The following is a 71848-nucleotide window of genomic DNA, read 5'->3' as shown; positions in this document are numbered from 1 at the left end:
AGCGCCCTAAAGAGCGACTCACTCACTCACTCACTCTGACCCGCTTCCTAGAGTGGGACACACTCAGTCACTCACTCTAACCCGCTTCCTACAGTGGGACTCACTCACTCACTCTAACCCGCACTCTACAGTGGGACTCACTCACTCATTCATTCTAACACACTTGCTACAGTGGGACTCACTTGCTCTCACTCTCTGAGTTGCTTCCTACACTTGGACTCACTCACTGACTCACTCTAACCTGAGCCCTACAGTGGGACTCACTCTCTCACTCTAACCCGCTTCCTACAGTGGGACTCACTCACTCACCTACTCTGACTTTCTTCCTACCGTGGGACTCACTCACTCACTCACTCTATACCGCTTCCTACAGTGGGACTCGCTCACTTCACTCTAACGCGCGCCATACACGGGGACTCACTCACTTACTCTAACCCGCTTCCTACAGTGGGACTCAGTCAGTCAGTTACTCTAACCCGCTTCCTACAGTGGGACGCACTCACTCGCTCTATCCCGTTTCCTACAGTGCGACGCACTCACTCACTCTAACCCGCTTCCTACAGTGGGACGCACTCACTCGCTCTATCCCGTTTCCTACAGTGCGACGCACTCTCTCACTCTAACCTGGGCCCTACAGTGGGACTCACTCACTCACTCTAACCCGCCCCCTACATTTGGACTCTCTCACTCCCCCACTCTGAGCTGCTTCCTACAGTGGGACTCACTCAGTCACTCAGTTTGAGACTTTTCCTACAGTGCGACTCAGTCACTCACTCACTCTAACCTGCGCCGTACCCTGGGGCTCACTCACTCACTCTAGCCCGTTTCCTACAGTGGGACACAGACACTCACTCACAGTAACCCGCTTCCTACAGTGGGACTCACTCGCTCACTTTAACCCGCTTCCAACAGTGGGACTCAATCAATGACTTACTCTAAGCCGCTTCCTACAGTGGGAGTCACTCACTCACTCACTCTAACCCGCTTCCTATAGCGGGACACACTCAGTAACTCTAACCCGCGCCCTACACTGGGACTCACTCACTTACTTTAATCCGCTTCCTACAGTGCGACTCACTCACTCTCTCACTATAACCAACCTCCTACAGTGGGACTCACTCACTAACTCACTCTAAGCCGTTTCCTAAATTGAGACTCACTCACTCACTCTAACCTGTTTCCTAAAGTGGGACTCACTCATAACTCTAATCCGCTTCCTACAGTGGGACTCTCTCACTCAATCTAACACGTTTCCAAAAGTGGGACTCACTCACTGACTCACTCTAACCCGCTTCCTACATTGGGACTCACTCACTCCCCCGCTCTGAGCTGCTTCCTACAGTGCGACTCAGTCAGTCAGTCACTCTGAGCTTCTTCCTACAGTGGGACTCACTCACACACTCACTCTAACCGGCTTCCTACAGTGCGACTCACTCACTCATTCACTCTAACCCACTTCCTACAGTGGGACTCACTCTTTCACCCACTCTTAGTTCCTTCCTACTGTGGGGCTCACTCACTAACTCACAGTAACCCGCTTCCTACAGTGGGACTCACTCACTCACTCAAACGCATGCCCTACAGTGGGACTTACTCACTCACTCATTCTAACCTGCTTCCTACAGTGGGACTCACTAACTCACCCACTCTGCGTTGCTTCCTACATTGGGACTCGCTCACTCACTAACTTTGATCCGCTTCCTACAGTGGGACTTAGTCACTCACTCACACTAACCCGCATCCTACATTGGGACTCACTCGCTCCCTCTAACCCTCTTCTTACAGTTGGACTCACTCATTCACTCACTCTAACCCGTTTCCTACAGTGCGACGCACTCTCTCACTCTAACCCGGGCCCTACAGTGGGACTCACTCACTCACTCTAACCCGCCCCCTACATTTGCACTCTCTCACTCCCCCACTCTAAGCTGCTTCCTACAGTGGGCCTAACTCACTCACTCATTCTAACCAGTGCCCTACAGTGCGACTCACTCACTCACTCACTCACTCTAACCCACTTCCTACAGTGGGCCTCACTCACTCACTCACTCTATGCTGCATCCTACAGTGGGCCTCACTCACTCACTCATTCTAGCCAGCGCCCTACAGTGCGACTCACTCACTCTAACTCACTTCCTAAAGCGGGACTCACTCACTCACTCACTCTAAGCCGCATCCTACAGTGGGACTCACTCACTCACTCACTCTAAGCCGCTTCCTACAGTGGGACTCACTCACTCACTCACTCTAACCCGCTTCCTACAGTGGGACTCACTCATTCACTCACTCTAACCCCTGTCCTACAGTGGGTGTCACTCACTCACTCACTCACTCACTCTAATTCGCGCCCTACACTGGGACTCTCTCACTTAGTCTAACCCACTTCCTAGAGTGGGACTCACTCACTCACTCACTCTAACCCGCTTCCTACAGTGGGATTCAGTCACTCACTCACAGTAACCCGCTTCCTGCAGTGGGACTCGCTCGCTCACTCTAACCTGCTTCCTACAGTGGGACTCAGTCACTCTCTCACAGTAGCCCGCTTCCTACAGTGGGAGTCACTCCCTCACTCTAACCCGCTTCCTACAGTGGGACTCACTCACTCACCCACTCTGAGTTGCTTCGTACAGTGGGACTCACTCACTCACTCACTCTAACCCACTACATACAGTGGGACTCACTCACTCTAACCCACTTCCTACATTGGGACTCACTCACTCCCCCACTCTGAGCTGCTTCCTACAGTGCGACTCAGGCAGTCAGTCACTTTGAGCTTCTTCCTACAGTGGGACTCACTCACACACTCACTCTAACCGGCTTCCTACAGTGCGACTCACTCACTCACTCACTCTAACCCACTTCCTACAGTGGGACTCACTCACTCACCCACTTCTAGTTCCTTCCTACTGTGGGGCTCACTCACTAACTCACAGTAACCTGCTTCCTAGAGTGGGACTCACTCACTCACTCACTCAAACGCACGCCCTACAGTGGGACACACTCAGTCACTCACTCTGACCCGCGTCCTACAGTGGGACACAATCAGTCACTCTAACCCGCTTCCTACAGTGTGACTCACTCACTCATTCATTCTAACACACTTCCTACAGTGGGACTCACTCGCTCTCACACTCTGAGTTGCTTCCTACACTGGGACTCATTCACTCACTCACTCTAACCTGAGCCCTACAGTGGAACTCACTCACTCACTCTAAACCGCTTCCTACAGTGGGACTTACTCACTCACTCAATCCCGCTTCCTACAGTGGGATTCACTCACTCACTCATTCTAACCAGCGTCCTAAAGTGCGACTCACTCACTCACACACTCTGGCTCGTGTCCTACAGTGGGACACACTCAGTCACTCTAACCCGCTTCCTACAGTGGGACTCACTCACTCACTCACTGTGACCCGTGCCCTACAGTGGGACTCACACACTCACTCTAACCCGCTTCCTACAGTGGGACTCACTCACTCATTCACTCTAACCCACTTCCTACAGTGGGAATCTCTCCCTCACTCTAACCCGCTTCCTACAGTGCGACTCACTCACTCACTCGCTCTAACCTGCGCCCTACAGTGGGACTCACTCACTCACTCTAACCCGCTTCCTTCAGTGGGACTTACTTGCTCACTCTAAGACGCTTCCTACAGTGGGACGCACTCACTCACTATAAACCGCTTCCTACAGTGGGACTCACTTACTCAATCACTAAAACCCAAGTCCTACAGTGGGACTTACTCACTCACTCAATCTAACCCACTTCCTACAGTGGGACACACTCACTCACCCACTCTGAATTGCTTCCTACATTGGGACTCACTCACTTACTCACATTGAGCCACTTCCTACAGTGGGACTCATACACTCACTAACTATAACCTGCGCCCTACAGTGGGGCTCACCTACTCACTCTAACCTGCGCCCTACATTGGGACTCACTCACTCACTGTGACCCGTGCCCTACAGTGGGACTCACACACTCACTCTAACCCGCTTCCTACAGTGGGACTCACTCACTCATTCACTCTAACCCACTTCCTACAGTGGGAATCTCTCCCTCACTCTAACCCGCTTCCTACAGTGCGACTCACTCACTCACTCGCTCTAACCTGCGCCCTACAGTGGGACTCACTCACTCACTCTAACCCGCTTCCTTCAGTGGGACTTACTTGCTCACTCTAAGACGCTTCCTACAGTGGGACGCACTCACTCACTATAAACCGCTTCCTACAGTGGGACTCACTTACTCAATCACTAAAACCCAAGTCCTACAGTGGGACTTACTCACTCACTCAATCTAACCCACTTCCTACAGTGGGACACACTCACTCACCCACTCTGAATTGCTTCCTACATTGGGACTCACTCACTTACTCACATTGAGCCACTTCCTACAGTGGGACTCATACACTCACTAACTATAACCTGCGCCCTACAGTGGGGCTCACCTACTCACTCTAACCTGCGCCCTACATTGGGACTCACTCACTCACTGACTCTAACCCGCTACCTACAGTGGGACTCACTCAGTCACTCACTTTAACCCGTTTCCTACAGTGGGACTCACTCACTCTCCTACTCTGACTTTCTTCCTACAGTGGGACTCACTCACTCGCTCACTTTGTGCCGCTTCCTACAGTGGGACTAAGGCACTCATTCACTCAAATCCGCTTCCTACAGTGGGACTCAGTCACTCACTCTAATCCGCGCCCTACATTGGGACTCACTCGCTCCCTCTAACCCGCTTCCTACGGTGGGACTCACTCACTCACTCACTCTAACCCGCTTCCAACAGTGCGACTCACTCACTCACCTACTCTGACTTTCTTCCTACAGTGGGACTCACTCACTCACTCACTCTATACCGCTTCCTACAGTGGGACTCTGTCACTTCACTCTAACGCACGCCATACACGGGGACTCACTCACTCTAACCCACTTCCTACAGTGGGACTCACTCACTCACTCACTCTAACCCGTTTCCTACAGTGCGACTCACTCACTCACTCTAACCCGCTTCCTACAGTGGGATGTACTCACTCGCTCTATCCCGTTTCCTACAGTGCGACGCACTCTCTCACTCTAACCCGGGCCCTACAGTGGGTCTCACTCACTCACTCACTCTAACCCGCTTCCTATAGTGGGACACACTCAGTCACTCTAACCCGCGCCCTACACTGGGACTCACTCACTTACTTTAACCCGCTTCCTACAGTGGGACTCACTCACTCACTCATTCTAACCAGCGCCCTACAGTGCGACTCACTCACTCACTCACTATAACCAACCTCCTACAGTGGGAGTCACTCACTAACTCACTCTAAGCCGTTTCCTAAATTGAGACTCACTCACTCACTCTAACCTGTTTCCTAAAGTGGGACTCACTCATAACTCTAATCGGCTTCCTACAGTGGGACTCTCTCACTCAATCTAACACGTTTCCAAAAGTGGGACTCACTCACTCACTCACTCTAACCCGCTACATACAGTGGGACTCACTCACTCACTCACTCTAACCCACTTCCTACATTGGAACTCACTCACTCCCCCGCTCTGAGCTGCTTCCTACAGTGCGACTCAGTCAGTCAGTCACTCTGAGCTTCTTCCTACAGTGGGACTCACTCACTCACTCACTCTAAACCGCTTCCTACGGTGGGACTCAATCACTCACTCACTCATACCCGCGCCCAACAGTGGGACTTACTCACTCACTCACTTTGAGCCACTTCCTACAGTGGAACTCACTCACTCACTCACTCTAATCCGCGCCCTACAGTGGCTGTCACTCACTGACTCTAAGCCGCTTCCTACAGTGGGACTCATCCACTCACTCACTCTAACCCACTTCCTACAGTGGGACTCACTCACTCACTCACTCTATACCGCTTCCTACAGTGGGACTCGGTCACTTCACTCTAACGCACGCCATACACGGGGACTCACTCACTTACTCTAACCCACTTCCTACAGTGGGACTCAGTCACTCACTCACTCACTCTAACCCGCTTCCTACAGTGCGACTCACTCACTCACTCTAACCCGCTTCCTACAGTGGGACTCACTCACTCGCTCTATCCCATTTCCTACAGTGCGACGCACTCTCTCACTCTAACCCGGGCCCTACAGTGGGTCTCACTCACTCACTCTAACCCGCCCCCTACATTTGGACTCTCTCACTCCCCCACTCTGAGCTGCTTCCTACAGTGGGACTCACTCAGTCACTCAGTTTGAGACTTTTCCTACAGTGCGACTCAGTCACTCACTCACTCTAACCTGCGCCGTACCCTGGGGCTCACTCACTCACTCTAGCCCGTTTCCTACAGTGGGACACAGACACTCACTCACAGTAACCCGCTTCCTACAGTGGGACTCACTCACTCACTTTAACCCGCTTCCAACAGTGGGACTCAATCAATGACTCACTCTATAGCCGCTTCCTACAGTGGGAGTCACTCACTCACTCACTCTAACCCGCTTCCTATAGTGGGACACACTCAGTCACTCTAACCCGCGCCCTACACTGGGACTCACTCACTTACTTTAACCCGCTTCCTACAGTGGGACTCACTCACTCACTCATTCTAACCAGCGCCCTACAGTGCGACTCACTCACTCACTCACTATAACCAACCTCCTACAGTGGGAGTCACTCACTAACTCACTCTAAGCCGTTTCCTAAATTGAGACTCACTCACTCACTCTAACCTGTTTCCTAAAGTGGGACTCACTCATAACTCTAATCGGCTTCCTACAGTGGGACTCTCTCACTCAATCTAACACGTTTCCAAAAGTGGGACTCACTCACTCACTCACTCTAACCCGCTACATACAGTGGGACTCACTCACTCACTCACTCTAACCCACTTCCTACATTGGAACTCACTCACTCCCCCGCTCTGAGCTGCTTCCTACAGTGCGACTCAGTCAGTCAGTCACTCTGAGCTTCTTCCTACAGTGGGACTCACTCACTCACTCACTCTAAACCGCTTCCTACGGTGGGACTCAATCACTCACTCACTCATACCCGCGCCCAACAGTGGGACTTACTCACTCACTCACTTTGAGCCACTTCCTACAGTGGGACTCACTCACTCACTCACTCTAATCCGCGCCCTACAGTGGCTGTCACTCACTGACTCTAAGCCGCTTCCTACAGTGGGACTCATCCACTCACTCACTCTAACCCACTTCCTACAGTGGGACTCACTCACTCACTCACTCTAATCCGCGCCCTACAGTGGCTGTCACTCACTGACTCTAAGCCACTTCCTACAGTGGGACTCATCCACTCACTCACTCTAACCCACTTCCTACAGTGGGACTCACTCACTCACTCACTCTATACCGCTTCCTACAGTGGGACTCGGTCACTTCACTCTAACGCACGCCATACACGGGGACTCACTCACTTACTCTAACCCGCTTCCTACAGTGGGACTCAGTCACTCACTCACTCACTCTAACCCGCTTCCTACAGTGCGACTCACTCACTCACTCTAACCCGCTTCCTACAGTGGGACTCACTCACTCGCTCTATCCCATTTCCTACAGTGCGACGCACTCTCTCACTCTAACCCGGGCCCTACAGTGGGTCTCACTCACTCACTCTAACCCGCCCCCTACATTTGGACTCTCTCACTCCCCCACTCTGAGCTGCTTCCTACAGTGGGACTCACTCAGTCACTCAGTTTGAGACTTTTCCTACAGTGCGACTCAGTCACTCACTCACTCTAACCTGCGCCGTACCCTGGGGCTCACTCACTCACTCTAGCCCGTTTCCTACAGTGGGACACAGACACTCACTCACAGTAACCCGCTTCCTACAGTGGGACTCACTCACTCACTTTAACCCGCTTCCAACAGTGGGACTCAATCAATGACTCACTCTATAGCCGCTTCCTACAGTGGGAGTCACTCACTCACTCACTCTAACCCGCTTCCTATAGTGGGACACACTCAGTCACTCTAACCCGCGCCCTACACTGGGACTCACTCACTTACTTTAACCCGCTTCCTACAGTGGGACTCACTCACTCACTCATTCTAACCAGCGCCCTACAGTGCGACTCACTCACTCACTCACTATAACCAACCTCCTACAGTGGGAGTCACTCACTAACTCACTCTAAGCCGTTTCCTAAATTGAGACTCACTCACTCACTCTAACCTGTTTCCTAAAGTGGGACTCACTCATAACTCTAATCGGCTTCCTACAGTGGGACTCTCTCACTCAATCTAACACGTTTCCAAAAGTGGGACTCACTCACTCACTCACTCTAACCCGCTACATACAGTGGGACTCACTCACTCACTCACTCTAACCCACTTCCTACATTGGAACTCACTCACTCCCCCGCTCTGAGCTGCTTCCTACAGTGCGACTCAGTCAGTCAGTCACTCTGAGCTTCTTCCTACAGTGGGACTCACTCACTCACTCACTCTAAACCGCTTCCTACGGTGGGACTCAATCACTCACTCACTCATACCCGCGCCCAACAGTGGGACTTACTCACTCACTCACTTTGAGCCACTTCCTACAGTGGGACTCACTCACTCACTCACTCTAATCCGCGCCCTACAGTGGCTGTCACTCACTGACTCTAAGCCGCTTCCTACAGTGGGACTCATCCACTCACTCACTCTAACCCACTTCCTACAGTGGGACTCACTCACTCACTCACTCTATACCGCTTCCTACAGTGGGACTCGGTCACTTCACTCTAACGCACGCCATACACGGGGACTCACTCACTTACTCTAACCCGCTTCCTACAGTGGGACTCAGTCACTCACTCACTCACTCTAACCCGCTTCCTACAGTGCGACTCACTCACTCACTCTAACCCGCTTCCTACAGTGGGACTCACTCACTCGCTCTATCCCATTTCCTACAGTGCGACGCACTCTCTCACTCTAACCCGGGCCCTACAGTGGGTCTCACTCACTCACTCTAACCCGCCCCCTACATTTGGACTCTCTCACTCCCCCACTCTGAGCTGCTTCCTACAGTGGGACTCACTCAGTCACTCAGTTTGAGACTTTTCCTACAGTGCGACTCAGTCACTCACTCACTCTAACCTGCGCCGTACCCTGGGGCTCACTCACTCACTCTAGCCCGTTTCCTACAGTGGGACACAGACACTCACTCACAGTAACCCGCTTCCTACAGTGGGACTCACTCACTCACTTTAACCCGCTTCCAACAGTGGGACTCAATCAATGACTCACTCTATAGCCGCTTCCTACAGTGGGAGTCACTCACTCACTCACTCTAACCCGCTTCCTATAGTGGGACACACTCAGTCACTCTAACCCGCGCCCTACACTGGGACTCACTCACTTACTTTAACCCGCTTCCTACAGTGGGACTCACTCACTCACTCATTCTAACCAGCGCCCTACAGTGCGACTCACTCACTCACTCACTATAACCAACCTCCTACAGTGGGAGTCACTCACTAACTCACTCTAAGCCGTTTCCTAAATTGAGACTCACTCACTCACTCTAACCTGTTTCCTAAAGTGGGACTCACTCATAACTCTAATCGGCTTCCTACAGTGGGACTCTCTCACTCAATCTAACACGTTTCCAAAAGTGGGACTCACTCACTCACTCACTCTAACCCGCTACATACAGTGGGACTCACTCACTCACTCACTCTAACCCACTTCCTACATTGGAACTCACTCACTCCCCCGCTCTGAGCTGCTTCCTACAGTGCGACTCAGTCAGTCAGTCACTCTGAGCTTCTTCCTACAGTGGGACTCACTCACTCACTCACTCTAAACAGCTTCCTACGGTGGGACTCAATCACTCACTCACTCATACCCGCGCCCAACAGTGGGACTTACTCACTCACTCACTTTGAGCCACTTCCTACAGTGGGACTCACTCACTCACTCACTCTAATCCGCGCCCTACAGTGGCTGTCACTCACTGACTCTAAGCCGCTTCCTACAGTGGGACTCATCCACTCACTCACTCTAACCCACTTCCTACAGTGGGACTCACTCACTCACTCACTCTAAACCGCTTCCTACAGTGGGACTCGCTCACTTCTCTCTAATGCGCGCCCTACACTGGGACTTGCTCACTCACTCTAACCCGCTTCCTACAGTGGGACGCACTCACTCACTTTAACCCATTTCCTACAGTGCGACGCACTCTCTCACTCTAACCCGGGCCCTACAGTGGGACTCACTCACTCACTCTAACCCGCCCCCTACATTTGGACTCTCTCACTCCCCCACTCTAAGCCACTTCCTACAGTGGGCCTAACTCACTCACTCATTCTAACCAGTGCCCTACAGTGCGACTCACTCACTCACTCTAACCCACTTCCTACAGTGGGACTCACTCACTCACTCATTCGAGCCAGCGCCCTACAGTGCGACTCACTCACTCTAACTCACTTCCTAAAGTGGGACTCACTCACTCACTCACTCTAAGCCGCATCCTACAGTGGGACTCACTCACACACTCACTCTAACCTGCTAACTATAGTGGGACTCAATCACTCACCCACTCTGCGTTGCTTCCTACAGTGGGACTCGCTCACTCACTCACAGTAACCCGCTTCCTACAGTGGGAGTCACTCGCTCACTCATTCTAACAATCACCCTACAGTGCGACTCACTCACTCACTCACTCTAACCCACTTCCTACAGTGGGACTCTCTACTCACTAACTCTAACCCGCGCCTTACAGTGGGACTCACTCTCTCACTCATTCTAAGCAGCGCCCTACAGTGCGACTCACTGCCTCACTCACTCTAAACCACTTCCTATATTGGGACTCACTCACTCACTCTAACCGGCTTCCTACAGTGGGACTCACTCACTCACTCACTCTAACCCGCGACCTACAGTGGGACTCACTTACTCACTCACTCTAACCCGCTTGCTACAGTGGGACTCACTTACTCACTCACTCTAACCCGCTTGCTACAGTGGGACTCACTCACTCACCCACTCTGAGCTGCTTCCTACAGTGGGACTCAGTCACTCACTCACAGTAACCCGCTTCCTGCAGTGGGACTCACTCGCTCACTCTAACCCGCTTCCTACAGTGGGACTCAGTCACTCTCTCACAGTAGCCCGCTTCCTACAGTGGGAGTCACTCCCTCACTCTAACCCGCTTCCTACAGTGGGACTCAGTTACTCACTCACAGTAACCCGCTTCCTACAGTGGGACTCACTCACTCACCCACTCTGAGTTCCTTCCTACTGTGGGGCTCACTCACTCACCCACTCTGAGTTGCTTTGTACAGTGGGACTCACTCAGTCACTCTCTCTGAGTTCCTTCCTACTGTGGGGCTCACTCACTCACCCACTCTGAGTTGCTTCATACAGTGGGACTCACTCACTCACTCTACTGTGAACCGCGCCCTACAGTGGGACTCACTCACTCACTCTAACCCGTTTCCTAGCGTGGGACTCACTCAGTCACTCTAACCTATTTCCTACAGTGGGACTCACTCACTCACCCTCTCTGAGTTTCTTGGTACAGTGGGACTCACTCACTCACTCTAACCTTCTTCCTACAGTGGGACTCAGTCACTCACTCACAATAACCCACTTCCTACAGTGGGACTCACTCACTCACTCATTCTAACCGGCGCCCTACAGTTCGACTCGCTAACTCACTCTAACCCACTTCCTACAGTGGGACTCACTCACTCACTCTAAGCCGTTTCCTTCAGTTAAACAGACATCCATAAGATATGGAACAAGGGGGCAGATCCTGCTTGAAATTAGTAAAGACGATTTATCATGGTATTTAAAGCTATATGGGACAAATTAACTTCGTGGTTACCTAATTTAGAATGGTTAAAGGATGCTTTTGTTATAATACTTATTGTAATTGTTTTAGGAATAATACGTGTATTACCTCATGTTTTGTTTGGTGCTGTCGAAGAGTGATCATAAGGCATAATGATTTTTTGTAGTTGCTAAAGATTTTGCAAAAGTTACTAAAAAAGGGGGGAATGAATGATGAATGATGTACCGCTTATCTATAGGATGATGTACTTATGTTTATCTAAAAGTTGGGAAACGTCCAAGGACCCTTATTGCTAACATGAGGGATGTACTATTTGCCAAGTCTTTGGATTTGTCATCTTTAAAACAGCTATCTGGTCCTAAGTTCCTGTTGTTTATACAACGTGGCAAAGACAAGGACTTAAATCATTGTCACTAGTTTAGGGAGGTATGTAAATGAGTTCCTGGAATTGTAATGAATATGTAAACGATTTCCTGGAAAGTTAATGAATAGGTATGAGTAGCTTGTATAAAGAGGGGACTGAAAAATCCCCTTGGTGTGCATGACTTTGGTGGAGCGATCCCCCATGCACCCAGCGCTGCCGAATAAAAATAACCTCTGCTCACTCGAATATTGGTGACTGATACTTTAAATCAGCAGCCCCTCGGGGGGTCGCCTTGTCCCTGGGGGGCTGCATGCTCTTGGCTTTCATGCCAGGCCGGAGCCCGGCGGGGGGGGGAGGGCTGCCTTCTCCCGCCCGCCCCGCGGGTCTGGGCCTGCTAGGGACCCCGATGGTGGCGGAGGAGCCCGGCCCCGTACCGGTGGGTGCGTGTATACAAAAAAGCGGCTGGTTCTCCTTCACGGTTTTCCCAGGGGCCGCCCCGCTGGGCGGAGAGGCGGCCGGGCGGGCGGCCCCGCCCCCCCCCGCAGCCGCCGCCCCACCCCGCAGCTGCCGCCCTCCCCCGTTATATTCCGGGGGCGCGCACGGGGCGCACTATGGTAGCGGCAGCGTCCGGTGGTGGCGGCAGCAGTGGGTAGAAAATGGCGGATCTCGAGGAGCTGCGGGTGAGGAGGGAGAAGCGGCGGCGGGGGGAGACGCGGGCCAAGATGTCGCCTGGCCGTTCCCGCGGCAGAGTGGGGAGGAGGGGGGAGCGCTTACCCACCTCGTCCCCCGGCCTTTCCTCTCGGGGAGCCCGCGCCGCGCCCCTCGGTGCGTGCCCGGGCGGGCGGTGAGCCCGCGGCGCCTCTCGTTGAGGCGGCAGCCAGCCCGTTACGGCCGGCCGCAAACCGCCGGCGCCTTCCCCGGGGAGGAAGCGGGGTCGCCTGGAGCGCTGTCAGAGGGTGGCGGGAGCCGGCGCCATCCCTGAGGAAAACCCTCCCTGTTGTTATAGTTGAAATTGAAATAACTAGAGTCCGAAATAAATTCACTAAGTATTTATTGAGGCAGGAAAGCAAAAACAGCGCTGGGCGGCCGGGGAGTCGCAGCTCCATTCAGGCTCGCAAATTCCGACAAGTAACACAGCGCTTTTACTCTCAACTTCAAGGCCGGTTTAAGCAAACAGTTATGCTCTCAGTCCCGTAGCAAGAAGCTGTATGTTACAAAACTAAACTATTTTTACACTAAGGTCTAGACGAAGACGAAGGTTGTCATAGTAACATGAGATTATGGTTTAACATTGGCCTTGAGAAGGTACATCTCCAACCTCATGGTTAACAGTTAACTCTTTTCTCGCCAGACAGAACGTTCTCGGATCTGTTGCTGCAAGATCATTCCTTTTGTTAAAAGTCCATTTGATCAGCAAATTACCCTTAATTACTTATTACACTGTCACTTCCCTGGGGCGGGGGGCGAGCCCGCTTTTCAGCTCCGCCGCGTGGGTTGTGCTGTTAGTGGGGTTCTTCTTCCCCACAACCCCCCTCCCGATATCTTAAACGGCTTTTGGGCTCTTGCGGGCGGGAAGCCGGTGGCTCGCGTGGCGGCTGGCGGGGCTCCGTGCCCTGCTGCCCTTAGTGCCGGCTGAAGGGAAAATGCCGAATAATGACTGTAGTGTGTGTGTTTGTGTGTTTCGGTTTTTTTTTGGCAAACGCTAATCATTATTGGATTTTTTGAAAATTCATTAACGCTTTCGAACCGGGAAAACGGCGCCAGTGAAGTGTGAAATCCACCGTTTCTGTTCAGATCTGTTTTATCTTCAGTTGAATGTCTTGTGTTGCACTTGTGGACTTTCCTAACAGATTTTTGCGGTGGGGGGTTGGCCTTTTGTATTTTAAGGTGTGTACACAAAGAGCTGACTGCATCGTTTCTGATTTTCCTTATGTTTCTTGAACCATCTGTGAGTATCTTTGTTTGGAAGGAGAACGCTGCCCTTCTGCAGCATCCACACCTGCAGAAGTGCCGCCGAGGGAATACGGCATGCACGCTGAACCCCCCCGACCTAGACTTTTCTACAGAAGGAATCAGAGTCACTTAAATAGGAACCACTGTGAGTTAGGCTTTAGTGTAGAGAGAGGGCTGATGGCTGAACTGACTAATCTGACCAACAGTGGGAAACATGCTGCAATTGCCAGAGAATTTCCTACACTAAGGCTTATTCCAGCACTAATACCGCTTGGGTTGAAGTGGCTGGGGTGTAGCTGAGCAGCTCAGGTATAAAAATCTTGTGGAAAGGACTGAGTTTCTTTGAGGACAGTAGTGCTCTATCTCAGTCTTAGGTTTAAGGAGGGTTGGCTTACTGAAGTTTAATGTGTAGGTGGTTTTTAACTTGTTGGTGTTTACCTGTTTTCTTGTTTAGTTTCCTTGCTCATTTTCAGCTCTTGTTCTGAGGTCTCTTAAAGGGTGTAGCTAGGTAGTTGGCTAAACCCCCAGTGTAAACGTTGTAGCAGAGAACTCTTCTTAGTGTAGCTCCTCTTACCCAGACTTGAGCAGGTGATGTGATTTGCATTTTCCAAAGTGCTATAATCACTTATGTAGATATGCATAAGTATCGGTAGACTATGTTTGAGAATTGGGTGCCTAAATACCTTTTGAAATTATATATGCACCTGAGTTGCTTGCCAAAAGTAACATAGGAAGTATGGAGGGAAAAGGGAACTGGGTTCCAGGCCAACTACAGGACTGCCCTTTTGTTGCTCAGAGGAATACGTATCAGCAGTTAAAGAAATACTAGTCTGAAGAAATGTCTTTTGATGTTCCCATTCATCTTATTTATAAACTGGAGCACCTGTGAAATGAATCTGTTAGCTTGGAGCTTCTCTAAATGTTCAACATCTGGCTGATAATAATTCATGGTCCATTTTGGGAAAGCTATATATATTTTTTTGGAAGAGAATATAGTCGACTGCCTCATGTCTTCAAGGACTCTACTGATTTTTTTTTTTTTAAGAGGATATATTTGAACGTGTCTGCTTGAATACCAGGTACTTGGTTTGCAGGTTTAAGTTTTTTTGTGGTTTGTTTTTTTTGGTGGTGGGTTTTTTTTTTTTTAGACAACCAATTCTTCCTGGTTTTGGCCAATGAAGAGACACCAGCATCCCCTTCCCCCAATAGATTTTGTGAATTGACCTTTATGAGTGATCTTAAACTGCTGCTTTATAGATTTAATGTATGGGATGTTTTTATGGCAGGCAGTATTGTTTGCTGCTCTCTTGATTGCAATTTCCTGTAGTATGTGATCTCTACCTGCCTTATAAAAGGCTGCTAGGGCAATGTGGAGAGTGGAATTTTAGTAAATTGTTATGGACTGACTAAAGGCGGGAGGTCAGAGTCCTCTCTTAAATTCTGTTTTTGAGGGAAACATGCAGGGGCAGCATTTTTCTATTCTCAGGGCAAAGGATCGTTTTGGTATTTGTCTGTGCTATCCTCTGGATCTTCAGAGTAAAAGTTCTGGGGAGCCCAGAAAAGGGTTTGAACTGAGAGGCTGTAGTGAAAGAAAACAGAGACTTAAAAGAACCTGATGTTACATTGTGCCTTTTTGAAATCCTCAGTTTTGTTAAAGGATTCAGAAGTAGCTGTAACAGCAGTCACTACTTTTCAAGATGCTGATGAAAATGTCCAGCATAAGGCTTGCCCTTCCAGGCTTTTAGATTAACCCTTAATTAATAGCATTTATTGAGCTCCATAGGTTACCCGTTTCTGGAATAATGGGGAGTTGCTGAGAAGACATGGTGAGCACAGCTGTATCTTCCTTTTGTTTTTGAGATACAATTTTCAGACCTGCTGTTCACAGATGTGCTTTTAAATGTGGCTCATAATTTTATCTGTAATACTCATGAGCAGCCTGATGAATATCGAAGGGGTTACACAGGCATAGGCAGATGTGGAACAGAAGTCAGCAGTCTAGTGTGGAGGCCAGAGATAACATGTTGAACATGTTTTTGAACAGAATTGGCCCAGGAGTGGGGAATTGCAGCTCCTTCTGAGAGCCATCTGTGAGAAAATGATTCCAGCTTCCTACAAATTCTGAACTTACCAAGATTTGGCTTGAAGCTATGGTTTGCATCCTGGCAAAGTACCACAGATAAGTGGATTGGTTATATATTACTTAGAATGTCTCTTGGGTCCCCTAAGTTTCTGCTGGCATCCTGACACTAATTTGTAAACAAATAGTACAGGGTGCATGCTATCCTTGAAACATTGCAGATCCCTAGTTTAGAAGGTAATGGCTTCAGTCTCAGTTAGTATTTAATCAGGTTTTGAAGTAATGTGTTAGTTTCATCTTTATGGGAAAAAAAAAAGCTCTTTATAGGCAAATGAATATGTCTGTGCCAAAACTAATTTGTGTGACGCAATTGGTTTTCCATTTCAATGAGGCCGTTGTGGAAAACCCCCTCATTTTAGTGAGAAAGGGGTGGAAGTGTGCTCATATGTCTGATGTGGAAGGGGGACATACACATTTTACTGGAAAATCAGTGTTTAATGAATGCTCTAAGTACCTCTTAATTTTTGCCCTTGCACACCTGGTGCTGAAGTCATGCAATTCAAATGTGAAGAGCAATACAGTTTGGATACTGTACTAAAATACAGAAATTGAAGTCTCATTCTTGTGTGATTGGATCTCTTGTTCATACCAGACTTGGTGTCTTTCTACTCCTCTTGCCTTTATTTTTCTAGTCTGAATGAACAGCCTTTGCCTGTTTACCAGGTGGAGCAGTGCTTAGTGTTAAATTGTTAGCCAAGAAGAAAACAGCTATTTTCACGTGTCCTTGTCAAGCTCATTGCCAGATACTGTTGTATGCAGTTTTATTTTAGCCATGTTAATAATGTTGGATTGTTTATGCAGACTAGTTTGGGAGTTTGATGTAGAAATCAAATTCTGTATGTTGATCTGGGTAAACTTAAAATGATGGAAAGAACAGATATTGAAGTTTCTGTTGATGTAGTGATCTTTAGGTTGCAATTAACATTGAGTGTATTAAATAACCTCTGAAAAATACTGTTAATAACCTATGATAATATACTGTTATCTTGTATCTGTATGTAATTCCCCTGTTCTTCCTAGATGCATAGTCACTCTTTCCACTCTTTCAGACCAGTGAAGCTTACTGTGGTGCCTTAATTGTTAATTATTCTAGATACAACAAACTTTAAATGATTGTGCTGAGATACAGTGATGGGGGAGAGGACCCATTTCATTGCAGCCACATTTCTCCTTCAAGTTTTGAGTCTTGCATAAAATGAACGCAAGTATTTAATTTATGAATTTCACTGTTATGTTGAGTGCATGCAACTCTGAAGACTAATGCCTGATTTGGGAGCCAGGCTAGAGTTAGTCCAAAGAAAAATCCCTATAATGCTGAGGACCTGATGGTCATGCTGCTTGCATCAACTGTTGTGCTCTTCAGAGCTGCTCTTACTCTGCTGTACTACTTACACAGATTTAACTAGTGACGTCTTCATTCTTTCCCAGGATTTGCAGTATTTTTATCTATAGTTACATCAGCTTCCAGAATACATTTATATTTCTATTTAGGGTCAGCATAGACATCTTCAACCATCCCAAGACACAAGATGCTCGCTCTTACCAGTATTACACATTTCTAGCCTGCTATAAATCAGCCTGTGTGCAAACTTATTGCAAAAGATGTCACAAATGTGCTTCTCTGCTATGAGTGTCCAGAAGAGGGCTTAAAGCCAGGAATGAGGTTTTGTGGGGTTGGTCCTTGGTATGTCCCTTTCCTATATAGCCTTCAGATGCTTCATAAAACACATGGAAACCAGTGGGGCTGAAGCAGAGCTCTCAGGTGCAGACTGACTATAACTTTTGAGTCGACTTGGATTGCTTCTGCAGGTTCAAGTGCAGGGTTCACTACTTGAGCAGTTGTGGTTGCCATAGAAGCTACAGTTGTTTGTGCTTATTGTAGATGTATGTCAAGAATTTAACAGGCATTCTTGGTTATCTTTCATTTATATATGTAAGTACAATGACTATTAAAATTGTAGGTAGCTTTGACAGGGGGAGTGTGAAGAATCACGTATTTCATTTGAGAGATATTGTGATCTCTTTGCTCTGAAACGTGTCCACCCTTAATTTCAGCAGTGCATCAGCATTTCTGGACTCCTTAACATCATCATCACTGTGAAATGAATGCCATTCCAGGTACACCTATGGCTTAATACTTTAAAACAATATTTCTGCTTATGAATCATGATTGCTATAGTTTAACAATTAAGAAACAAAAACCCCTGTGAAATTTCTTACAACCTTCAAGTATGAATTTCAGGGGAAAAAATGTTTCTGCACTATAGAATTACTTGAATGTGTGACCAGTGGTTTGAGGGAGGCGATTCTCCCCTCCACTTTTTTTTTGTGAGACCCTACCTGCAGTACCGTGTCCAGCTCTGAGACCCCTAATATAAGAAGGATATGCAGGTCCAGAGGAGGCTATGAAGATGATCAGAGGCTAGAGCACCTCTCCTGTTGAGGGCAGGCTGGGTTGGGGTTGTTCAGCCTGGGGAAGAGAAGGCTCTGGGGAGACCTTCTAGCAGCCTTCCAGTGCCTAAAGGGCCTGACAGGAAAGCTGGAGGGGGGCTTTGTACCAGGGCCTGTAGCAACAGGACAAGGGGGAATGGCTTTAAACTGGAAGAGGGGAGATTTAGTTTAGATGTAAGGAAGAAACTGAGGGTGGTGAGGTGCTGGCCCAGGCTGCCCAGAGCAGCTGTGGGTGCCCCATCCCTGGCAGTGCCCAAGGCCAGGCTGGATGGGGCTTGGAGCCACCTGGTCTGGTGGAAGGTGTCCCTGCCTGTGGCAGGGGGGTGGAACTGGATGGACTTTGAAGGTTCCTTCCAACCTGAACTGTTCTACGATTCGATGAATTATCCGGTCTGATTTCCTTCTTTGAAGTTCTGTCAAACTACTCTATGTTCATGGAGAAAGACTGAAAATAAAATTACTTTGGTCTTCTGTGTTAAAGCTTTTTATTGGGCTGTGCAGCTGTAAAAACTCTTAAGAGAAAACTGGAATTTACATGACACAACTTGCATGTCTAATCTTAATTCAGTGATATGAAAAGCATGTTAATAGCTAGGCTGCAGTCTTCTGCAATTTTGGGGTTCCAGCAATATAACCTGGTGGGGTTTGTTGGAAGTAATGTCTTGCACCATGATTATAAATGCTTCTAAGCATGTGTTATGCCTCCATAAAACCTCATTGATTATAACAAGTGCTCACTTTGATGTATCAGTAAATGGAGTAATAAGCTTAAACGTGTAGATCAGACTAGCTGTGTTTTCATGCATGTGGTGGTTGTTGCCTTAAAGGGAACATAGAATCAGCTTTAGGGGGAGAATGATGCAGAAGCCATTGTTTGTTTATTTTCAGCAAAACTCACTTTTACAAGACTTTTCAAAAGCATATGTAAGATTTTTTGTATTGATGAACAAAACTGGGGCTTTTTTGTACTACCAAGCATTTTAATGGAGATGCCAATTTAAAATCTTGCTGACTACAGTATTGAAGCCAGCCTGCGTCTTCTACTAAAATGACATTAATCTTGTAACAAAATGCTAGTTTGTGGAATTTCCATGTAAAATGTTAGCTGTTTCAAGGCATGATTGACTGCACATATCGCCTTGATTAATTTGCAGGAATGTACAGAAGTTAGCAGGCAGGGTAATAGTATTTTACAATACATTTTCCTTAATCTCATTGCAAATGAATAAAATGATCCTTTACATACTGATTATAGAATCCAAAGTCATGCTTACTGCCAGCATCTGAAATAAAGGAGCTGAGCTGATGTTGCCATCAAGCTTATGGAACTATCTATGGATATATGCAACACAAAGTTCTTAGTAAATTCTGGCATATCAGTATTATCTTCTAACAAAACTTTTATGTGGCATGACTATGAAACTGTTCTAGTACTTCAAGCTATTTTTTATGAAATACTGAAACACTTTTTCTTCACCCTGTTTCACTGTGAGACTAAGGAAAAGTGGCAGGGGAATGCCAGGTAGAAACTTATAGAGGAATGAAGGCAGGTTAATTAACATTAATATCCAGCTGTGGGCTGGCTTCAGGGGTGGTGGGTTGGCTGATGTGGATAAGGTGCAGCTGTGGCTGGTTCCTGCTAAGTAGTTAAATAGCTCTAAGGGGTGTGGAAGGGGAGCACTGGATGAAGAGATACCTGGAAGAAGCTGGGGGGGGGGGGGGGGGGAGAGAGAGAAAAGCAGGTGGACTGGCATGAAGAGGATGAAGAAACAACGCAGACAGTAGATGAACTTTTGAAACCTTGTGGGGGATTGGTGGCTGTGCTGAGGCAAGGCATGGGAACTACCTATTGAGGTTAACCTGGTATGGGGTAGTAAAAGCCTTGTTGCAGCCACCTAGTTTTGATAGTGCTGCAACAGAAACTAGCCTCCAGAAGTTGCAAATGGGATGCAGTTCTGTCTTAATCTCCTCTTTTCTAGTATTATTTTGCTGTTGAGAGGAGTTGCTGGGATGAAATTAAGGTCATGTATGCTGTTGGTTGCTTCTTCAGAAGTTAGTGAGCCACTCAGTGCTGCAATGTGACCCTGCTTTCACTGGCAGTTGAGTCTGTGGTGCATGTATAGATGGGATGTTGGGGATTACCAGCTGGAAGACTGCTGGGTTAGTTCTCTTGTAGTTACTTGATAGAAGTATCACCATACCTAAACTGGCTGTCTGGAAATGTTGAAGTTCAGTATCTGAAATAGGGTAACCTTGTCCTCTCAATGATGAGGAAAGGGTGTGGTGTGCCTGATAAGCATACCGGGTCCTGCACTCAGGTCAGAACAACCCCATGCAGTGCAACAGGCTTGGGGAAGAGTTGCTGGGAAGCTGCCTGGTGGGAAAGGACTGGGAGTGCTGCCAGCCTTGTGCCCAGGTGGCCAAGGAGGCAAACAGCATCCTAGGGAAGTGACCCTCCCCCTGCCCTCGGCACTGGTGAGGCTGCCCCTGGAATGGCGCGGTGGGCTCTGGGCCCCTTGCTCCCAGACAGACCCTGAGGGGCTGGAGCGTGTCCAGAGCCAGGAAGGGGCTGGGGCCCAAGTGCTGTGGGGAGTGGCTGGGGGGGGTCAGCCTGGAGAGGGGGGGGCTGAGGGGAGACCTTCTGGCTCCCTACAACCCCCTGAGAGGGGCTGGAGCCAGGGGGGTCGGGCTCTTCTCCCAGGGAACAAGCGACAGGACAAGAGGGAACAGCCTCACATTGTGCCAGGGGAGGTTTAGGTTGGATATTAGGAAAATGTCTTCACCAAAAGGGTAGTCAAGCCCTGGCACAGGCTGCCCAGGGAGGCAGCTGAGTCACTATCTCTGGAGGGTTTTAAAAGACATTTAGATACTTAGGGACATGGTTTAGTGGTGGGCTTGGCAGTGCTGGGTTAACAGTTGCATTTAATGATCATTAAGGTCTTTTCCAACTTAAATGATTCTATGATTCTGAGTTCAGTTTTCATCTGGCTCAATTCTCTGATCTATCTTACTGTAAAAGCAATTTTTTCAACATTAAGGAGAGAAGGAGCAAGCAGCTAGGGGCACAGGGGGAGCTCAGACTTTTTTTTTAGTGGATGACTGCATGGTTGTAGCATAGTTGTGTTAAAACTTAAGCTGAGATCAGATCCATGTTAGAATACCTGGGTGTAAACTCTGTAGCTGTATAGTAAGGATTAGGGAAGGTAAACTCAAACACTGTGTTTTGAGTTGTATCCTTTCTGAAATCAATGCCTGAAGCTTTAAATGTTGTATATTGGGCTACCATTTAAAACTCAACAATGAGCTCTTGAACTGTTTTTAAAAATATCTTTTATGATCCCGGATGTCTACTACTATATACTGCCTTTTAGGGCCTTCACCTGCCAGTCCTTGAGTCTGGAGTTAGTATGGTACAGCAATACAGATTAAAGGCAGATGTTACTTCATTTTTAAAACTTAATCTCCTTGTTATGGTGGAGTCGTCCCACAAATAGGAATGAAGTTGCTTAGAATAATTCTGGACAACTCTATACCTCTGAAGAGACCTTGCTCATAAAAATGTGAGATGATGTGCCTATGCTGAGTTACTAGTTTTTAGTAACAGGGGGAGAATCCTGGAATGGTCAGGGTTGGAAGGGACCTCTGGAGGTCATCTAGCCCAACCCCCTGCTAAAGCAGGTTCTCCTAGAGCAGGTTGCACAGAGTTGTGTCCAGGTAGGTTTTGAATGTCTCCAGCGAAAGAAACTCCACAACCTCTCTGAGCAGCTGTGCCAGTGCTGTCACCCTCAAGGTAAAGAAATTTTCCCTCATATTCAGATGGAACTGCCTGTGCTGCATTTTGTGCCCATTGCCCCTTGTCCTGCTGCTGGACACCACTGAAAAGAGCCTGGCCCCATCCTCCTGACACTCACCCTCAAGATATTTGTAGTCATTGAGATCCCCTCTCAGTCTTCTCTCCAGGCTAAACTGTCCCAGCTCCCTCAGCCTTCCCTCATCAGGGAGATGATGCTCCAGACCCCTCATCATCTTGGTAGCCTCTGCTGGACCCTCTCCAGTAGCTCCCTGCCTCTCTTGAGCTGTAAGAAGATTGCTTCCTGTTGCATAGTGGGCTTTTTATTTTTTTAATGAGAATATTTTTGTTCATTAATTTCATAGTTCAATGCTCAAAGTCTTCTATAGCTAACTCTGATAACCAATTTAATGGTATTTCCTTTGAAGATCTTAGTGCCCCACGATACAAGAAGGGCAGGAAGCTTTCTGTGACCTTCTGGAAGAATCAGTTATGTTGGTTAAACAGTTTGTTAGTATGATAACAATGTAGGTTTTTAAAAACAGTGTCTCTTGCTGTGTCATCCTTTCAGGAGTGAAACCCGATGTGTCTGTGTCCATGTGTTTTAACATGCTGCTCAAAAATAAAGGATGTTTTTAGAATAAACTATGCAGAACTTAAATGCTTCCTGATTATTTTTTAAATGTGTTGGAAAACAGGTGGTAATCTTTCATCTGATTATTTTTTTGTATTTATTTGCTTGTTTCATGAAGTGAGACAGATATTTTGTGTTAGAGCTTATGCTTCTGCCTGTGAATTTAAGGTAGTGCTGCATGGGTTGCATTAAGGTTTGTTGTCGCTATTGTTTGAGTGTGGAAGCAATTAGAAATCTCTTGAAATTAACACAACTAAACAGCCTTAATCTTGGACACCTAGTTTCTTTGTTTTAAACTAACTATACTTTTGTGTGGGGTAAGGGTATGGGTAGTACCTAAGGTAACGAGGGTGAAATGAGAACAATGGAGGTTCAGATGCTTCATAGTGCTCCTCAGAGTCCTACTTGGGGTACTGTTGATTCACCTGTGTTTATCTCTTTTCTTTTTAGAATATGGCTTCAAGTTTTCGTGTTTCTGAACTACAAGTGTTGTTGGGGTTTGCTGGATGTAATAAAAGCGGGCGGAAACATGACCTCCTGATGAGGGCAATGAACTTACTGAAGGACGGCTGCAGCCCAGCAGTTCAGATAAAAATTCAAGAACTCTATAGGCGTCGGTACCCGAGGACAACTGAAGGACTTCTGGACTTACCAGCTATAAACCTGCTGGTTTTTAATTTGGACAGTAGTTCCTCTGTCAAGCCTGACCTGGCTGTTGCTGGCATTCACCCACTCCCTTCAACTTCGCTCACACCTCAGTCTCCTTCCTTGCCTGTCAGTTCTGTGCTCCTTCAGAATACTGAGCCCCACTTTGAGATGCAGCAGCCATCCCCTCCAATTCCACCCGTGCATCCTGATGTTCGGCTGAAAAGCCTACCTTTTTATGATGTGCTTGATGTGCTCCTAAAACCTACAAGTCTAGGTAAGTATTTAATAGCTCTGCAGGTTGATTAACAAAATGGGTGTTGCTTCTGACAGTACAAAGTCCAGATGTAAGTGGCTTTTTGCAGCTGGGGAGAAGGGGAAAATCCCTTCTCATCTCTGCCCTTGCCCTCTCTTCACTGTTTGTCCTCAGAAGTGCCAAGCTGCACTTCAGAAAATAGTATTCTCTTTTGTAAATATCATGATTAAAGACCTTTGTCTTTTGAATAATAAATAGAATAGTTCAATTGGAAGGTACATACAATGACCACCTAACTGGCTGACCAAAAATTAGAGAGTAATATTCAAGGACGTTGTCCAAATGCCTCGGAGACTGACAGTCTTGGGGCACTGACCACACCTCTAGGAAGCCTGTTCTGGTGTTTGACCACCCTCTTGGTAAATAAATGCTTCCTGGTATCTAGTCTGAACCTCCACTTTTGGCTGAAAGATTTGGACCTGAAGTCTCTGCCTGGTATAAGTGAGGACACATCTGTCGGGGCCACCAGAGAAAGCATTTCAGGGTCAGTACTTTGTGAGTTGCAACAAGGAAAGAGAACAAGTTCACCGGTTTGTTACTTTACACTTATCTCACTGCAGCAGTTCTGCAGGTTCTGACATCTGGTGCTGAAATAGATACCTTGTGCAGCAAAGTTCAGCCTTGTACTTGGATTAGTGACAGTTTCTCAGCTTCCCAGCTGTTGCCATACTGCATTTTAAAATTTAGAGTGGACCTTGGTCTTCCCAGTAACCTGAAGTCTCAGTTTAGCTTCAAGTGCCTCACTCCTAAACATATTCAATTATTTTTGGTAATGTTGGTTTCTGTCTTGAAATTCAACCTGTTTTATTTTACATGGTAGAAAATATATTGCTTAGAAACACTTCAGCATTTTGCAAGCTGTTTGCATCCTTTTAAATATTTCTTTTTCTTAACTGATAATTGAGCCTTTTAGGCTGATGACTTGTACCTCAGTGAGGCCTATAATGATCATTGGTCATCCTCCAGTACCTAAAGAAGCAAACGTTACTAACAAGCATTATTTACAATGCCTGGTATCCCTTTTGTGCATCGTGACACCCTGTTAGAGTTTAATGTCAAACCTGTGTATTGGTACAGTAGCTGCTTTGGTGTTGGAGCTCTGTGGTTCATGCTGCCTCATCATCTTTACAGAGATAATCTGTCAGTGCCACGATGTCTTGGCTAACTCTTGCTTATATTTGCTGTGTGCAATAGCGGAGTAACTTAACTAGCTCCCTGAATTGTTCTGTGATATGGGGCAACTGTTGGTTCATATTAACCAGACTAGTTGCCAGCCACATAATCACTGTCCCATATAATGCAGCGTGTGCTCTGCATTGTATTTCTGCTATGCAGTTACCTTTTGTTTCCTGGTCAATGATATCTAGAGGTGATGTTGATATGCTAGGAATTTCCCTAACAGCTCTTTTCCTTAACTTTGGAAGTGATCCTTTTTTTTTTTTAAAGGAGAATGCTTCCTCAGGGATATAACCATGTTAGAGCTGCATGTAATTTCCTCTTTCCCTTGAAGACTGTAGGCTCTTTGCACGTTGCCTGATTTTCATAGGAGTGAGGATTATCTAATCCTGTAACTTTTGGTTTCCCTTAAGACATGGGCAAGAGAGACAATATTGATTTAACAGAGTACTCTACCTTCAAACTCCTTCCAGAGTACAGTACCTGAAGTTGGCAGCGGCCAGAACAACAACTTAGATATGTGTGAGGAACGGCTTGATATGCAAATAGTGGGCCCTTCTGATGTTAGAAGGATATGAACAATGGCTGAAGATAACTCTTTACATGGATTCATGAGCAAACTTAGAAATGAGGCTTCCTTTAATATTTTTAGACTGATATGGATAGTTTATAATCCCAGTTAGTAGACCTGGGTGACTGGGACATGGAACAAACAAGCTTTGTGTTTGATAATTAAGGATTCAGAAGACAGACAAGTAGGTCAGAGCTAGGAATATAGTCTGCTTCACTACAACCCTTCAAAAGGGATGAGAGTAGGTATTCTTTTGCACTAATATGAGAACACAAGGGAAGGTGTAGGTGTGAGATTTAGTTTTAACCCACTCTGATAATTCAATGATCTTTCACATGTGCTCAACTATTCTTTTAAAATATAAAATGCTATATCTGTGGGGGGTGTGTGTCTGCATGCATATGTGCACAATGTAGATGTTTTGAATTGTTTGAGGAACTCTGTGTGCATGTTCACTCCACCTGGGCTCTTTCACATCTGTGCCCTTCTTGTGTATGCTTTCTGGGCATAGAGAACCTCTGAATGACATGGTATACTGATGTGCGGAATTAGACTCTAACTTGAAAGTTATAAAGTAGGTATGTTTGTTGTGTGCAGATGCACGGGGGATCTCTCCTCCACAAGCATGCATGCCCGAAGTGATGAACACCACACCCATGACTAGTCACCATACCCACATTCCTTGAGCAGACATATACAATCACAATCGATGTCCATTGTCCCCATTTCATGCTATTTCTCCATATCAATACAAGGCAGTGTAGCTCTTCTGAATTTGTCTGGCTTAGTTGTGCTATTTTTGCATTTGTCCTCTTGCTGGTTACTTTAAACTGTTGGACAAGCCTAATCTACCTTTCTACTTTCTTTTGACTTGAGAAATTAGAAGTCATGACCTGAAATAAAAGTAACATGTACATACTATGAACCCTTAATAGTAAAATATTACTGCTTCCTGTCACTGACAGACAAGTAGGATTCTGATATGAAAGTTTTTATTTTTATTTTTTTGCCAAATACTACTGGGGGTAATTCCCAGACATGAAGTCTAGCTGGCTTCTCTGGCATTAGGGGTTGTGCTCCCTCCCTTCTTCCCCAAAGGTTTTAGCTGTTCCTGAATTGAGTAATTTTCCAGCTGTCTGTAACAACTCCTGGTACACACTGTTGTCTTGTAGTACATTAAAATAATTGTACGCATCTTCTCTGTGGTACTCTTTTCATCAGGTGTCTAGTGTTGTGTTTTGTTCTGTTTGTTTAAACTTTTCTCCTTTGGGAGAAAGGATTATAACATGGCTTGCCAAGCTTCTTTAGTACTGAAGTGTAATGTGATATTAAGCCATCTGAATACAGTTGAATGAATGATTTGTTCCATTGCTTTCCTGTTGAGTTACATGCAGTTCAACCACAATTTGATTGTATTAAGTGACTTACGCCTTGTTCCAGGAAAAGCTTGATTGCAGATCCTGTTTTTATTGATGACTTTAATCACTGTGGCTAAACCTCTTTTGTGTGTCGTCTTTTTTTACAGTACAGAGCAGTATTCAGAGGTTCCAAGAGAAGTGTTTTAACTTTGCTTTAACACCTCAACAGGTCAGAAACATCTGTATTTCCAGGTAAGAAGTAAGCATGTCACATAGCATAGGTAAACTTTTGCAAAGTTAATTCCAGGAGAAAGCATGGGTTTTCTTTGATTAATTTTATGCATCACTTAATCTTCACTAAAGTTATGCTGAGTTTATCCCTCTGCATATGCAAGCTTATCTGTTTTTCTTCAGGAACTACTGTGCACAGACTATATGTGCTGTTGGGGTGAATCCTATGCCACTAAAGAGCTAACAATTACTTGATTCCAAGTAATTGTGACTATTTAGAGAGGTGGTAAGCTTTTCTTCCCTGCATGTTTCCTGGCTGCAGGAATGGAAAGTTGTTTTTATCTTGTCTCTGGGTTCATGTTGTTGTAAGACCTGTGGTGTAAGCCAGGAGAATTCATAGGTTTTCTTCCTCTCTGGCAACATCATGCTTTATAGTAACAATAAACTCTTGACAGAGGATGCTGATCCTAAAGTTCTGCTTAACTTGCAGTAGCTAAACAGAGGTGTCACTCGTAAGACTTGTTCTTGGCTCTTATTTTTCTTTTATTGAGCTATGTGTTAGTGATGTTGGGGCAGGAGTGCCAGTTCTTTCTGCATGTGACTGGAATATGAGATCTGCTTTCTACATGGGTACTTTTCTTTCCCTTTTATCACAGGGACTTCATGCCAGTGGGCAGGAAGGACTACACAGTCCAAGTTCAGCTAAGGTACCTTTTTCATAGTGTTATGTTACATTAGCCAATTAAGGACTTCTAAGATAAGTCTAGATGTTTGTGGTGACGCTTGAAATGACTCTTTATCTCTTTGGGGATATAGGTTATGCCTAGCAGAGACAAGCTGCCCTCAAGAAGATAATTACCCTAATAGTTTGTGTATTAAAGTAAATGGAAAGCTGTTTCCGTTGCCGGTAAGCTTGTTTGTATGTATTTGTGGCTGCTTTGTGAATTGAGGGGTGTGTTTTTTCTGTGTTGTTAGCCTGCTAAAACAATAAAGTTGTTTGTTATCACTCAAATTTTTGTAGTTGCTAATGTTAGGCATATCATTTATACCTTTGCTGTGTGAGAATAGCCAATGGCTGTAATAATAGTAATGGCTGGATTAATTGTGTTTTAGCCACCTATAGCAAACCTCATTTGTTGCAGTTAACAAAAATGTCAAAACCATACCAGTGTCTGCATGGGGAATCTTCCTCAAAGGTCTTTGAACTGAATTTGACTTGATTGGTAGTAGCCCTTGCTGTTTGGCCTATCTGTATTTCTGATTGGCTTGAGTCCCTTCTCAATGAGGGAATGGTATCACCTTGTGTACAAATTCCTATGCTGCTCTGCTTCTGTCTGGTTGGAGCAGAGTCTGTTGTGGGGCTGAGGAACAGGCATGTGCTAGTTCCTAGTGTTTGCTGATACTGGAACAGAACAGCATTGGCACTCATACACTTTAGTGGCATCTGATATTGCAGAAGTTAGTATGTAGGCAAGGTCGCCTCAAGGCTTGAATATATACAAAGAGGGGAAAGCTCTATTATTGAAAAATCTCTGGAATAGGTATCACTGTACAATGGAACAGAGAGAAACTCTTATGTAACCCATTCTGAAATAGTTCTGGAAGCTATAGACCAGGGGTCCTCAAACTTTTTAAACAGGGGGCCAGCACACAGATGAAGTGGCAGGCAGTCATCTGCAGCTGCTTAGTCCCCCATCCCCCCCGGTTGGGGGGGGGGGGTTCTGTAAATACCGGGGGCTGGATTGAGGACCTTGGGGGGCTGTAGTTTGAGTACACCTGCTATAGAAGATGAGAAAAGTAGTAGTAGAGGGGTTTTTTCAGCAGTGGGTTTGGGAAAATGCTGTGTGGAGAGGTGTGAAACAATCTTTTTAGAACATTTGTCACCTTGTTAGGGTGTCAGATGTGTTGCCCTGTACCCTCCCCTCTGCCATATGCAACCATGACTGCCTCTACTCAGTTTAAATGAAATGCTCTAGCTTTTCTTCCCCCTGCTTCTTTAACCATTGCATCACTGTTCTTCTGTCCTTAGTGTGTAAGAGGAGTTTTCATGTTTTCTGGTCAGTATCTTCTGCAATTGCCAGTTATGTTCTCTGTGTTAAACTTGAGTATTTTCTTTTGTGGATTGTATTCCTTTCTTGAAGCAACCTGCTAAAAAGAATTTGGTCTGATGTTATCTTGTGGACATTGATGTCTACTGATTCTCAGTCTTGCTAGTGTAGTTTACACCTTGCTATGCTGTGTTATGATATCCATTTTGTGTGTAACATGTCATAGTCATAGCAAAAATTGTTTGTCATCTTGGATTATTGCTTTGCTTTAGGCCTGCATCCTGTAGGCTCTTCCTGCACATTAGGATTCTTTAATCTGTTCAGCAGGAATTTCAGGTGAGAAAGTGAATAAATGATTATTGTCTTGGCAACTTCCGTTCCTCTTTCTTCACTATGAGCTGAATGACAAATACAGTCTCAGTCTGAGTCCTCCTGTAAACATTTTTTGTTGATTTGGTTACTGTCTGCATCCCTCTGGTTCATTTCTGTTGCAGGAAATGTAAGATAACTTCTTTGCCTGAAAGACCACTATTGTCCAACTTGGTAGTGTTGGTGTTGGGTAATTAATCAGTGATGCCAGCCTCTATTGCCAGCTTGTACAGTTCTTGAGTACTGTTCTGTCTTTCCCTGATATAGTGGTTCATGCCTCTGCAGATGTCTGTAAATCATTCTTGGTCATCTCCTTGGCTGCAATCCTTACCAGAAACTTCAGAGAAATGCTGCCAGTGTGCCAGTACTGCTTCAGGTTGTGCCAACTCATGTTAACACTGTTTTCTTGTATTCTTCTGTGTCCTGCTCTTATAGTGTTGGTTCTGACTTAAAAGGAGTAAATGTAGAGCCTTGCATGCTGATGTCTTGGCAAGTAACAAGGATTTTATATATAACGCACCACAGCAAGCGATTCTCTTGTTGACTTCTCTTGCAGGCAAGACAAAACGCCAAAGTTAAAGGTAATTTGCTTTTCTTCTCAGGGAACCTCCACAGACTGCTGCAGGCTCCTTTCAAAGGACAAAATCAAATGTCAGGGCAGGTTAGAAATAGCTAGATAGAAGACCGATCATGCTTTCTGATGCTAGATTTTTTTTTTGGTCTGGACCAGATTCCACCTGTTTTAATATAGTTCTTGCAAGAAGTGTGGAAGGCTTAAAGGCCCAAATAACATTGGCACTTGGTAGCCACTAGAATTGGCAGCCTAACTAAACAGTGCTGGAGCATGCTGCTGGCTGTTAGACCACTGGAGTGCTCTTCGATTAACTCCTGGAAGGCTAGGAAGGGAGGGTTTAAAGTGTTCTAGGAGTACAAGTTTGAATCTGATCTCAAGGCCGTTGCTCTGTGGAAGAAAACATTAAAATCTTGACTGAAAGGAAGCATGTGTGCTGTAGAGTCTCTCTCAAAAAAAAAAAATATTGGAAAATGTCAGAACTTGAACCCTTGCTCTCTTGAAAGCAAGGCAGCTGTGCTTTAGGCTGGAGACCAGCAGGGTTATTGTGGCTGGTGCAGCATGTATGAAAATACTCTCTTAAGTATTGCAGGGATGGTGTCTTTGTCCACATAAGCTCATTATAAAGTTGTAGTAGAGAAAGGCCTACTACAGCAAAGCAAATGGGATATATAATCTATAAATGGCTACAGCTGTTATATCTGATTAAAGAAATGGCAAATCATTCATTCTTTTAAATGTGAAATTGTCAGCAGTCCCCATGTGTCTGTTGCCTCTGTTCTGTGATAAAGCATACGTAGTAAGGTTCCTGATAGCTACTGGCTCGATCATCTGGGATGAAAATTGTTTTTGGAGGGACTTCTTCAGTGGTTGTTTTCCGCTGCTCTGGTGTGGCAGGCCTGCCTCTGGAAGTTCTGAGTCCCTATTCTGTCACTGCGAGCAAGAGTCCTGTCTGAAATTAATAAAGGGCAGTGGTGGGGCACAGTTGGGGCTTGGTTGTCGGTTGAAACATATGGACTAGTAATAGAGCTGCTTTGGAAACCTAGGAAGTGATATGACAGCCACAGAGTCCTTGGATTAAAGGCAGTGATTGTCCTTGATACACTTGGCTAGTGAGTGGAAGAGGCTATTTATTTCTGTTGATTATTTTCAGACTTGGCGTCTTTCAAAGTAACTCTTACGTTCACAGCCTAGTACTTGGAAAAAGTGTGTTTCTCTGGGTAAAATATGTGTGTGTATCTTTCCAGCATATAATTTCTGGGAGTTTCTCCTGTAGGACAACACTGGCTTGAACTAAATGAAATCTGGCAGTTGGTTCTGTGCAGGACCTGGGGCTGCAATCTTTTAATGGCTTCCTTCTTGTGCCGGATGAGTTTTTGAGATGAGCGGACTGCAGGCTGTCTATGAGCTCAGAACAGGGTTGGAGCTGCTGCTGTGGGCTGGCTGGCTTTCATAGTGACATACGCAGGGCAAGATGAATAAAGCTGCAGTCAGGCCATGTGCTCCTTCCCACAGCACAAGTACTTTCTGCTCACAATGCACTAGAGGGTGTGTGCTTGCCTGGAAGCGAAAGGGAACCAAGTGGCTCCCAAGTCAATTCACAGATGTCATGTAGGAAATAAAACTACAGAGAAAAGCCAATCCAGGCTATGAAATTCTTCATCAAAGCTGAGCAAACAATATCCAGTTTGATTTCTACAGAAGACAACAGCAGAGCCCATTAGCTCTTAAATACAGCTGATACTCCATGTACAGCCCTTCAGGGGCCTTGGCAGTGTACAGATGACAACTTGTCACTATCAGGTCTAGGTGTAGTTGATGCAGGGCAAAGCAAACACCAAGGAGATGTGGAGCTCTGGGGATGAAATTTATTGTTTATTAAGTAGAATCAATGAAATATTTTCTGGGTGTGAAATACTGATATTAACTCTTTAGGACTTGGTGTTTGTCACTAGGGGCTGTCCTTTGAATGTTCTATGCTCTTTCAGTAGGGTGGTGGGAGAAAAGGACAAAGCATCAACATTTACTTTTTACTTTTCCAGTGAACTTATCTGGAGCAAAACTGCATTTTCTTCCACTTTTTCAGCACTTCCATAAAACCACTTTAAAACAAAAAAATGCTTTCAAAATGACTTGTGGTATTGGACTGTCAAAGACTGATAGTTCTCAGAGTAAGCGTTGGAATTAGTCTCTGGTCTAGAAAGCCTCTAGGCTTTACCTGCTTCCCATAAATCTGTTTAGCAAGTCTGTTTCAGCAGGTTTTGGAGTACAGTGGGGAGACTTGGTAACACTTCTGTTGTCTTCCCACAGGGATATGCTCCACCACCAAAAAATGGAATTGAACAGAAGAGACCTGGACGTCCCTTGAATATAACATCTCTGGTTAGGTTGTCATCAACGGTGCCAAACCAGATTACCATTTCCTGGGCTTCTGAAATTGGAAAGGTAAACTGTGTTCTGTAGGATGTGGGAAGTTGTCTGAATAACCTCATCTAGCATGCCTTCTCACCTGCTGTTTGGTGTTGCTGGCAAGGTGTATACCAGCAAGTGTTCACTATCAGGTGGCTGAATGTGTTATCAGTGCTGGGAAACAAAGCTTGCTTTAGAAGTACATTACTGTAAGCTACTGCATGTGAGATTTGCATACAGATGGCAAAGACTTTTTTGCGTAAAATTCCCATTAGAAAGCCTGCCATTAGGGGTTTCCTGACGTGTATCAAAAATAACTATCTTTTTGTGGTGTAAATAGTACAAAACAGTTCAGATGTGACAAAATAACAAAAGAAAAACCTAATTTCTTCCTTTGTAGCCTGATGGTGTGAAAAAACAAATTCTGTAGCCATTTCTTCAAAGGCATGTTTCTCAGTATCTGTTGTAATGGGCCATTGGAGAAGGCTTTTAAAGCTGACCAGGTGTGCCAAGGCTGTGAGGGTGGAGACAAGCATTTGCTTTTGAGGTTTTTGTATTTTCTAATGAAGTAATACTAAGTAGTTTTACAAAAGCAGTTTTTATTTCATAGAACTGATTAATAAACATTTCCATCTCTTTTGAGATTCCTTTTTTATGTGAAGCTGCCCTCTCTGAGTTGATTTGTACTTGCAAATAAACCAAAATAGGTGGAATGTCTAGGTCAGAAAGCTCTTAGATGGCAGGTTGCTGGGAAGGATTTACTGGGGAGGTGTCAGGCTGCTGGCATCGGCTATTTCTGGGCTTGATGGATCTCAAACATGCTTGGTTGGACTATGTGTGTGTTTGTAATGCAGGGTATCTGAGCAGTGTGTGCTTTCTTACAAATTAAGAGTATTCTGGATGTTTGGGTGACTTTGGAGAAGTGACTCAATGTGGAGAAGGATAGAAAGTGTGTGTGGGGGAATTGAAGTCTCTTCATGATTCAGTTCTAAACTTCATGGAGAACTGCAGTGGGGGGAAAAGCATGCTAGACTTCAGGTGGCAGGAGATAAAGGGTGGTGACTGGAATATTATACCTGTTGCTTTCTAGTGTCTGTAGTCATTAATCAGAGTTGGAAAGGAGTTAGCCTTTAAAACTGCTGCGTAGCTGTTTAGAAATCCCCCTGTGGATTTACTAAGGAAAGAAAGGGAGTGAGGAATTTCTGAACTCTTCCTAGGTTTAAATAGCTGTTGCAGCAGCCCTTTCAGCTGTTGGTAAGTCAAGAACTACCTATTTCTCTCCCTGTGACTAGTTGTGTAAATCTTTCTGGATTCAATTATCAAAGTAGCTTACTTCTTTTTTCCCCTCTCAACAAAATCTGTGGACTAGAGACATCACATGTTTCAAAGTGAGACTCCAGTATAAGCTTTTATATACTACTAAATTATAAGAAGGAATTGGAGAGAAAGCTAATGTTAAGAAAATAGATGAAGGGCAGTGCTGACAGCCAGGTTGGGGGGGTGTGTGGTTTTTTTTATTCCTAGAACAGAGGTGGAAGAAAAGATCTAAGCTGTTGCTTCCCAGTCATAAAGTACAAGAATCTTGAAATGACAGCAGTGTTGTGTGTGGTCTCTGCCTCTCCCGCTGACCCCTGCTTTCTTCCTCCCCTGTCTGCCAAAACATTTTCAGGGAAGCAGATGAGTTGGAGGTTGTCCCAACACTCCCCCTTGCCCTTGAGGTAAAGTGAGTTCTTCTGTTTAATGTTGGTGCTCTGCTCTGAGTACCAGAATGTGTAGCAGCAGTTGACGTGCGGAATTAGACTCTATAACTCGAAAGTTATAAAGTAGGTATGTTTATTGCGCGCAGATGCGTGGGGGATCGCTCCTCCACAAGTGTGCATGCCCAAAGTGACAAACCATCTCACATTTGTACAATAAAACAAATGAATATTCAATTAACGCCTAAACATATTCGCTACCTAAACCCACTTACTCTTACTCTCGCTTCGTATGTTAATTAGCTTATCAGTCCTTTGCCTGGAATGTGGTGGTCTTGCAGGTTTGTAGGTGATTCATGTCCTTGTGACCATCTGATCTTCTCCAGCAAGGAGAATTAGCACCCCCTCCCTCTAGATAACATTGGAATGTCTCTCATCCTTTTCTCATCCTTTTTATAAATAGCCCCTTTGTTAGAGGAAGAAGGGTAGGTGTCTCCTCAAAGCTGTGTGCCTATGTGACCAGACACCACACCCATGACCAGTCACCATACCCACATTCCTTGAGCAGACATATACAATCACAATCGATGTCCATTGTCCCCATTTCACACTATTTCTCCATATCACAGTCACTATTCACCTGCTAAATGAGACCCTTGGGGATGGTGTGGTAAGGGTTTGTTGGCCTCTGACAGTGGAGCCTTTCTGAGCAAAGGAGGAATTAACACCGCAGAGGTGGTCAGGCTTTGAGCCTACAGAATTATTTCTGGAATACACACTGCAGTGTCAGTCTTTAAGGAAAAAAGTTAGCCTTTTTTCTTAGTGGTCTGCCATGTGTTTAGATCACTTTATTTGCTCATCTAGGTAAGAGCTGTTTTTCCTATAGGTGGTAAAGGAGGAGCAGGTCAGTAGGTGTTCTTGTTTAAAATTCTTGTGCAGTGCCCAGATGGTATAGGAGCCATAGGAAGGTGGCTGACAGGGAGTGGAAATAAGAGATTGCAGCTGAAAGCATTAATGTTCCGCAGTAGCGGGGCTTGCAGAATTTTCTTTTCATTAGTGACCTTGAAGAGAGAGGGAATGCTGATATGGAGAAATAGTGTGAAATGGGGACAATGGACATGGATTGTGATTGTATATGTCTGCTCAAGGAATGCGGGTGTGGTGTCTGGTCACATAGGCACACAGCTTTGAGGAGACACCTACCCTTCTTCCTCTGACAAAGGGGCTATTTATAAAAAGGATGAGAAAAGGATGAGAGACATCCCGATGTTATCTAGAGGGAGGGAGTGCTAATTCTCCTTGCTGGAGAAGATCAGATGGTCACAAGGACATGAATCACCTACAAACCTGCAAGACCACCACATTCCAGGCAAAGGACTGATAAGCTAATTGACATACAAAGGGAGAGTAAGTGGGTTTAGGTAAAGAATATGTATAGGTGTTAATTGAATATTCATTTGTTTTATTGTATAAATGTGAGATGGTTTGTCACTTTGGGCATGCACACTTGTGGAAGAGCAATCCCCCGTGCATCTGCACGCAATAAACATACCTACTTTATAACTTTCGAGTCAGTCTAATTCAGCATGTCAGTGCTGAACAAAAGCTGGTGAGTATTGAGAATTAGGGAAGAGTAGAAAATTCTAGGAAATGTGGCCAGCCTCAGAGGAGTGGATATGGTGTAATGAGGCCTGGCTGAGAAGTGCAGAGCAAGCTAAAGAAGTACAAAGGAATTGGTGCAGCTGTGTGCCATTGAAGGTGTTGTGTTTGCACCTGAAAGACCATTTCTCTTTCTTTTGTTTAAAGTCTCTACTATGACTTCTATAATGTTAGCTCCCTGCTAACAGATTGACACTGAAAAGGGAAGGATTCAGGAGACAAACATGCAGAGTTCTTAATGACTGCATGTATGAGGAGGTGTGTCACCAGTCTAAATCATCTTGTTGAGGAAAGAGCCTGTGTTGTCTCCTGGTTGTGGAGTTATTCTTCATAGTTAAGTTAAACTGGAGTAGGACAATTGGACCTCACTGACAGGAGAATTCTGGCAGTGTTGGACTCTTCCACAATGATGAAGTCATCTGTCAATGCTTTTCATAACTATAAGCAAAAAGTCTGTCTTGTTTTTACTGTGTGCTATGACTAGTGTAAATAGTAATCTGTTGTCATAGTGAAAGTACTATATGAAATCAGTATTTAATTTTTAACCACTCTTTTTGTAGAATTACTCCACATCTGTGTATCTCGTTCGTCAGCTTACTTCAACAGTGCTCTTGCAGAGATTAAAAATGAAAGGTATCAGAAACCCCGATCATTCCAGAGCACTGAGTAAGTCAAATTAATTTGCCAGTCTGTACTTTTGGAGGGTGGATGGTGGCTCTTTTAAAACTAGAACTGGTAATACTTGGGGGATTTGCAGCATTTTGACAACAGAGTCCATGCCCAGAGTATCAGAGGCTCCCTTTGCTGTGCTGAGGGTCCTTGCACTGGTAGGGAGCACATGATGAGATCCCATCTGGAATGTTCTTAGGAGTGCTCACGGCATTCCCATTACTGTGGTGGGCTGTGAGGTGCAGGTAGATGTCCTAAATTATCTTCACTTGCATGTGATGCTGATTGTACCTCACTGTTTGTGTGTGGTTTTTTTAAAAATTATTTATCTCTTTGCATGTCAGGTTGTTTGCTCTGCTAACCATTGCAGCTGTTGGTGCACCTGTTGCACATCAAACAATCTTGTGATGCAGTGTTTGCTCATCCCTTATAAATAGTGAAACTCTGATACTGCTATGAAGTAGTTTCCTAGACGTTTAATTTTTTTAAATAGCTGGAAATTATTTGTCAGTGCATGTATTTTAAGATTAGCATTTTAAATAATGTCCATGTATAACTTATTTTAATAGTTAAAGAAAAACTAACTGCAGATCCTGACAGTGAGATTGCTGCAACCAGTCTGCGTGTATCTCTGATGTGTCCTGTAAGTATGGCTGGAAATTACTGTACACAGATTTGTACTTCAGTGCAGAGTTGAGCTACTTTTAAAAGGCCCCAGTTGAGAAACTTCACTGGCTTTTGTTATATACTAATTAACAGGAAATAGTTGGGAGAAGGGTGCATCTACCTGATTGTAGCAGCCTTCAGTTGACTGATTTAGAGCTGTGAATGTCTCTGTTTTGCAGTCAGAATCAAGTTACTGCTTGTGCGTATAGTGAGGCCTTTAGAAGGAGTAATCCTGTATATTGAGGCATTGGGACTAATTAAGCAGGGTGACAGAATAATTAAAGGATACAGTGATAAATAAAACTTGATCTCCTCATCTGGGTGGGATTGCTTATACTGCCAGCTACTGTAACAAATTAAACTGATTGCTGTGTAACAAGGTAACATTGCCTTGAGGTTTCTCTTCCTGGGTAGAAACTGGCCTTGTGTCTGTGACTGTGTTTAAGCTCAGGGTTGAAATGGGTATTATGTGTGTCTGAGTCCAATGTGGCTGGAGCTCACAAAACCCCTTGAAATATTTGCCTAAAAAAATGACAAAAGCCTGTACTTCAGCCAGTGTTTTAATAAACTCCTAGAAATAATGTTGCTGTGGGTCCATTAGAAATGCTTCTGACTGTTTTCAGCTCAGTGAAGGCTTTGAAGGATGGTTTTATTGTTCCTGTAAGTGCACTGTGCATGCTGTGATAGGGTGGATTTGCCTGCAGCAACCTTAGTGCCAGGCACCCCTGTAGTGAGAGGAAGCAGTTGCTTCACTGACTGCCTCTGATTTCATTGTTAGCAGATTCAGGCAGACTTCATGGTCTTCTGGTCTAACACTCCTTATATGCATCTCCTGCAGCTGGGAAAAATGAGAATGACAATCCCATGCCGGGCTGTTACTTGCACACACCTGCAATGTTTTGATGCTGCTCTTTATCTTCAAATGAATGAAAAGAAGCCTACCTGGATCTGCCCTGTCTGTGACAAAAAGGCAGCTTATGAGAGCCTAATATTAGATGGGTAAGAGACTGGGTTTGCAGATTACACTATTACTTACAAATTTTTGTGATGTACTTGATAGCTACTTTTGTGACTTGAGCTTTAGCCATTTCATATTTTCCTTGTCAAAATACTTTAGACTGGGAGGAACCATTAACCTTGTTCGTTTCTATTCTCTTGTAATGAACTACCTGAATTCATCTCCTAACTGCACCATCAAACTCCTGAGCCTCAGTATATTTCCTCTGGAGAAATCCATATGTGACATCTAAGGATAGGTCTCCCTTTCATGTGTTCCTGTCTAAAGATATTAACTTCATCCTCTGAATCAAGTCTGACACTTGCTCATGAGTTAAATTTTGATTCCTGCTTCTGTATGGAAATCCATGAATTGTAGTAGGAGTGGAATATGGGTAGGCTGGGATACTCTTAAGTTTAGATGTCTACAAAGGCTGTAATTACAAGCTTTTGGGTAAGATTGACCCACTGTACATATTTTCTTCCCTAGTTAAAGGTGATCATAATTGGCTTTTGAACTGGCTCCTTTTCACTTTGAATAAAATAAAATTACTTGGAATCAAAAATGAAACCACTCAACTTTTATTTTTCAGACTCTTTATGGAAATCCTTAATGAGTGTTCAGATGTGGATGAGATCAAATTCCAAGAAGATGGATCCTGGTGCCCTATGAGGCCAAAGAAAAAAGCTGTGAAAGTCTCAAGTCCACAATGCACCAAAATAGAAAGTATGTACATCTGGGTACCGCTTGGAGACTTAGCTGTAGCTTGGATAATGTGTGTGGATGTTGATTGTTTTGTGGAGGGCTTAATGTTTCTAACCTTATCATTTAAACTAAAAAGGGTGGTTGTATCTCTAAATATGTGTGGGTTTGGGCTTAGTCTTTGCTCTTTATAATAGCAGTTAAGAAAACAAAAGGTTGCTCTTGTTTTAAGTCCTTAAACTACTAGGCAGAGATTAAAGCTTGTGCTTTAATATTCATAACATGATACACAATACTAATAAAACAATTCCCAGGCTGCAGCATTCCCTGTAGTGGCCAGGGAGAGGAGCTAAACCAGGATCTGAGTTCCTGGTTCTGTTGCAGATATAACCGCTGATGCCAACGGCCTTTAAAAACTTGTGATGTCTTTTATTTTTTTGTTTAGGTTCCAGTGTTAGCAAACAGTGTTCTGTGACGGTGGCCGATGAGGTAAACAAGAAGAAAGTTGACATTGTTGACTTGACAATAGAAAGCTCTTCTGATGAAGAAGATCCTCCTTGCAAAAGGAAGTGTGTATTTATGCCTGAAACACAAGGGAGCCCAACAAAAGGGTTTGTCAATTTTAGTTGTTCTGTAATGTCTCAGAAACTGATGTGTAGACTAATGGACTTGTAATCTCTCTTTGGGATCCAGCTTCACACTTCTAGAGGGGAATTGCTAGGCCTCTCCTTGCAGAAGGTTGTATTCATACGGTACCTTTTGTACAGGCAAAACACTAGTAAATAGTTTTACATCTCACAAAAGACTTGCACTGACTGCTGCTGTTTGCAGGGATCTCTCTCCATAGAAAAGGAAGCTGATTAAGCTAATGGACAGGATTCTCCTGAGAAAGCAGATTATGCCAAGTGGAGGAGCTTTATGCATTCTTACTACGTTAGTGTCATCTGAAAGACTTGTTTTCTTGCTGTCTGTTACACCCTTTATCTAACCTGCTCTGGTGCCCAGGAAACTAGACTGTGCTGCATGTTTCATCCATTCAGTCAGGCTTGGAAGGGAGGTGCTTTGCTGTTTTGAATCGGGACAAGCTTTTCCTCCATCTCTGTTAACAATGGCCCACAAACTCTGGAATGTCTGGGACATGGTTATCAGTCAGTCCTGCACCTTGGTTAGCGCAACCAAACAGCTTCCCAAGTCCTTGGTCAGCTGCTCCATCTCTGTAGTCGTGCCTAACTCCAGCAGCAGGCTTAACCAGCTTTGTTACTGTTGTGCTGCCTTCTGTCTGTCCCAATCTGTGCAACTGGGCTGCAGTTACTGTTTGTGGCTTCTGTAACGTTCTTGCTCTTGGCCCATAGGGTGCAGGAGACATGCAGGGAGAGAGGGGAGCTGGTTAGGCTCATCAGCAGTCACTGCTCCACAAGGTGATCTCAAGCATCAGCTTGTAGCAATGGCTTATTAGTGTTGCTGCATGTGAAGTGTGTGTCTGTGTCTTTCAGTGTAGCAGCTTATGTTTTGTGCTAAAATAATAGTAGTAAAAACACACCCCTTCTGTTTTGCCAGCTCTCGAAGTAACAAGCAGGTGTACTGTGTCTAGTCCACAGGACTGTGAGGTCTTTGAGCAAATAGTTGGTCACAATCAAAAACTTCTCAGCAGTGATACTGAAATGTTGCTCTCTGACGATTGTGGAGGAGTCCTTCTGCAAGAGACTTATTTTTTTGTAAAAATTACAAATACATACCTTAATGAAGTTTCAGAAAGCACCAAGGCTTCCTTCTGTGCTCCTGTGTGTGTCTTATATGGCTACCTGTAACCATAATTGTAGGAGGACTGAGTTTTCTTGTCTGTCTGTGACCAATGTCTCTTTTTTCCTTGCTGTTTGGGTATGGAAATGGCATATTTTCATTCTTCAAAGCCAGGCTTTTGGGGAATAGTTTATCTCCTGCAAACAGCCTTGCCTTAATGCTAGTTTTGGTAAAACTGGGGGGGGGTGTCTTCCTGTAGGCAGAAGCAACATAGGCTGGAGTGTAAGAGGTGCTTGAGTAGGGAGGTCTGAAATCAGAAGCAGCACAAATGCACCAGTGCAGTGGTCTGGGGAGGAAGATGTGAGTGGGTAACACTGGTGGGCTGGAGGGAGCCATGCGGAGCAGCTGGGACTCTAGGTGTTTCCACCCAACTTGGGAGTTTATGAAATGTTTTATGACATGGCTGGTGCCTAAACACCTGCGGTGTCAGGTCTTTAACAGTGCCACGAAGTAATTGGGCAGGAGGGTTTTAGCTGCTTGCATGTTCCTGGAGAGCTGAACTTAACTTGGGCTCAGTCTGTGAGTAAAGATATTTGATATTTAACTGCCATGTATGTAACCTGTGCTCCAGGGGCTGAATAACGGTTGGTCATGCCCTTGGCATGACAGGTTGGCACTGAGGAAGGGCTCTGTGGAGAGGCTGCACAGTGCTGCTCTCCTGGCTCTGGCTGCCTGCATGTCCCTCACAGGGTGCTCCACAGACACAGGCAGCTGTTTCTGAGTGGTAGGCTTATGGTTCTGGCCCGGCACTCTGTTTTAATGCCAGCTTGCTCTTATGTCACAGCTGCTGTTGGGAGCCAAGATATGGTCATGTTATTATGAAGACTGTTATGAAAGAGGAAATCATTGGAATACTGTGTAGCGAGTAGCTGCATCATAGCTGTGTTGTAACATAGTGAGTGAGAGTGCACAGCAGTGCATAATTTCTCTTCTATAACGGCCAGGTTGTTTGTAATTTCCCATGCTGTTTAAAACAGGGTTCTCATGTATCAGCCATCTACTGTGCCTGGCGTGACAACTGTTGATGCTGCTGCTATTCCTCCTTCATTAACGGACTACCCAGTACCATTCCATCATCCACCGATATCCAGTATTTCACCAGACCTACCAGGTAGGTGGTGGCTATTTTTAATGTCTATGCTGACAGCCTTATTACTTTTTTCTTTTTTACCCACCCCACAAATTAATTGGAGAATTGGTCAACTTTTTTCCTTAATGGAACAAGACTATATGCAGTATTGTACTGATGTGATGTCTAGATGAGCCCAGTACAGGCTGTCTTTCCAGCTTCAGATTGCACTTTGCAACAGTGATGGGAAAAGCATTGCTTCTGGGGTATGAATTGGTGCTTTGGAACAGCAGCCAGAAACACTTCTTGCTATATTCAGTTAGACTTTGTGTAAACATCCGGTTGTTCTGTGTTGTAGATGCGAGGGAAGAGTGGCTGCTTTATTTAAGTGTTATAGATACGTGATGGCATGCTCATCCCAATGCTAGATGTAGAGATGTTCTCCTAGCTGATTTTAGCAGTGCTCTGTAGCTCACCTTAACCTTTTCATACAGTCTAGACAATGTGTAAGCTGACCTCTATTGACTTTCTTTACCTAGACCCTAAATGCCTATGATGTATTCTTCAACACTGCTGCTAAATATCAGACAAAAGGTGGTGATACCGATTGTTTTCTATCCTGGCTCCTTGAAAAGAACACCGTATAGAGGGACTCTGGGGTTCTCTTTGCCGGCTGTAATGAACCCAGAGCCCAGGAAATGGTGACTTGTGGTTGTTGCGACAGAGGGAAGACACAGTCACTCATATTGAGAGTGATCAGCAGACTTCGTTTATTGTCCCTTACAGTCACCTTTTATGCCTTGTTATAATTAGCTCGTACATATTACAAAAGTTAAGCTCATTATTGGTTAGTTGCCTAAATACCAAGCCCGCCCCTAGTTTCTCTTCTGTAGTTTTCTGTTCCCACCTGCAACATTCTTTTCCCACAGCAATCTTCCTGTTACTGTGTAACAAGAACAGCCAAGGACAGTGTATTTTTGCTTTACTTCAGATAAGCTGAGAGCGATGTGCATTTTTGTCCAGCCAGCTGGACTATGTCTATGTGACCCTTTTCAGCTAGCCAGTTATCCACAATTCCCCTGTTTTTATTTTGGGCGACACAGGCTTGGTTGACCATTTTCAATAACAGCGTTTTAACACAGGAAAATACACAGCCAACTTATAAAATCTCAGTTCAGAAGTATAATTCCAGAAATACTTGAAAAAGAAAGTTAGCTTGAAGCTTTAATTTAGATGCTCTTTCTGTTCCAGTGATATAAAAAGTTTAGAAACATTCAAAGGTAATTTTAAAGTTCTGAACATGGACTAATGCAAGCTCAAAACCCAAAAAGAAACCAAACTGATGTTTGACTAGGAATATTTGCAAATATTTTAGTGGAAAATCCCTGACCATTAACAATTTTCTGTCCAAATGACAACTGCCCTTATGCAACCAACCAGTCCATACAATTTCTGAAGAATACCTCATTGATATCAAAGAATTAACAAAGGGAAGAAGTTAGTTCTAAGCTATATACATTCATAAGTGGATTTTTCAATAGTTACATACAGATTTACACACTAAGCCATAATGGCTTGTAGGTGATACACACAAGAAGAGTACGTTGCTTATCTGTCTGAATGTCTATGCTAAATTTGACAACTATGCCACAAGCCAAGCCTACATGGGTGCTGTATGTTATGCACGTTCCTTAACAAACAGAAGTATAATAGACAAATTCCCAAGATCTAGTCCCCAACCTGATTATATTATTTTGTAGCCAATTAAGGAAAATAACACAAATGTGCATATCTACATGTGCACGCACCTTTTAGTTCAGAACCAATCTGTGATAAAAGGCCTTAGCCTTATGGCATCATCGAATCTTAACGAGTACAGTAATTAAAAATGCAGTCTTACTGTAAGTGCGATTTATGCTGACATTCCCTCAAATGCTACACGTGAGTATTTCTCACTCAACTGCCTCAAGTTAAAATAGTAGTATTTGTTAATATGTATTAAAAAATCATTAATTCTCTACAATAGCAGTTGACTTCCATAACACTATGTAAGCAAAAGAGGCTTAAGATGGGTTTTCTGAATACTAACAATTTATTTTAGACTGTCTAAACTCAGGTCTTGAAAGATTTCACTCTGCCAGACATAGAAACACTGTTGCACTCCAGTTGTGATATCCCTTTTCCCAAGTTGTCACATGCACATCTCGCTCAAGCAACATTATTGTCAAAGTTTCTCTGCTACGTAAAAGCATGTTGCACTTGTAGATATAAAAGACAGCACCCTTACTTAGATTATTACCTTATTACCTCATAACTCTTAGTATACCTTGTATCTCTGATTTCATCACTTCAAAAATTCACCAGAAGCAGATAAAACCACAGCCTCAGACTAAACTACACCTTAACTGCTGATTCAAATAAAGGCATTCTCTTCAGATATGCCTAATGCTTACAAATAGTGTTGGCTGGTTTTGATCAAAAAACTATTATTACAATAATGATCAAAAACAATAATCCCATTTGCAAAATGCCTTTAAGCCAGCCTCCTAGTCCCAACCAATTTCCACATTCAGAATACTGCATGAATACAGAATAAATTATCTCCATCAAGGCAAAAAGGCTTCTTTTTAAACAGAGATGTTTGCTAGTTCAAGGCAGAAACCCATTTCTTGTAGGGGACATCTGAAGCACTTTTTTTGTGGGTTTGTAATCAAGTCCGTATTTTTCCTTGAGAAGCTTAAGCTGTTCCTCTTGTTTCAGGAGTGTTTCCAACTCTGATTTGTCGAATAGGTCCGTATTTCCCAAAAATATCATACATTTCCTCCGCTGTGATTTCATACGGCAGGTTCCGAATATAAAGGACCCGATTGACCTCTGGGGGCAGCCAGATGTTAGCTCGCTTGGCCGCTTGCATCGCCATGGCGCCGATCGGAGGCGGGGGCGTGCCGCCTTGGAGAGAAACCGCGGCCGGGAAGGGGCCTGCCGGGCTGCGCGCAGCCGCTCGCCGCTGCGGTCCTGGACGCTATCCTATACGCTAATAACCCGAGGAATTCTTTTTTACAATCTGTCTTGAACGCTCCGCTTTTCTAAAAAGCATATGAGCGAATCGTACGTCGCTTGTCTCCCCATACCTTTGTCAGCGCTGTTGCAGCCTTTGCGAGACTTCGGCGACACGTGGCCGGCGGGACCCTCTGTAGGTGCTCCCGGGCGCGGGGACTGTGCCCTTCCGCCTCCTGTGCTGCTTTCAGGACCGGTACCCGAATCTCCGTCGAACCGTGGCTCGCAGGTTCAGCCCTCTCTAGGGTCCCTGTTCAGGCGCCATTTGTTGTGACGGAGGGAAGACACAGTCGCTCAATATGAGTGATCAGCAGACTTCGTTTATTGTCCCTTACAGTCACCTTTTATGCCTTGTTATAATTAGCTCATACATATTACAAAAGTTAAGCTCATTATTGGTTAGTTGCCTAAATACCAAGCCCGCCCCTAGTTTCTCTTCTGTAGTTATCTGTTCCCACCAGCAACATTCTTTTCCCACCAAAATCTTCCTGTTATTGTGTAACAAGAACAGCCAAGGACAGTGTATTTTTGCTTTATTTCAGATAAGCTGAGAGCGATGTGCATTTTTGTCCAGCCAGCTGGACTATGTCTGTGACCCTTTTCAGCTAGCCAGTTAACCACATGTGGTGACAAGTGTCATGTTGGCCTCCTGTACTTCTCTCTTCCCCCCTCCATTGCCTGTCTCCATTTCTTCCCTGCAACATCTCTGGGCTTTTTACTCTTCTTTCAGCATTAGTTTGGCAATGGGATGGATATAATTCTCCTTGGTTTTCTGTTTTGGTCCCCTTACTGCTCCCTTCCTCCACTTCTTCCTTGTTAAGGAATCCGTTTTCTTCCCAAATTGGGTGAGCTGAGGGAATGGAAGTCTAGAACTGCCATCCATCTCTATCAACCAAAGTTCTAGAATGTGCAAGAACGAAAGCAGCTGTCAATTCTGCAAAAGCAGCTGAGCTTAAATCTCCTTCAAAATTTTTCTCTAATGGAGAAGAGATGCCACTAGCCAGAACAGCTGGAGGTGAGGGGAGAGGGAGAGAGTAAGCTTACCATTTCTTTCTGTTGACATAGCAAACACAAGGCCAATATTTAGAAACCATTTTTAACAATCTTGCCCTAAATGCTTACACACTATTGGTGCAGAAGATGGATGCTAGTTGTCACTGCTCTTAGAGGATATACCTTGAACTACTTGTAGTTTCCTCTTCATTCCTTTTATTTGTCTAGACACAAAATGGGGACAATATTAGGAATGTTTCTTTATTGGCTGCCTGTGGGTGGAGGAAGAGACCTGCTGCTTGTTTTTGGACTTGTGCATGTTGTGACTTCATTCCAGCATCTTTTATGTGATGATACTCTTCATGTCCCAGTTTGGCCAAGTCAGGTACAACATGCAGTGAAACTTGCATTATGAACCAACAGTTCCAAATGGCAACCTCCATCTAGGCAACCACACTGAACCACCCTGCAATATCCAGTGAATAATAAATCATTGTCATTCTCATTCTTAAAAAAAGAGCCACTTGTACTAAACTCATTTTGCTGCTGCCTGAAGTAGTCGTTGAGAGTGGTGTCACAGTGGTATAGTCCATTTAGAAACTGTAACAATTACAAAATCTCTTCTACGACCACAAAAATTCCTTAAACTTGTTGTCTATGAATAAAAACAGCTCATCAATTTATTATCCTTCTCTTCTTTCTAGGTCCAGATTTTCTTTCTCTAATCCCAGTTGAATCACAGGTATGTTTCTGAATTGCTGGGGAGTTAAAATTGCCAACTCTGGTTTTTGTGATGTACTGTTAGAGTATCTACTAGGGTGCCGTCATCTGTGCCATGTTTGCAGTTCACTTGTTTAGATCTGACTGCAGAGCAGGAAAATCCCATTTTCCCAGTGAGAAGTGGCAATGAAGGGTGCATTAAGGGAGGGTTTGGCTTAGCCTTACTGTGATAGCCAGGCATGGAGACCCACTCTTCATCAATAGTTTGCCTTTCTGAAGCAGATAGTTGTGCAGCACTAACATGAATACACCCACCACGTTACCTCACACTCTTAGTTCATGCTGTGTGTCTGTAGGTTAGATTAAGCTCTGTAACTATACTGCAGTGATTGTTTCATTGGTTTTGATATTGGTAGGTGAGTGTTTAAAAGGAAACACTTTCACTAATTTGATGGGCACATGACTGAACACTTCTATAATAAGTCTCTCCGTGTAACACTTAAATCCCATCAGCTTTGGATTACATGGAAATTGTGTAGGTCAAAACTAACTAGGTGGTGCTTTTCCTTCCCTGGAAACTTAAACTCTATGCAGTTAGGGAGAACAATTCTTACCGTGATCAGATTCTTACACAGATAGTCTAGGGCTGAAGCGTGGGGGAGTACCAGCTCCCTAAGACAAGAGGATCTGAAGCAGACCCTCTGTTTCGTCTTTGTCACTAGAAGACAACAGGAATAGGGCTCTGCAGTAGAGTTTGCTTTTAAGGCACCAGAAAGTCAAGGATGAACTTCCTCCTTTTCTTTCCACTTACTGCATCTTGCAATACTCTGTGCCTGACCTTGAGATCTGAACTGCCAAAAGTGGGACTAACAGAAGTTTGTTGATGTGGGAGACTGGAAGCAGGTATGCTGCTGGGAAGTGTCCACTTTGGACAGTTCAAACGGTTCAGGCTCAGTTCCAAACATATGCCCGAGACTGGAATCCGCAGGGTAAGAGTGCAAGGTGTGCTGAGCGGTGTGTGTGCGGATGAGTGCCTTACATTATCCTCCTCTGACACATGTGGCAGCCTTGTCCTGTTTCTAAATGCTTAGAATGTTCAGCTCTGCTTTGAGAAGGCTTGTTTTCCACTTGAGGAAACTTAAAGCAACTTAATTTTTTCTTGATCAGGGCTCATTTATTACTACTAAAATGTGTAGAGACCTGCCTGTACCCTTGCAGGTAGATGTGGTGCAAATACTGATTAGTACAGCTGCTGCCATTTGAGGGGATGAAATTATTCTAACCTCCACTGAAGTAGCAGAATGCTTTTTGCTGCCTTTCATGATGAAAGGAGCCTGAAACATGCAGTTGTGCCCAGTAGCTATGGGCAGTGAATATTCTCCAGATAGCTTTGGGTTTTTTATGTGGACATGATAGTGTTTTTTTTAATGCACTAGTAAATGCTCAAGCTAACCAGTTAGTAAGAACCAAAATAAAAAAGGGGGGGGGGGGGGAATGATGAGGGAGAAGGGCTTGTGGCTACCATTTCTGCTTGCTTGCTGGTTTGCAGAACTCTGGTTTTTGTTCTGCATGTTTTAACAAAGTTCTGCTAGTACTGTTTTGTGCTTGTTGTAGGGAAGATGCATCTTCAGAGCATACATTTCTCTTGTGCAGTTAGTCTCTTCAATCTTCATTGTTTGTTTCAAGCAGTACTGTCCTCCTATGTTTTTGGATAGTCTCACCTCAACCTTAACAAGCAGCACACCTGGCAGCATCATCACATCAACCAGTCACCACGAGAGCAGCATGCATGTTAGCTCCTCCAGCAGGAGCGAGGCAGGAGTGATAACCAGCAGCGGAGGCAGCGCTCCCGATGACATCATCTCACTGGACTGAAACAAGGGGCAGCATGGGACACCGGGAGAAATTGCACAAAGCTGCTGTTTGCATCTCTGGAACTTCAGCATCTCTGAAGTTAATTCTGGTATTTATTGAAAGGATTTGCCTTCTGGAAAATGGCGTGAATTCATCTACACTAGGAAAAGTGATAGATTTTCTCCCTTGCTCATTAAATGCCTGGATAGGAAAGGCCCCTTCAGAACATGCTTTTATGCTTTCAGCTTGTTCTAGGGAAATAGTCTTTTTGTTACTGGGTGGATTCCACGAACGGGTTTAAATTTAGTTGTAAAACATGGCAATAATGTAAAAACTCCCTTTAATAAAGGCAATTAACCACTCTGTCCAGGCTGTTGTTGTTGTTCTAAAGGTGCAGGTGTGTATGCATTGGTGAATTTTTAGTACTTTTACTGGGGCCTGTAATAGCTTCACTGTCTTAAATGAAGTTTTTGTGAAATGGCTATGACTTGTCACATGTCTCTTGTTCCCCGTTTCCACCTTACCAGGGGATCTAGGGGAAGCCTCTGTAAATGGGATTATTTTTTTCCCCTTTCTGATTTTATTCTTTTCACAAATGTAACAAGATCCTAAGCTGTAAGGGCTGCTTAATGTTCTTTGGGCTGGGGAGGGGACAAACTCTATACAAACCCTACATTACATAATATTTGTGCTGTCATGTCAGAATTAGGACAAAAACTCCAAACTACACACTTGAGCTATAGTAGAATCTCTGGTTTGGTAACTTTAAGAGGTGATTAAAAAAAACCTGTCAAATTCAAATTTAGGGTGGTCCTCTTGGAAGCTGCCACCCATCATCAGGTGCTGAAGTGAAGCATGTTCTTTCTCTGGCAGCTGAAAGGAGCTGGAATAGGAGTTCCTTTCTCCAGTGCAGGATTGTTCCTTAGGATTTCCTGCTCATGGCTTCTGTCACTTGCTCACAGCTTCTGCTTGGGAATACTGTGCTCTGACCTGCCCTGGGGAGGCTTCTCTTTTTGGAAGAGGAAAGCTGTAGCTGCACAGTGTTCCCCACCTAAATGGAGTTGTGTGTTTAGAGCTTAATGATGCTTTGTCCCATGTTTCATGGCCTCCTAATCATGGCTTTTCTAATTTAATGGGAATAATTTCCTCCTGTTTTAATCAATCTGATACTTTGTTGTGTGTATACAGCATCTTCCCACATACCTCCAAGGATAGCCTCAGCTGTACTGCATGTGGAAGAGGTTATAGATCAGGAAAATAAAGTTGTTTCCATGGAGCTGGCATAATGGCATTGCCTATACCTGTTGACATAGCAGCTTTTCCAAGTGTTGTGTTTCCATTAACTGTGTTTGAGATTATCCCTTCCCTAGTTACCAGCTTTCACTTTTTGTTAACTTTTCTCTTATGCCTGTAGTTGGATGTCTGGTGTTTTTTGCCTTCTGTTACTGTTACATCCTGTATCAACATTTCTTATCCTTCAGTCAAATACCTGTATCATAACTCTTGTCTGCCCTGTACTCCCACCTTTAATGCTGCATTACTGTTCCTCATGGGCTTTTTTGTATGGTCTTTCACAACAGTCTTCACATGTTGGTCTTAATACTGTTTCCAGTCTTTCCTCTCCTTTCCTTAGCTGTTTGATCCTTAACAGGTTTTAAAAATCCATTTTAGTATGATTTATTTCCAATAAAGCCATGCTACTCAAGTTTTTTTTCCTAATGGCCTGCAGCAGATCAGTGCTTTCTGCATCACAATTGCACAGTGACTTGAACTATAAAGAGAGTGTGGAGAGAGGTTCTGGAGTCATACCAAATAGCGTTTAAAAATGGTATCTCTTGCTGAAGTACTGTTTGTGCTCTTAATGTCAAGGTGAGGTGTGACTCAGGCAACTACTGAAATGGCTGAAGGGGTGTAAACATCTCACGTATCCATGTGTTAGGAGTGCTATTTTTAGAACACTTGCTCTAAACTGTTCACAGTACTATAAAATTAATGAAATTCCAGCTGTATTGTGCCCTATTTTGTTAGTTATTAGGTCAGATGTAGGGCTGTGCTCCCCAGCTATTTTGGGCAGGTGCTTTGCAGCATTTAGCTTTAAACCTTTAGCCTTGCGACAGCACTGTCAAATGGTACTTAAGGGGGGGGATAGCTCAAGTACCTTGGGGGAGAGCTAGGCTGTGGTGTGAGGCAGGTGGTCAGGTGAACAATGCAGTTTCCCTCCAGTACTGCTGTACACACAGGGGCATAATTGAGGCTTGTGTGATATCTAAATCTTTTAATTCACTTGAGCTTGTGGATGATGTGTATCAAGGGGTTGGAGTACTGCGGTGCAGTCCTGTCACCCATTTGATACACCTTCTTCCACAAGACAACAACGAATTGACTTTGCTCTAAGCAAACCTGTCCATTATGGCTAGATGAGGTTTTTGGTTGGGTTGTTTTTTTCTTCAAGTTCTGAAATGCATTGGAATGTCTGTTCAAGAGTTTCTAACACGAGAGAAATGCTGAAGAAAAAGTTAGATGATGACTCACCTCTGTTTCCACTGTGGAAGTATCTGGTTACTGCTTTGAAGCAGACTGTATCAAAGATACCCTCAAACCAACTGCAGAAGGAAAGTAAAGCTTATGAGACTAATACAGAGGCCCTCTGCTGTGCTGGTAGCCAGCATGCAACAAGTCACACTGCAAGAGTTAGCCCATTTCTTTTTCCCCTACCCATCCATTTACTACTTCTGTATTTTCTGGAAGTGAGCAAGCTGCTAAAATACCTGTTACAGAAAGGCTATACCTGATGACTACTAGCCTGAGCTTGCTTCTGGTTTTTATACTTCCAGGTCAGATAAAGCTGTCTGAAACAATTGTGAGCCATGTAGGCAGGGCTTTGCTGCCTAGCGAGCCAGCCCCAGGGCGTTCTGCACCTGTCCAGCAGCAAGAATTCTAGCATTTCTTAGTGAGGATTTTCTGTATCTGCCCTTAAACCTAGGTGTTGGATGCTAGAAGGCTTACCTGTAACCACTGGCCTCTTGCTTTCAGTCTTCAAGAGTGCAGAGGATTCAAGTTTGGAAATGAAAGAATGCATCTTCTGGCTGAGAGGACAAAACCTGACAGTACAACAAGAATTTCTGCAAGAGCAACAACAAATTTGGATCAGGAAACCTGTAAAAAACACCATTAGTCTTAGGCAACTGATTTTTATTTTTTTAATGTGTTTTAGACCACAGATGAGATATAGGCAACAACAATCCCATAAGTCAAAAGAGCATGTCATTTTTATTTCTGTTTTTAGTAGGTGATTATGCCATCATCACAACATGTTAATGCTGTGTGTGTATATTCAGTGTGACGCTCTAAAAACTTGCCATTTCCTTCCTGGTTTTGTGAGGAAATGGTATGAGGACAAAACTGGGCAGTAAATCATGCAATGTAAAACAGAAGTAATTATAATTTATCTAGGAAGTTATCCAGAGGTGGAATACCCTCCTTCAAACCTTTATGTTTATGTGTTTTAGCCACAACTTGCCAAGGATGAGAATTTGCATCGGGAGGATCTCCAGGCAAAATCTGCCAGTGATCAAAGATGCACTGCAGAAAAGCCTGGCCACCAGTGCTGGATCTCAAGTCAGCAGTAAAACCTAGTGGGAAGGAAAAAAAAAATAAAAAGGCATGAGCCAGGGACAGGCAAAAATAAAACTGACTCATTGTGGATTCTTGCACAGACAAAACCCTAAAAACACTCTCCCAGAATTCAGGCACAGTGCTGTTAGGAAACTGCTACTTTGCAGGTGGTTCTTTCAAGCAGGGAAAAATGAAGCTAGCTCTGAAGAATGGCAGGAGGATCTCATGTGACCAAGTAAACTGGCAATAAAAACCCACTGGTTTCTCTGTTCTGGGCTTTTGTTTGAGAAACTATTCACAAGGATCATACAGCTCGATTCACAAATTATATAAAATGCTTCTAAATTCTAAAGGAAATTCCAAAATCCTGTCAGAATAGGTTCACAAAAGACACACAAATCTTTAACAATATGTAGAATATGTTATTTTAGTGAACAGGCCATTCAGATTTGCTACCTTCTACTTTTGTCCCACCTTTTGCACATTGTTCTTCATAGAATCACATAATTGATTGAGATGGAAGGGACCTTCAAAGCCCACCCAGTTCCACCCCCCTACCATGAACAGGGACACCTTCCACCAGCCCAGGTGGCTCCAAGCCCCATCCAGCCTGGCCTTGGGCACTGCCAGGGATGGGGCACCCACAGCTGCTCTGGACAACCTGTAAAGAATTTCTTCCTAATATCCAATCTAAATCTCCCCTCTTCCAGCTTAAAGCCATTCCCCCTCGTCCTGTTGCTACAGGCCCTGGTACAAAGCCCCTCTCCAGCTTTCCTGTCAGCTCCTTTAGGCACTGGAAGGTGCTGCAAGGTCTCCCCAGAGCCTTCTCTTCTCCAGGCTGAACAACCCCAGCTCCTTCAGCCTCTCACAGCAGAGGTGCTCCAGCCTCTGATCATATTTGTGACCTCCTCTGGACCCACTGCAACAGGTCCATGACCTTCATCTTTTGGGGCCCCAGAGCTGGATGCAGCACTGCAGGGGGGTCTCACCAGAGTGGAGCAGAGGGGGAGAATCCCCTCCCTTGACCTGCTGGCCACACTGTCTTTGATGCAGCCCAGGATACCCAGTTGGCTTTCTGGGCTGCAAGTGCACTTTGCCAGGACATGTTGAACTTCTCGTCCACCAACACCCTGAAGTCCATCTCCTCAGGGCTGCTCTCAATCCATTCTCTGACCAGCTGTATTTGTGCTTGGGGTTGCCCCGACCCATGTGCAGGACCTTGTGCTTGGCCTTGTGGAACTTCATGAGGTTCACATGGGCTCACCTGTCAAGGTCCCTCTGGATGGCATCCCTTCCCTCCAGTGTGTTGACTGCACCACACAGCTTGGTGTTGTCGGCAAACTTGGTGAGGGTGCACTCGATCCCACTGTCCACGTCGCCAACAAAGATGTTAAACAGTTCTGGTCCCAGTATGGACCCCTGAGGAATGCCACTCACCACTGGTCTCCACTTGGACATCAAGCCATTGACCACAACTCTGAGTGCAACCATCCAGCCAATTCCTTATCCACCAAGTGGTCCGTCCATCTTATACTGCAGGATTTTTCTAGTCTCTACAGAAAGTACGGCCCTACTTTATAAGAGGGATAGCCTTCCTAAGAGCTAACCTGCTGAACCAAAAAAATTGTCCTTTATACGCCCTTGCAATCAAATCAAGACAAAATATTACCTTCTCTTAAAGACAGGGTCCAGAACTAGCTGGCAAAATGTCCTTGGCAACTTCTTTCCATCTGGGCTAGTGGCAGATTTGCTGAATTTTCCAGTTGCTGGATCAAAATATCTAAAGATTATGTTTATTTTTACTCATCCAGTTTGAACTTGAGGAGTACCCACTTTTCCTGCAAATTTCCACTCAGTTATTTTTAAAAGAAAACTTTGTAAAGTTTCACATTTAAGCAGAGATTAAAATAGCAGGAGTGGCTAATCCTTATTTGAATGTAGCAATAACTGTTAGATGTTTGGGGAGGCAAAGGATGGCTTCTTGTCTGCTTATGTTTTTGAGGTTTTTTACTACTCTTAAAAACACTGACTTTGACGTGCATTTTTAGGCTTTTACAGAGAACTAGGGACTGTAAGCAAACCTGTTGCCAAGAATTCTCTTAATACACCCTGTTATCTATAACTGTCTTTTGAAACCTTGCTAAAATAATTTAAATACCATACAAGATAAATCTTGGAGTACCCTATGAGCTAAATGAGTTAAGGTAGGTCAATTTACCATAAGGCATCAGAAGAGAAGCAAATGTATTGAGCTTTCACACACGTATAAAACATTTGGTTAACGGCAAGTTGTGTACACATCTAATAGGAAATGAACGCTGTCATTTATGAGATACAATTTAAGATACATTAAATTAACAGAAATACTCATTGGTATCAAAAGACTGGATTTGGTCCATAATCTTGTGTTGTGTACTAATTTTACCCACACAGTTCAATAAAAACATTTATGTTCTGAAGCTCTGAGAGTGAATCCCTGCTCTTACGGAGCAGGTTATCAGAACTCACCACAGAAGGCATGTACAGCATATCTGCACTACAAGCAATTTGCCTTTCTCTGATACATACATATTTTCGTTGTAAGGGTTATAAACTCATGTCTCTAGCTTTTTAAGCTGCCTATGGAAGCTTAGTTTTACAGAAGCACAAACTCCACACACACTGGTATGCATCACTGATATTCTTAGAGTGTCACTGTGGTTTCTAAGCATGTATCTACATTCATTCATAGAATCATAGAATCGTTTAGGTTGCAAAAGACCTTTAAGATCATTGAGTCCAACCGTTAACCCAGCACTGCCAAGCCCACCACTAAACTACAGCCCTGAGCACCACATCTACACATCTTTTAAATCCCTCCAGGGATGGTGACTCCCCCACTTCCCCAGGCAGCCTGTTCCAGTGCTTGACCACCCTTTCGGTGAAGCCATTTTTCCTGATGCCAAATTTAAACCACCTCGGCACAACTTGAGGCTGTTTCCTCTTGTCCTGTTGCTTGTTCCTTGGGAGAAGAGACCAACCCCCACCTTGCCACAACCTCCTTTCAGGGAATTGTAGGGAGCGATAAAGGAAACTCACTGTAGCCAATTTTGGGTAAAGTAATAAATTAATTGCTAGTGTTCACGACATACTGTGCTGTTAGTTATCCGGCAGACAGGAAGGGGAAGCAACACTAAAATTCAGAGGAAGCCAAAATGGGAGATGAGTTACAAACTGAGGCTAACAATTTAGGAGATGGTTGTGGAGACTGTGCTACTTATCACCCCAGAGTTTTTCCATTATATCTTTCACTTTCTTTGAACACTCAGCTGGAGGCAGTTGTGCTTTTTCACCTTTGGCGACAAATTTGGTTACACACATCTCTGCAAACTGCTTCAGAGTAAATGCCCAGCCATGCAGACCGGAGCCAAACCCAACAGTACTGATAACTGGGTCAGTCTTTAAAAGGGGGGAAAAAAGTGAATGCATTTCACAAAACACTGATTTGAAATGTACAAAGAGCTTTCAATGACAGAAAGGATCAGTAAACATGCCAACTACTTTCTGAAACATAGAACAAGGAAATATTTCCCCTAAAATGGGTCTATTGAATATTACTTTGAAGCAAGAACCTTACTTTTTCCCACACAGCGTAAATAGTTATTACAAAGGCTAAAATAAAAAACTTCAGGAATATATTTGTGAAGTGCTAAGTAGGATTTGGAGGATTATGACTTTGTAAAGAATACTAATTGAATTGTTAGTGAATTTTCTCTGAAAGTTAAAATATAGGTGGCACATTCCTGGCACACACATAAAACTGGTCTGTCTTAGGAATGGCTGAGGTTCATGGAATACAAGAATCAGAATACAATCCTAGCCAACAGTCTTTTGTTCTAGTAACCAGATTAAGCTGCAGTCAATTTTAGACATAAAACAAGCTAGTACAGGACGATCACATTTAAACAAAGGGAACCGGGTCTGAAAAAATTTTAGACATAAAACAAGCTAGTACAGGACGATCACATTTAAACAAAGGGAACCGGGTCTGAAAACTCTGGTGAGAAGGTCTGTCTTGTAGCTATTTGGTGGAAAAAATAATATCTGAAGCAGCCTGATTCTGACAATTCCTTACTCTAATACAGGGGTCCTCAAACTACGGCCCACGGGCTGGATACGGCCCCCCAGGGTCCTCAATCCGGTCCCCGGTATTTACAGACACACACCACACACCCACACACCCCACACACCCACACACCCCCCGCCGGGGGTTGGGGGGCGAAACCAAGCAGCCGCAGATGACTGCCTGCCACTTCATCCGCGCGCCGGCCCCCTGGTTAAAAAGTTTGAGGACCCCTGCTTTAATAGCTGGACAACCAGAGAAGACTTGCAGTTGGCTTTGGTTTTTTATTTTGCAATCCTCAGCTGCAATATAGGAAATACTATTAATCTGTCTAGTTTCAAACCATCTTTCCAGAGATACCCAGCATATTATGATATAAATACTGGTAGAATAAGAAAGACCTCCATCTTCAGATCAGAAAAGAGCAAATTAAATGTCTTATCAGTCAGGAATAGCAGAAAGGCCATGTTTCTTGTCACGTAAGTGACATAAGCAGCAAAGTCAGGCACAGAAAGCTAATCTTCTGGTTTCTGGTCCTTTGCCTTAATTTTCAAACCATAGCTTCTCTTCAGCAGTTTGCCCCAGGGAAACATCTGACATCTGATGTATGAATGACACTGAGCAACTGCCTTGAGGTTACACATTTTGTTAGTGAGAAAGTATCACTAGAGGATGATCTGCTTTGTGAATTCTCTCCTCTTTCCTAGTTGCTTTTGCTCCCCAGTTGGTTGGTCTGAAATAATATCCCCAAAAGTATGAAACAGTGGGGGTGGAAGGGGGCTGAAGAACAACTCCTTCAGGCTGGCTAGAGATCTGAACTGCCAATGTATGCAACTCTTTCATATCAAGGCTGGTATTCTCCAAAATATGATTTCAACCACATCAAAGTTTTAAAGTTTTCTTTACCATAATACTACCCACTGGTCCAGTTTCACCCTCCCCGTAGGTGGAAATGGTGACATTGACATTTTCCACAATACGTTGAAAAGTCTGGTAAAGTTCCTCAGCCTCCAGCTGGAATTCCAGCCAAGCACGATCCATTTTGTTCATCATCAGTACTGGTTTGATGTATTAGTCTGTAAGCAATCCAATAAAAACAAAGATTACTACTAAAAATCTTTCTGAAACTATCTTTCTCCATAGTGAGAAGCAGGTAGGAACGATTGCTAGATATCACTTAAAAGCTATATTCCAATATTGCCCAGATTGCACTCGGAAGACTGTGAAATTCTGTTCTGATGCACAGCTTGATTCACATGTCAACTTAAAAAAAAGATCTGACAAGACATAAGGCTTTGAGGAAACCATTTTTCTGTCTTAAGATTAAAAAGGAAAAGAAAGAAAAAGATACAAATTCTTACGTAGACTTGCTGGTGATACATCTTTCTTGCTCATCTTTCCGTGTGTCTGTGAATCGTGTTTCTCCAGCTCTGGCTGAAGCAATGATGCCTGCTTTACAGACCAAGGAGTCTGTCAAGGTTGATTTGCCTTGATCAACATGAGCAATCACAGACATATTCCTAATACTGGACTTCTTGTCCGTGATCACTTGGATCTGGTCTACTGTGAAATTCACCTGGATGGGGGAGTGAAAAAAAATAAAAATAAACAGCTATTGTTTCCTTTTAAAGTACACAAATGTCTATGTGAAATTTTAAACTTTTACTGTTTGTTATTTAATTCACAATCTAAAGAAGAAATGAAGTTGTTCATACTTTTAAGCTTAGTATTACAAACAGTTGTTCACATTTTTGGGATGTTTTTGTAAGGACAAGAGTGGAGGCATAACTTAAAATACAGCTCAGATTTCTTATCCAAAAAATGTCAACTACCACAAAAACAAAGAATCCACCTGCAGAGACAGAACAGCTCATCCCTGCCAAATGCTACAGGAGTGTTGGTGCACACAACTGCACCAAACACACAAAACACATCAGAGCTCCTGCACAAAACCTTCTCTCTTCGCACCACTGCCCTTTGCTTTGCCAAGTCTTCCTCCCACAGCTGCTCTCCATCTCCCAGGGTTTTTCAGGTGAGCCACTCTTTCAAGAAGAGGCTGGGTTTTCTCCTTTTGTAGCCAATACGCCAGCTCTAGAAACTGGTGGTCCTGCTCAGTCAAAAACATCTTTAAAGACTTTCATTAGCCAAACACAAAATTTTTAGAGCCCCTCTTGCAAATGATATCGCAGAAAGAAACTTTTCTTATTTCCATAATTCTTCTATCTCTTGCTAAGAACAATTCCTCTCCTTCAATTTGCAGGAAAAAAATCTTGACCCTCAGAAGCCCTGGTAATTATCTGTTAAACACATGACAACTTAGCAAAGGAAGATGAGATCTTACTAATCTTGGCCTGTCTCATTCTGTAATGAGAGTCACCTGTAGGTCACAGGAGTGCAGTTAATGTGGTTATTCTTGCAAATCCCTTTAATGCATGAAGTGCTTCATAGGGACATGGAAATGACAGAATAGGGAGGAAAAAATGATGGGGAACATTAAACAAAGACAAAAGTCACATACCACATCAGTAGTTTATACTAGTTGCTCAAGTGAAGAAAAATATACTGTAAGAAACACTTAAATAGGCTCCTCACCTGTGATTGAGTTGTAAATGACACAGAAATAATGAAACATGCCTTTCTGTTGCTACACCAACCAAGGTTTCTAATACAGTCTGGGACTTAATGAGTGCATCTAAACACAGGGAACCTGTCTTCTTGCCAGGATAAGATATTAATTACAAATAAACCAACCCAGCCCAGCTCAAAAATTATACGTAGGAGACAATTTTTTTACATGAACAGATACACTTCTGATATATATGTTATTACTGCATTTTCTCATGCTAACTTTGGATCTTCAGTTCAACTTTTTCATTATACATTTTCTCAAGAAAATGGTTTTTATTAAAAAAGGAATACTTCTAATTAAAATAGCCAAGTTCTTTTTAGAGATGAGAAATATCCAAACTAAGCAGCAGCCTGGCCTCTTCCCCCTAAAATGTAGTATTTCCCCACTCTCCCCTACATTTATCGTTTCTTTCCTACCTCAAAGTCTGCAATAGAGAAAACAACCAACCAACCCTTCCCCCCCCCGATTTAGTACAAACAAGAAAATTTTCAGAGTATACTTATGGCTTTGTCAGTGATCCACCTCAAAATGAAGACACTGAGATTGTTCTGTTAGGTTATTCTTTTCTAGAATGTTCCAGGGTGTCCTGGCATCCAAAGTCTCACTCCCAACAAAATTTACACACTACTTCTAAGATCTTGAAATATTTCTTTCTGCTCTTTCTTTTCCACTTAAACAGCACCACTACTTTTCTTTTATAATTTTCTCTGGTTTTAAAACATTGTGCTGTGCTAAAAAAAAAATAAATCAGTACTCTTAGTGAGAATTAAGTCTATTGCTAGAACTGTTATTTATTATATATATATATAAAATATATAATACAGTTATTTAATAATGTAAATATATACTTAAATGTTGAGACATGTACCTACGTGCTCTTTGTATTTGCTAATTATACACTTTCTTAATGGAACAAGTGAAATTTACTTCTGATAAATATTTAACTAGCCCAGATATAATTTTTGAACTGAAACCTGTATTTATCCCATTGTTTCCAAGTTTCCAGTACATTTATATACACAGGTTACATTGTAGTTTTCTTTTGGGGCAAAGAGCAGAGGTGACCATAACGGTTTATTTCTTCCTCATATTTTAAGCATACCGGCCTCCTACACATGTTCACTTATGTTAATTCTAAATGTAAAGTTCATGCATTGAACTGGATATTCTCCTATGGACTGTTGGAACCATTCATATAATCTGAGAAAGGATCATACTGGAGTTGTAAAAACCTTGATTTGTGTCTAAAAATGGAACCTTGCTCTCCAGCTGGAATAATTATGTTCCACTGTTAACAAAAGTAGAATGAAAACAGATACACTGACCATTACACAAGACATGGATGTAAAAATGTTAGTTTTATGGGTTTATTTCCTTGGTGTTTCAAAAAGTTGTTAATATATTGCTATTACTTTGTGGTGGAGCTGGAGCAACTTGGGTTTGAGGTGGAAAAGAATTATTGAGTCATGGTGAAGGAAAGAAGAGAGAAGCAGCACCGTGAGAGAAGAGCAGGGTCAAGCAGGGTGGGAGGTGGGGGGTAAGACAAAGGAAAATCCACACCCGAGTTTAAGGGAATAGGTGAACTGTGGGACCCACAGCTCTCCAGTACTATAGCTCAAAAGAAGTCATCACCGTCAAGGAGGTAAAGCAGCAGGCCTCCACAAGTGACCTCAAAGCTTCTGCTGATCAGTCTCATGGCAAGCCAATGTCAACAACATGAACATATTATTATTTCAAACTTTCCACCCTTTTGCTGAGCTACAAGACTGCATCCCTTCCCAGAAACTGAAGGACCTGTGTCTTACATATTACTGCATCAGCACTTTTTGCCAGGCTTACAACAATATAATACATATGGACATGAAGCTTTCAGCCTGCAGGAAATTAATACTGAGAGCTAAATTCAGTTAAGTGGCATTCCTCACTATTGTTTGGTTCATCCGTTGGCCTAAACGAGTATTTTTAAGAGCTTAACACTGCTAGCTCATTTTTAATTCACGTTGTTATATCATAGCAGCTGTTCTTGTTAATATAACTGGGTAAACCATTCTTAAGTTTCTGCTAATGAGCTTGTTAATAAACTATAGTATATTAGAAAAGATCAAGGTCTCAATTCAAGCATTAATATTAATGTCTTACCAGACCTTCTGGCAGGAACTTCAGGATTATGTATTAATAAATGCTATCCACTTCAAGCATTCTATTTACCACTTCATTTACACAAATGCCAAAAAGGAATTTACCATATGTGCTGTTCTATAAGAGAGAGAGGCACTAGAATAGCTTTTTTTTTGTCATAAATACAACTGAAAACACAAAACCAGATTAAAAATTAATGACAATTTTAATTTTAAATGTTTTTCATTGAAGAACTGTTACAGAGTTTCTGTTTTGCTGCTGACAGACAGCAACCAGATCAGTTATCTTGCCATGAAATGCTTGCTGCAGAAGGATTAAGTTCTTCTATGTGCAGCTGCAAGCAAAAAATGAAGGAGATTAAAGCAGTATTTGCAGAAGGGAGAAACATCACTGCTTTATTACAAACAGAACATCACTTTTGCCAAAAGCCTCAAGTTTCATTGCCACTACAGACAGAAAATGACCTTGCTCCTTTTAACTACCGCATTACATCATTTGGGTAGCCTATACTGCAGCATGGCTTATCCCTGGCTATCAGTAATGCCTCCACAGTAGACTTGCCTACCCCTTCTGCAGGGCACCTCTTTCTCTAAAAGATATTCCAATTCTTATTGTAATGAGCCATTACACAGCTTCAGTTCAGAAATATTTATTCTAAAATGAAAGAAAAATGAAAACACTTATTGAAGCTGACATAGGTAACTAGAACGTCCATTTCAGTAAACAATACTACTTACACAATGAAAGATTATAAGAATTTTTAAAAAAGCCACAAAAGGAAGGAGTTCCAATAGCATTAATTATCAAGAAACACGAAGATGTACAAGCATCTGTTTAACACAGAAACAGGCTGGTAAATTCTGATTCACTAGAACAGAGACTTAAAACAGGTGAAACACATTACCAGAACTGCAATGAATTAAAACTACAGGACAGGCTTGCTAAGGGAAAAAATAAACTAAAAACAAAACAACCCATCCTGTAAGTGTTTCTAAGAGATGATTTTCCTGAGAAAATGCTGATCTGATTCAGGTCAGACCATTCTTCCTTAAGATTAGTGCAGTGCAGCCATGTAATACATATTTTCACACATTAATAGCCTCTTCCTGGTCCTATTGGAAGAAATGCTTTTATCTCTTACCCTTACAAACACTAATGTTTGGGATTTAAACCCAAATCTTACACTGGAATTCACTCAACACGTAGGTGGGCAAAACATATAGAAACATTTAAATCAGGGGTCCTCAAACTACGGCTCCTCCTCCTCCTCCTCCTCCTCCTCATCATCATCATCATCATCATCATCATCATCATCAAACATCTGAAATCTCCAGTCAGATCCAGACTAACTGATGAACACTTGCATCACTTGCTACAACTGGCAGTGACAAATATGGAACCTAACATTGACCATCTCATTAGCCAAAAGCAGGCCCATAGTTCACACTGAAATATTATTTGGTTTTGTTGATTACAATTGTTCTTCATTTTAAATATTGCATTCTTTTTCCTGTTTTTTGTGCACTACTACAAATAAAATATGTGCAGTGTGCATAGGAATTCGTTCATTTTTTTCCAAACTATAGTCCGGCCCCCGACAGTGTCTGAGGGACAGTGAACCAGCCCCCTGTTTAAAAAGTTTGAGGACCCCTACTATAAAGGGAGTAGTCCCATCTCTAAATGCACCCAATGTTTCATCACAGATCTCTACTCTGGCCAGTAGATGGAGATAGACAATAAGAACTAGTAAATGTGGAGTGGCTGGAAGACAACAGACATATTATGAGCAATGCAGACCAAGTAACTTTGTTGTAATAGCAGGCCGAGCAGGCCGAAGCTGTAACAAGCGGCAGCTGTTGTGAAGGACATATGCAAGGCCAAGAGAGACAAAGAAACTGTGTACTGGCAGAGAGATAAGAGAGTTGGACTATTAAAGAACTGTACGTGGGAAAGAGATAAAGGAGTTGGACTGAAAAATAAGAAAATAGAATGTCAAAACAGAATGTAGGCGAGGAGCATGGATACCACGCTGGGACCAATCATAGTGCAGGAGAGTGAATAGACAAGCAGCTTTAGCCTATTAGCAATCTAGAAGCAATGTGTGTGCTTTGTGCTAGTGTATACATTGCTGTGTATCCCTTAATAAAGTGGCACTAACTTGATCACATTGGTCGTATAACTTGTGTCCGAGCCTTCTACGTCAAAGGGTAAATGCAATCTGTGTGCATTTTATATATTCTCTTGTACCATAATTAACTCATAATTTTTATTATGAGAAGTATGTCATTTTTCCAAGGTGTAGGCAGCTGTATACTGTGCAGTGCAGAACTGTACCAAAAATGTGGCAAACTCCAAAGCAGGGCAAATGTCCAAAATGTCTAACTGTAACATTTAAAAGAAATCCAAAATGAAAGCACATGGGTTTATGTTGCTTGAGAAAAGAAACACATTCCCCCAGCAAGAAAGGAAAGCAGTAACTAGCCCCGTGGTCCCAATCCTGTCAGCAAGGTGGCATTAAGGTATGAACAAATTTAAAATTAAAATCACCCAGTCAATCCTGGCTACAAAGTTTAACTAGCATTTTTTAAAAACATATGACATTTAGGGTGGGATCCAGTTTCTTCCACTCTGGATGTTTCTGAGACATTTGCCTGGGGCTTGCAAGCACAGCACAAGACTTCCAGGGGAAGGATGGCTCTACTGTTATAATTTTAGCTCATCAGCTTCCCACTTTCTATCACCAAGGTGCAGGTCTAAGTGTTTAACACATTTCTGTAAATTGTTACTAATTCCATATACTGAATAACTTCAGTTCAGAATTAAATGTATGATTCATAGTGTCAGTTTAAAGTAATATTGGGGGGGGAAATCTCTGTAACAGAATTAAGTGAAAGGTAGATTTGGAAAAGAAGTAGAGATGAAAATACAAAAAACAGAAATCACCTCTCAGTAATTATACTGGGATTGACAGTCACAACATCTGTCTTTACCCCAACATCCGTGAAGTATTTCTCAGATATAGGAGGCAAATTGCATCTTTACAGAAAGAAATTAGTAAGAAAGTTAAAAAAATTCTTGAATCTTTTCAGGACTAGAAAGTAGAATTGATTTAAGCATTTCTTCCAAGCAACAAATCTAGAAGCAGACTGAGAATTTAAAATTGTATCAAAACATGTTGATGTCCAAACTGTGCCTTAAAGTAACAAGTTCATTGGGGCTGTATGAAGCCCTCCCTTCTTCCCCGAGTCTGTGAAAGATGACAACTTTTTGCAGACGTAGCCAACGCTTACTCATTTTGCTTCCTTATTAGCAGTTCAGCTACTAAATTTGACAGTTTAGAACACCGTATAGAGGGACTCTGGGGTTCTCTTTGCCGGCTGTAATGAACCCAGAGCCCAGGAAATGGTGACTTGTGGTTGTCGCGACGGAGGGAAGACACAGTCATCAATATGAGTGATCAGCAGACTTCGTTTATTGTCCCTTACAGTCACCTTTTATGCCTTGTTATAATTAGTTCATACGTATTACAAAAGTTAAGCTCATTATTGGTTAGTTGCCTAAATACCAAGCCCGCCCCTAGTTTCTCTTCTGTAGTTATCTGTTCCCACCTGCAACATTCTTTTCCCACCAAAATCTTCCTGTTATTGTGTAACAAGGACAGCCAAAGACAGTGTATTTTGCTTTACTTCAGATAAGCTGAGAGCGATGTGCATTTTTGTCCAGCCAGCTGGACTATGTCTATGAGACCTTTTTTCAGCTAGCCAGTTATCCACAGTCCCTGTTGCTGCAGAGAGCAGATGGCTGAGGTGTTGGTAAGCAAGGATGAAAGGCATGGGAAGCCAACCTTCTGCAGCTCAGGGCTCTTAAAACGGGTCCCGTAGGAGGTGACCGCTAGAACTGCAACTACAGCTTTCCACAGGGGGTTTCCCAAACATCAGCAAAATTCCTGCATCTCTAAACAAAGTCTAGCACGTTACAGTGCTTCATCGAGGAACAGCAAGAAAAAAAGCTAGTCCGAGTGTAGGAGTGCCTGTGGATCTGCTTAATCGGTAGTCTTGTCTCCGAAATACGAAGAAAACCAAGAAATAGTTTGCCCCCAAATTTATTATGCATCTGGGTGAATGTGGCAAAAGGATGGAATCTCATGCATCTTTCAACTAAATGTTTACATGGGTTCACTTATGACTGCAAATGCATGACATTTTATAGGTGTTTACATTTCCCTGTGTATGACAGAAAGCTAAAATATCATGCATTGCCTAAAGATGGTACTACCATTTCAGCTTTGGTTAGAATAGGTTTTTTTTTCTTATTTCTTTTGTGATTGTGTGCTGGTAGTGAAATACATGACATTTCAGATCTTTTTGTCATGAGCGGTAAAGGGAAGACATGGCAAGCTGATGAAATATCATGTGTTTTTAACATTAACGTTGGCCAACAATAAGGTAACTGTGAAAACCAGACACAAATTTTCACTGTGGCTTGTCAGGAGGAACATCAAAGTGGCAGCACCCAAATTGTGTCCCAAAAGAGGCATTTGTTTAGGCAAGGAGGCTTAGCCAAGTAGTGTTTGGGTCTGGGAGGGACTGAATCCTTCGCGATCACTGTCTGCCTGTCTGGGAGGCACGGTAATGCCTCCCTGCCAGGGCTGGAGGGGGTGGGTGGGTGATGGCAAAATGCTGCTCCTCTTGAGAAAATCCTGCTTCCAAATCCAGCTCACACAACCCTCCAGATCCCCACCTGCCATCCTGCACCAGCTACAGCTCAGCCAGAAGCTTAAAAGCACTACCGCAAAGGAGTTTCTTTGTGCGGGCTCCATCACGGGCACGTGGGTTGGACACCAAGGCATTGCTTGGTGGTATTTTGGCAGTCACCAAGACCTTTCCTACAGGTATGAGCTGCTTCTCCACAGTCCAGCGCCGACCAAACAGTGCTGATCCTCCATAGCATTGTATTTGTCCAAGCTCATGTGCTTCCCATCATGCTGAGGTGCAAATACAAAACTAAACCGGGAATGCCGCTGCCAGCTCATTCACAGTATTTAGTAGCAAATTTATTTGTTTGTTGTTAGTGTAAACGAATCCACTTTTCAGTGTCAGGCTTACCTTGTCTAGCTTGTGACAACTGTAATAAATATTCATGGGGAGATTTTTCCTTTTTTAAAAAAGAAAATTAAAAAGACATAGAAAAGATTTAGCACCTACAGCAATTTAAAAGAGAGATGAAATAATTGGTAAGTGACAGCTGGCTTCTTACTCAGTTTGAGGACTGTGCAGTGAATCTGTTTTTTGATGTTGGTTTTTTTTTAATTTTATTTCCTATGCTGAATACCTTTAACTGGCAGTCTGTTCTACCTGGTCTTGGGTTGCTATACAGAACTTTTCCTGCTCCTAATGCCAGCAAATACATATGAATTGCAGACCAGGTACATGATGGTCTTTAGAGGATGTTAATGTTTGTAGCTCTACTACAGCTAAGCCATACCAAATTGTAGAAGATGTGATTTTGTTGTTTAACTGCTCTGGAATAAATGAATACAGGAATGCAAGTTTATTTACTCTGAATAGTTACTAAGAAGTGTTAGGAAGCTGGTGTAGAAGGGGCTGATCAGGCTAGGAAGCCAACAAACCCCAAGTGCAGTGGAGGAAGGCTCCTCATATCACTGCCAAAGCACTTCTTCAGTGATGAGTTGCAATGCTTTTCCTTTAATGACTCGGGTTGCTTCCCATTTTAAAGCTGTTTATGTATATAACTGTACTCTGATTTATGCCCGTACAAATCTGCAGCACTTACACCATGCTCTGAAGACTTAATGATCTGGGGCAATGTCAAGTGACAGCACACTTTGGAGTCTATATCCACTTTTGAAAAAGAAACAAAGTGGGAAATTTCTCCTCTCTTTTGCTTAGGCATATTGGCTAGCCTGTGCTTGGCATTTCAGGAATAAAAGCCACCTGAGAGGGTGTTAGGCAGCAGTGTTGAATGACCCAAAGATAAGAGCTAGTAGAATTGGCGTATGTGTAAATTATAATCCATCTGCAGCTACGTGTGTAGTAGCTGGTGGTACCAACTAGAGGGAAAGTCAAGCCTGAGAGTGAGAAACAAGAATTTACTCAAAACAGGCAGATTTTTAAGGGAATTTAGCTGTTAAACCAGGTCCCTGCTGATAAGTGCCAGCAGCATTTTTTCAGACTGTAAAGCCTGGGCAGTTTTCCCCATGGGATGAGTGTGTGGTGCCTTCCTGGAAAGAATTCAACCTTTCTGCCTTGCTCAAAATCCTGCCCCTTCCCCCAACTCATTAATCTCAGTCTTCAAAACGTCTGAGCTCATTCTCCTTAAAATTTGCAAAAATATTTCTCCATGGGAATGAGATAGACATTTTCAGCAAAGTAAAATTAGCCTCCAAATTTGGCAAAGTGGATGCAATTCAAAATATAATTTAATATGGGGAAATGCTGAGCAACCTTTGCAATGTTATCGATGGCACTCTCTGCTTTACATACAGTTTCTCCAGAAAACAGCCACCAAGTTGCACATAACAAAGACATAAAGCATAACTAAGATTGTCTAAATTAAATACCACTGGTTGGTTTTCTTTATGCAAATCACACCACCAAAGGTGAAAACTGATATTAATATGATGCTGCTCCATGCAGTACGAAGTGAAGGAGCGCATATCCAATGTGTGCCATTAAGGCTATAGAAATCTATACTGGGAATGCTTATGGATAAGGCAGGGGCTGTTCTTTGTGCCCTACATCACTTTGTAAAGTTTCAGGGTAAGTTCAGACACGGGCTTTCATGGTTTTGGGTTGGTGTTTGGCTCCTGGGTGTCATTGCGCTGCTATACCCCTAAGCAATTTATCTCATTCAATTAAATCCTTTCAATTTGGACCATTTTTTTCACTAATTCTGTGCTTATTTAAGCAGGATTTCTTCTGCTGGTCAGGTTATTGGTAGCAAAAGAAAAAAATGTCCTTGGTACAGAGACGTTTGCAGTTGTTGCACTTTTCAGCTGGTTTCTTTTCCATCTGGAGTATTTTTGGATGTATGCTGCCTTATGCAGTATTTCCAGCTGCCTGCTGACTGATGTCAGCTTCGTGACAACAGTCTTGGCAAAATATTTGTAGACCAAACTCCCTGGAGTATTTGTTGCTCCAAGAAGGAGGTTAATGATGCTGCTATTGGAGCTCTGCATCAAGAGTAAATATGGTTTGAACATATGGGTTTTTTTACAGTTAGGCTATCCATAAGTCCATCCAGGCCAGTGTCCTCTCTCCAGGAGTGATCGATAGTGGATGTGTAGGGAGGAACAGCAGAATGAGGCAAAGACATCGTGAGCGTTTTTCCAATATCCTTTTGCATCTTGTGGCAAACTGCCATCTTAGCCGGCGTCCTGATTCACCTAGCCTATAGCAGATAATGTGAAGATGAGCAAAGCTGCCTGTACTTTCAGGAAAACAACAGGGATAGACCACTGCTCATCCCACCCAACTATATACCTTAAAAATATGCTGCCCGCCCCTAGTCCATGTGAAACTTACCTCCTATAAGAGAGAAGGTGAACCAAATGGCATTTATTTTTCCCTAGAGTGACAGCCTGTAGGATGGGTTTTGCTGTGCGACCTTGTGAAATCACCCCTGATACCCAGCTCCCCCTGCTGCCGCTGAACGTCAGAGACAGGAGCAGGCAGGGTTGTGGGGAGGTGCCACCAAGAACTGACTCTTTCTGATGATTTAATGGAGCATCTTTAAAATTTTGTTCCAACTGACATCCACGGTAATGCTTTGTGCTTCTACGCAGCCCATCATCCACGGGGCTTTTGCAGGCGGTCTTGTGTGTACAAAGCATTGTCAGATAGAGCACCTAATAGAAAGGCAATTTAAATTATCATTAATGCAGTGATTCAAAGCTAAATTGGTTCAGGTAACTCCATCACTGCTAAAGGTTATTATTTTATGCCTCTGCTGTGATCAGTACCCAGGTTTTCCCTCTGTTCCTAAGAGCTCAGCTTTGGAAAAGGTGCTCTTTGCTGATCAGAAGTGAAGACTTCTCTACAAATATTGGAAATTTCAGTTTCAAATGTGGCTTTTGTTTAGGTGGTGGGATTATGTCTTCTTGATTTCCCTTTATTTTTTTTTTTAAAAGGTGATTTACTAGTACAAATGTTTATTTTATGTACTTTTGCATTTAGAACTGCATCACTGAGAGTTTCTTGTCAACATACCAAGTAGTAACAAAACCCTCATGGCACTGGCTCTGTTGTCTGTGCCAATGGCCTACAGGAGAGATGCATGCAGGATTTATAAATACTGTGCTGGAATATGCACCGATTCTTGTAGGGCTTTTTAGCAATGTGACTTTACCCAACCAGTGGACATAGCGCTCTAAATCATTGTACATTTGCAGTACTGCCAGCAGTGCAACCTGCGGGCAATCATTCAGCCAAAAGAATGTGAAAACAGCTTCAGATACAACAAATATTTGAGAATTTCATATACTAATCTTTGGTGAAGTTCTGTGGATGTTTATTGCAAAGCAATCAGGTAAAACTGCAACAGGCGATGGAAAAAAATTAGAGCTGCTAAAGCTAATTAAATATGTGAAATAAAACCCCCAGTTGGAACATATTTGCCCTAGCCTGATATCCCAGATGGACGATAGGGCTCCAAGCGAAATTCTGCTTTAGACTAAGCCATGTCCAGTCCCAGGGTCTGAACCCAGTCAAGCCTGAACATTGGAAATTTATTGCTGCAATTTCCAAGTCAGATTTTTCCCTCCTTTTTTTGTCACCAGAGCTGTGCAAGCCAGCGTGCTGCATTGTTTGGTATAACGAGTTCCTTATGGTAATCAGACGATGAATTTCTTACCCCAGCCTGGAGCAGACTCTGACACGGCCCAGCTGTAATTTCTCCTCTCTCTTTCTTTTTATGGCTAAACTTCAGTGCAGCCATTCACTGTGGGATATTCCCTCACTCACTCTCTTACCACTTAATCGACAATGCTAGAACAACGCTAGAAGGAGCGGTTGGATTTTTCCTTAAAACATTCCCCTTTTCTGTGCTGTTGATGCTGCATATCCATCTCAAGGGAAGAGACATTTCAAATTTTTTCTACCTTCTGACAGCAGGACTTCCCAGGAGTTTGACTCCTGGGCTGCATCACGTTTTCCAGTGCTTCCCCAAGCTCTTTCAAGATGCACGAAGCATCTGCTCCATGGGCACTTTCGTATGCCCACTTGGTGCTCCTCCAACAGAAGGTTTCCTCCCCACCGCTCTCCCACCATCCCAGCAATCAAAACAGCCCAGCCCAGAAGCAGGACTGCCGTAACCCAACAGTCACTGGGACCAGTGTGTTGAAAACTTTGGTCTAATTAGTCCCACTTAATACATTTGTGCCATCTCTGAAGCAGTCTGCAGCGCTGCATTGATCTCCGGAGCTGATGCAGGGAGAAGCTGCTGTCATTACGATGCTCACTCAAGCCTGACAAACTAATTGCCTTGCACTTGCTGACTGTTTTCTCCCCGACAGCCAGGTTGGGGGAGGCTGGGCTGGATTTAATTGTCTCTTGTCTTCATGGCAAGGTTAACTTTTCTAGCCTTTTCACGTAGCGGCGATGCTCCTGGTGCGGTATCTGAAATGGAACAGGGGAGGATGAGGGCTGCATTTGCATTTGCAGAACACACAAAATAACCTTTAAACAAAGGCGCATATGCAGATCCTTCAATGATGTGGAGAAGAGCGCTGAGTGAAACCAAGCCCCCTTGCTCGGATTATTAATATTCATTAATTTTCTGAGTACTAGCTGCTTGTCACTGTGGCTTTATGCTGCTTAAGTGCTGGGGTTTCTTGTTCATTGTAACACGACTTCTGGATTTTGCTGTGTTTAATCATCTGTAGTGATGCTTAGTGGCCCAGGTGAAATGGGGGCCCATCGGGGGGGGCAGGTGGGAGAGGCTGTGTCTTCAGAGCAAGGATGGATTTTGCCTTGATGTTATTCATAGTGGTTTTGTTTGAGCAAAATACAAGCTCAAAAAGGAGGGGAGAGATTGGCAAAGATCACACCGCAGGCTGGAAGGCAGAACTGGGAATTAAATTCTCCATTCCCTGACCTGGGCCAATATACTTTGTATTGCCTTCCACTTGCACCTGTGAAATAGGAACCACACACTTAACACTTCACACACAAAAAAATCAAACTAGTCCCTGTCCTACAGCTGTCATTCTTTGAATGAGATACAAATCGTAGGAGAAATCTTCAAAGGAAGCTTCAGTGGTCGTTAAAAAAAATATGTTTGAAAAAAGGATGGGCGTGGAAAGAAACCTTTGATGCAGTTGGGTGCTTTTTGTCTCTGGCTCAGCTCTGGGCAGATGTGTGGCTCCTCAGGGAACTCGCTGGGTTACGGAGCCTCTTTGCTCCATCACCAAGAAGGGGTCTGCTTGATGCTGGGTGTAGTAGAATGAAGCTGGGTTAATAATCATTGATAATATACAACTATGGGTTGGCTTCAGAGGCGGTGGGTTGGCCGATGTAGATAAGGTGCAGCTGTGGCTGGTTAAGTGGTTGAGAGCCAATGAAGAGAGAGCAGCCAAGGAAGAAACAATAGCAGACAGAACACATGCCCTGGATGAGGTGTAGAGAAGGCAGTAGAGGGACTTGTATGA

The 71848-nt window shown here is 43.7% G+C and overlaps 2 protein-coding genes across 6 annotated transcripts; one reads left to right on the top strand and one right to left on the bottom strand.

Annotated features, from left to right (window-relative positions):
- The first annotated feature begins 12713 nt into the window (after positions 1-12713).
- LOC129782549 (E3 SUMO-protein ligase PIAS2-like) lies at positions 12714-52569 on the top strand. 5 transcript variants are annotated; one of them, XM_055792602.1, is made up of 14 exons: positions 12714-12832; positions 23571-24042; positions 27354-27438; positions 28074-28124; positions 28234-28324; positions 32716-32850; positions 36731-36836; positions 37409-37482; positions 38344-38504; positions 39095-39228; positions 39650-39815; positions 41982-42115; positions 46828-46865; positions 52207-52569. In XM_055792602.1, the coding sequence occupies exons 1-14, from the start codon at positions 12809-12811 to the stop codon at positions 52324-52326; spliced, it is 1791 nt and encodes a 596-aa protein (XP_055648577.1). In that variant the 5' UTR covers positions 12714-12808; the 3' UTR covers positions 52327-52569. The 5 variants fall into 5 exon arrangements, with proteins under 5 accessions (XP_055648577.1, XP_055648578.1, XP_055648575.1 ...); XM_055792603.1 differs by lacking the exon at positions 52207-52569 and adding an exon at positions 48559-49062; XM_055792600.1 differs by lacking the exon at positions 52207-52569 and adding an exon at positions 48533-49062.
- A 1191-nt stretch (positions 52570-53760) lies between these two features.
- LOC129783052 (elongation factor 2-like) lies at positions 53761-68565 on the bottom strand. The gene is made up of 5 exons (XM_055792715.1): positions 68419-68565; positions 57776-57990; positions 57321-57486; positions 55569-55750; positions 53761-54092 (listed from the first exon to the last, which is right to left on the bottom strand). Exons 1-5 carry the CDS (start codon positions 68563-68565, stop codon positions 53978-53980), a joined length of 825 nt encoding a protein of 274 aa, XP_055648690.1. The 3' UTR covers positions 53761-53977.
- Positions 68566-71848: the final 3283 nt, after the last annotated feature.

The sequence above is a fragment of the Falco peregrinus genome, chromosome W (genome assembly GCF_023634155.1).
Source record: "Falco peregrinus isolate bFalPer1 chromosome W, bFalPer1.pri, whole genome shotgun sequence".
Taxonomy (NCBI): Eukaryota; Metazoa; Chordata; class Aves; order Falconiformes; family Falconidae; genus Falco; species Falco peregrinus.
The sequence above is the reverse complement of the archived record's forward strand: the minus strand, read 5'-3'. Positions and strand labels throughout refer to the sequence as shown.

Bases quoted from the DNA above. Each gene is read 5' to 3' on its own strand.
- LOC129782549 (XM_055792600.1), top strand. From the start codon at position 12,809: ATGGCGGATCTCGAGGAGCTGCGG. The intron at 32,851-36,730 runs GTAAACTGTGTT...CTCTTTTTGTAG, and splicing joins GGGCTTCTGAAATTGGAAAG to AATTACTCCACATCTGTGTA. The intron at 46,866-48,532 runs GTATGTTTCTGA...TGTTTCAAGCAG, and splicing joins TAATCCCAGTTGAATCACAG to TACTGTCCTCCTATGTTTTT.
- LOC129783052 (XM_055792715.1), bottom strand. From the start codon at position 68,565: ATGGCAGTTTGCCACAAGATGCAAAAGGATATTGGAAAAACGCTCACG. The intron at 57,487-57,775 runs GTAAGAATTTGT...GCTTACAGACTA, and splicing joins TGTATCACCAGCAAGTCTAC to ATACATCAAACCAGTACTGA. The intron at 55,751-57,320 runs GTAAAGAAAACT...CCCCTTTTAAAG, and splicing joins GACCAGTGGGTAGTATTATG to ACTGACCCAGTTATCAGTAC.